At 39.8% G+C, this 72,089-nt stretch overlaps 1 long non-coding RNA gene across 2 annotated transcripts; it reads right to left on the bottom strand.

Annotated features, from left to right (window-relative positions):
* Nucleotides 1-27,278: 27,278 nt before the first annotated feature.
* LOC103279127 (uncharacterized) lies at nt 27,279-66,470 on the bottom strand. Of its 2 annotated transcripts, none has more exons than XR_506578.2 (7): nt 66,384-66,470; nt 59,690-59,750; nt 52,615-52,734; nt 35,414-35,530; nt 34,319-34,368; nt 31,834-32,029; nt 27,279-28,147 (listed from the first exon to the last, which is right to left on the bottom strand). It is a non-coding gene; the product is annotated as an uncharacterized LOC103279127 (long non-coding RNA). The 2 variants fall into 2 exon arrangements; XR_001730416.2 differs by lacking the exon at nt 27,279-28,147 and adding an exon at nt 30,798-31,745.
* Between the last annotated feature and the right edge of the window lie 5,619 nt (nt 66,471-72,089).

Genomic DNA, 72,089 nt, shown 5'->3' with positions numbered 1-72,089 from the left:
TTCCTTTCACCCTTTATTCATGCCTCTTCTAAATCCATAGCACCATTGGTAACAGCTGACTTCCAGTTACAGCTGTCCTTGTTGTTGTAATGGACAGCAAGGACATCAACAACAACAAGTCCAAAAGGGAGAACAGCAAATCCCAGGCACAATAACTTCTATTCTGCTGTCACAGCTTTGCAAACATTGTGGTTTCCTGACTTCAGAGTGTACTGAGTCAACTTACCTTTAAGATTGTCCACTGTGCAATTTGAGTCCCATACTGGGAGAAAAGCAAGATATAAATCAACCAACCAAACAATCAGTCAGTCAATAAGCACAAATAAATACGCATTTGTTAATAATAATAAAAAAAAACATTATGCATTTTTCTTGTATGATTTTGCGTCCATACCTTTCTATTGTGTGTTAATCTCAATGCACTGTGAAAAGGTGCCTAGCAAACATGGAAAATAAGTTCACTACTAAGAATTTAGGCTATAGGTCCATAGTCTCATTGGGTCTAGCAGGACATACTTCTAAGTAGATGTGTCTACTGGAGTGCACTGTTTGTGTGGAGTAAACTTGTGTACAGTCCTGCCAATAAACTCTTGATGTTCACAAGACAAATTTGCATTATCTTTTTGTGGCAGGGAATCGTATTCAATTGATTTCTTAAAATCATATATTGCCTAAATTCATCTCATTCTTCACTTACTTTCCAAACCAATTTTTATTGTGCAAATATGACAGAAGTGCATCGATTGTCTGCTTTAAGTGCTTAATCAAACTCTATTATACTGCTAACCATAAACTACCTAAATGAACATTATTACTTTGTACTGCTTGTAACTATGGATCAAACTGGAATAAAGGAATGAGTTATTTAGGCTGTAGTTTTTTGTTGTTGTTCAGCAGAAGTTTCTACATTCTGGAACAAAAATGTTTTCATGGTTTGTGATTAACTTTCATATTGGCTTTGTCTAATTCTATGTAAGGTATACTGATTTATTAGATAGCTCACTCTACAGTAAACTGATAATTGGATGCTGTTGAAAGAATGCATTTCATTGATCTGGCCAATGACCACAGATGTAACTGAAGTAAATGCTTTTAACAGTGCTAGGGCGTATTTTGGCCATGATCAATGTTTGTGGATCTTTCCTTTTAGGTTTTTGTTGTGTTTTATTTCAAAGCATCTGCATTGATTTAAACTGAAGCATACTTAATGTGTTAAATTTATCTTAACTGAAAGTTTCATTACATCTCAGTCAGTGGAAACTTTTTTCCTTGCTTGTCAATGATTAAAAATATTTGCTGATACTTGCTAAACGCATTCGCTTTTTAAACCAGTGCTACCAGCAAATGAACACAGTAGAAGAGGAAGAAAAAGAAATTATACAAATAATTCAACAAAGTGTCTTTTGGCATCTAAGAACTACACAAAGATAATAGCAAGATCTGGCCCAAGTAAATGGCTGCTCTAAAAGGAGAACTGCATCAGTGTGCACGTGAGTGTATATAAAGCATGGGATGAGGAAGTACTATATCAAAGGCCATAATGTGCAATAGCAAAGGGCTGGTGCCAGCCTGAACCAGTCCAAAGCCCATCCCAAATTGGCTCTGAAACTTTTTCTCTGTGCCAAGATTCAGGTGGAAGATGTGAAGGAGAGTGCAGCCTTAAATGTGTATGCCTGAGGGAATGTGTATACCTCTGGCCTCTAAAGAGCCAAGGCCTCCAAAAGAAAAGACATACCTTCCAAAGAGCCTTTTCTCTTTATCTTTCTTTGATAACTTTTCTTTCAAAACATTTTACATCTCTGAAGGCCATACACTTCCGCTCAACAACACTTATATGTAAGCTATAGCTTCCCATTTTTTTAAATGGCCTTGGAGCCCACCAATAGTAGGTAAGAGGTAAAGATTTTCCCTTGACGTTGTCCAGTCATGACCGACTCTGGGGGTTGGTGCTCATCTCCATTTCTAAGCCAAAGAACCGGCATTGTCCGTAGACACCTCCAAGGTCATGTGGCCGGCATGACTGCATGGCACGCCGTTACCTTCCCGCCAGAGCGGTACCTATTGATCTACTCACATTGGCATGTTTTCGAACTGCTAGGTTGGCAAGAGCTGGGGCTAACAGCGGGCGCTCATTCCGCTTCTGGGATTTGAACCTGGGACCTTTCAGTCTGCAAGTTCAGAAGCTCAGCGCTTTAACACACTGTGCCACCACCAGGGGCCCTCCACCAATACTAGTCATGTGTAAAATATTAGCTGAATGGAAGGCAGCATTGGATGCAAAATGTGGTGGAGGCTCCTTCTTTGGAGGCTTTTAAGCAGAGGCTGGATGGCCATCTGTCGAGGGTGCTTTGAATGCGATTTCCTGCTACTTGGCAGGGGGTTGGACTGGATGGCCCATGAGGTCTCTTCCAACTCTACCAATCTATGATTCTATGATTCTATGGTAGCTCAGGAGGTAGACACCATTACTTGCTACACACTCCATGGATGGTATTCTGATAATGCCATAGTAAAATTGTATTCCTTATAGAAAATGGCAATTGCATATAGATACCCTGCTGCTGTTCTAGTCCAGTGGTTCCCAACCCTTTTTTGACCAGGGACTCAGTTTGGTTATTTGGGGTGCTGATTCAGAAAATTGTGTAAAATAGAACGCATCAGCTCTAGTTTCTGATACAGAACATATGTTATCCAGTAGTCGCCATCTGCTTACCCACAGAAAACCATATTTAATAATCTAGAGCTGATGTGGTCTGTCCAATGCAATTTTCTGAATCAGCATTCCAAGTAACCCCAGAAACAGGCCTAAAAACGTAGACACCAAGGGGCCCCTGCTTCCAGGTGCCACATGGAGTGGCTCCGCTCAGGGGGAGGGAGGAGGAGAAGCAGCAGTCAGGAGGCTTATTGTTGCACCTTTCGTGGGTAGTCAGCCTCTCCCCTCCTGACATCCCCGTTTCCTCAGCACTGTAAGTGGGTTTCACAGGACTAGTCACTCTCATTGCAACTGTGTAGTAACAGTGAGGACGCGGACCATATTTTAGTTCTTGGGGACTACTGGTGGTCCACGGACCACAGGTTGGGAGCCACTGTTCTAGTCCCTCCAGATGTCTGAATACAGAATATATAGAATACAGAATGTGATTGCAAAGGTACTGGGAAACTTCGCTGTTGCTATGCATTATTTTCAGATCTCAGTGTTTATTTAGTTCATGCAGACTAGATCGTGATACCAATCTCATTTGCCTCTTTCCCCCTATAAAACAAACTGCAAGAGTATTCACTGCAGAAACCTACACAGATAGAAGCATCCTAGGATAATTTACAGGTATTCACGAGAAAGGGCAAATGAAAGTTAGGAGAGGGAGAAAAAAAGGATGCACTTCCTATGTTATAATCCCTAAAGTGGAATTAAGAGAAAGGTCATTGAGCTGTTCTGCCGGTTGTCTATAGAAAGGGTATAATCAAAGAAGGTACAAACTCTCATCCGGTGGGGGTTTGAGGGTTGGATTTTGTGACAGATTTGATAGCCCAAGAGTTAATTTCCCTGGTGGCCCAACTGAGATATCAGAGTTTATCTCTTCCTCCTTTTCCCTCTCGCCCATGAAAATTAAGAGTAAACTGTTTCAATGATTCACTGACAACAAGTAGATAAGCATTTTGTGAGTCTATTAATTTGTTTATTTAGTGCAATAATACTAGTGATTTAATAAAGATAAGAATTCAGATGAAAAGGCGACAAACTTATGCAGCTGGCGCATTTCAGCATTTGGAATAAATTAAAAGATAAAATGCACTCTCACTTGTATGATTAAGAGGCCAAAATTAATCACTGTGAAAGAGAAGCATTTCAGATTAGAAAAAAAAGAGGCGCCTTTTCATCTGCGGCGCACAGTGACAGAAGCACGCATGCAGTCCATGGCCCCTAGTCTATGTGTTCAGTATATTTTTTAAGGAAATTGTCCTTTTTATGGATCATTATCCATAAAATTGCATATAATGACAAAAGCACTTAAAATACCTTTTTCTGTAAGGGAGGGGGAGGCAATTGGAATGTCTGTCAGCATTCGAAGTATAATAAGCGTGGTGCAGCAGGCCAAAAGTTAGCATTTATCTTTATTGTAAGAGACGACAGTATAGCAACAAGCTCCTTTTCTTACTCTGTATTTGAACAGATATCTCCTTCAATAGGCATCGGTGCCTTCATAGTTAGAGTCTCCAGCCCCAACCCCTTGAGATGGAGTTCAGGCAACATTCGGGCATGGTTTTGAGCTGAGTTTCAGTGTGTGAGTGTTGCACTTTGAAAGGAATGGGACATGCACACGGAAAATTGTCATTCCTGAGTAGCTTGCATCCTTTGGCACGGCATTTTGGCAATCCCGTGATTAGCTTAATTGAGCCAATATTTCCTCAGAAAGCCATTCATCCTGTCCCAGGGAGAAATTGAGAGAGCAGAGCAAAGAACCAAGGGCAAAAGCAATACGAGAGAGGTCTGTATGCCTGCCATATGGCTTTTAGAGGAAGCCAAATGGTAAAATCCCTGTCCAGCAGAGGGATTTAAATTTTAAAATGACTGAATCATACCAAAACAATTAAATCAAGAGAAAGCAACCTTTGGCCCTTTCACTAGATGTGGCCTGCTGATTAACATCTTATTGAGAAAGGGATCTTAGAGGAGGGAAGAAAGCCAGTCACAGACAGTGGGCTTCACATCAGTGAAATGGTGAAACCACTCCAGGGTTTTGTCTGAATTTTAAAAGAGCTATTCAAGATACATAATCTTACATCCAAAATAGATTCCTTAGATCAATGTGGTCCAACCTGTGGCACACTGGCCGCATCCAGCCAACCAATTCATTTTTGTTGGCCCTTGCCCTTCTTACTGGAAAAATATTTTAATTATGTAATTCAATATTAATTATGTACAGTAGAGTCTCACTTATCCAACACTCACTTATCCAATGTTCTGGATTATCCAACGCATTTTTGTAGTCAATGTTTTCAAAACATCGTGATATTTTGGTGCTAAATTCGTAAATACAGTAATTACTACATAGCATTACTGCGTATTGAACTACTTTTTCTGTCAAATTTGTTGTATAACATTATGTTTTTGTGCTTAATTTGTAAAATCATAACTTAATTTGATGTTTAATAGGATTTTCCTTAATTCCTCCTTATTATCCAACGTATTCACTTATCCATTGTTCTGCCGGCCCATTTATGTTGGATAAGTGAGACTCTACTGTAATTCATTTTCTTTCTGGAAAAAAGCCCTCACATTCCTGTTCTAAAGTTTGATTGGCCCTCAGGTAATGAACGATTGGATCACACTGCTTTAGATGAAGTTTGAAGGTGCTATCCCAGGTATTGAATCTTATCCTGAAACTAGTTCAGCACCTTGGATGGCTTCTTTAATGATTCAAACCAAAAAGGTTTGAGTAATTAAACCAGTGGTTCTCAGCCTGTGGGTCCCCAGATGTTTTGGCCTTCAACTCCCAGAAATCCTAACAACTGGTAAGCTGGCTGAGATTTCTGGGAGTTGTGGGCCAAAACACCTGGGGACCCACAGGTTGAGAACCACTGCATTAAACCCTCTGGTTTAATGAGTCAATTCAAACATGTGAGCCACCAGCCACTTCTGAAGGAAGGAGGCAGAGAAGATAAATATAATCAGATCCCCTAGTAAGGAGGTGAAAAATGAGGAGTTTGAAGGATTGCTGGTAAAATGAGGTACAAAGTTCCTGTCTCTTTACCATTTGCACAGAAAAGAAGGAAGATGTGACCTTGCCCATTTTTAGCTCTGTTCCATGCATTCTTGGTTGTAGTCTTGTGCATGGCTGCATTGGTTGGCATGCAGATTACCAGCCAGGGAACTCGACATCCACAGAAAACGGTTCTCCAAACATGACTTGATCTAAGAAATTGATACACACAAACCCCAAAAAAGAATGGAACAAGTGTATGCAGAAATAGCAAAAACTAAAAAACGTGACAAAACCCATGGGACTACATTACAAAAACTCATACATCCTCAGACCTATCCAGAAGAGCTCTGTATTAGTGATGAAAAAGGAGAAATATTAGGCAAGGGGTAGCAGGATGGTATTTGCTATACCAGTACAGTATTTACGTTTGCTAAATCTAAGGTCTAGCATCATTGCCTACTATACCTAGGCAGCTGCCAGATCTCCCTGCCCCCAACCGTTGGCAAATGTTGCTATTTTATGTTTCTACCATTATATGGATCGGTGCCAAAGTAGAAACTCTAGGGCAGTGATTCCCAAAGTGGGCACTACCGCCCCCTGGTGGGTGCTGCAGCGATCCAGGGGGGCGGTGATGGCACCTATTAGGACATGGGGGTGGGGCCAGGGGAGGGGCAGGATATCTTCCCAAGTGTCGAAGACAGGGCTGAGCACCTGAGGTGCCTGTTAGGACACACAGGGGGCGGAGCTAGAGGAGTGGGCATGGCTTCTTTCCAAGAGCCTGAGACAAGGCTGAGAATATACCTCTCCTGAGGCGCTTGTTGGGACACAGAGGGCGGAGCTAGGGAAGGGGGCGGGGCCTCCTTCCAAGAGCCCAAGACAGGGCTGAGCCTCTATACCTCTCCTGAGAGGCCTTTTAGGACTAAAGGGCAGGGCTAGAGGTGGGGGTGGGGCCTCAAGAGCATGAGACAGGTCTGAGCCTCTGTATACCTCTCCTGAGGCGCTTGTTAGAACACGGGGGCGGGGTATAGAGGTTCAACCACGTCAGGCACTTGGGAAGAGGCCCCACCCCCTCCTCTAACCCTGCCCCCTCTGTCCTGGCAGGCGCTGCAGGACAGGGATAGAAGCTCAGCACTGACTCAGAGCTCGTAACTCCGCCCATCCCAGTCCTGGCTGCCCATTTGTGGCCCCCGCCCCCCTCCCCCTCCCAGTCCTGCATCTGGGATGAGGGGAGAGGCTCAGCCCCGCCCTCTTGAGCAGGAGCCACGCCCACCCCTCTAAGCCACGCCCCCTTTCCCAGGGGCGCTGAGTAATATTAGTAAAAACCACTGCTCTAGGGCATCGGGGGGGGGGGATAACAGGATTCCAGGTTGCCTGTCAATTACCAGTTGTGGGAAGTGGCCAAATGCATTCTGTGCCTTGAGCAAAGTCAAGATGCTGTCATCTCCTTCCATTACAAACTATCTTCGACAATGACAATGGGACATATTTTCTACTATACCTGAAGACAGTAGGTTAGCTTGTGGGTTGCAGAGTAAGATATGTGACTCTCTCTTTCTTTGAAAATCTCACTGCAGCCTCCTAGCATTGGCCACACGATAGGACTACTTCACTGCTTAGTGATAGGATGGGCCCACAAAAGTGTTTGATGTAGGCCAGCCATGGATGAATTTTGAAGCCCATGGGGCAGAGGACACTTGGACAAAGGTCTAGTCAGACCTGAATCTATCCAATGGCAGAAGAGCAAACAAGTAATTGACAGCACTGTCTTTGAAAACCAAACCAGATTCGGAAGATGAGAGATGCATTTAACAAAGGCGGGAATTAATGAATAACAAATGTTAAGCCCTATGGGAAGTGCAGCATCAGCGGTTTTGCTTAACATCATGTTTCATTATCTGTCATTTGTTGCAGGAGCTTGTGTTTATGTAGACAAACACATGGATACTTGTATTGTGTGTGTTACAGAAAAACCAACCTATCTCATTTATTCTTCCTGTCGCAGAAATAGCAATCAAGTCAAAGAGGATTTTGACTCACAGTTTTTTTGATTGAAAGATCATTAAGGTGCTCCCCATTACAATGTTTTTCAATCTAAAAATAGTATCAGCTTATGGGTAGCAGAATAGTGGTACAGGTAACAATAAGAAAGTTGCATTTTTTTTCTTGAATGCAAATTATTAATGTATTTTCAGTTAGGATGAAAAAATGCAGATTGAATTCAGGCTTTGAAGAAGGTGTTCATGTGCTTTCAGTTATCCTGTTTAGTTAGAGCTTATGCTAATACTTTTCTCTATATAAGCACTTTTAAAAATATTCTACCGAGTAATATACATAAAGAACATTTCTTTGGGGAAGAATGTCAATGAAGAATTCAGTCCATGACAAATGCTTTCCATGCAACTTCTTCATGGCTTATAATTTCTAGCATTCTTTTGTGGCATCAGAAATGTCATTTGTATTTTTTAAAAATACATAATTATAAAAAGCATAGATACCAGGCAGGTCTGCCTGTAACATCAGATGGATGTAGTTGTTTAGAATGTTTATACATTACACACATACACACATACAAAAGGAGTTTGCATGAAATTGTATACATTAACTTAAATGCACAAATGCAGAGTTAAAAATGATTTTTAGAAGTTAAACAGAATTACAATGCCTTGCATGGCAGTAAGAAAATTTTGACCAAGTGATCTTATTTCCTTATGAAACTCTCTCTAGTATTATCCTGTTCTTACATAACGATAAAGACCCCAAGGAAGGAGAGTTCACTACCTTCCAGGGCTATCTATTTTATGGCTAAACTGCTCTTACTTATTTATTTATTTATTTATTTATTTATTTTTATTTACAGCATTTATATTCTGCCCTTCTTACCCCAAATGGAACTCAGGGTGGATCACCGAACATACATATGTGGCAAACATTTAATGCCGTTTATACACTGACAAGACAGACAATTGTACATAGAAAGAGGCATATATAGGTTTTTCCCATCTTCGGCATCTCGGAGGCTTGTGCTCAGTTCCAGCCACAGGGGATGATGTCGCTCCATCTCCTTCTGAAGAGCTTTATTTGTAAACTTATTCCTTGGTCAAATTGTCAACATTTTTCTGGCATTTCCTTAAGGATGTCTTAAAATACCTCCTCACCTTTAATCGGTACCTATTTACCTACTCACATTTTGCTTTCAAACCGCTAGGTAGGCGGAAGCTGGGCTAAAGGCCAGGAGCTCCCTCTGACCTGGGATTCAAACTGTCAACCTCTTGATTGACAAGAGTTACTGCAGCTGGTGGTTTAACCTGCTGTGCTAAAGCCCGGGTCAAGAAGTGCTTTTGAATATTTATGTGGAATATCTTGTCTTGTAATTTGAATCCTGATGCATGTCCTGTTCTCCCCAGATGGTGATCATGTTATATCTTACTATTTTTACCTCTGGATTCAATATTCCTATATCCATAACTGTTTCTCATAAAGGTTTAGCTTCCAGACTTTTTTACTATCTTGGTTGCTCTCTTGCAGCAATTTTTATTTTCATGAAGACAATGGAAAAGGCCCTTACTTTTGCTGTTGTTACTTCCAATACAGTTTACTATAGCAGGTGTGAATCAAAAGCTGAGCCTGGTTAATGCTGGCTGAGGGATTCTGAGGACTGGAGCCCAAAGAATAAATTCTTATAGCTCAAGCAACAGCTTAAGACCTCTATGAACCAAGGCCAACTCAAGAGAGTTGGACTTCAAATACAATGTGACATCTTTCTTCTTGGCTGTATTTCTTTTAACTCACCAAACTGCATTTGCCGCGACGCTGGAGATTCTGAAGAAAAGCAATGTATCTGGGAAAATGATAATTTTTAAATAGCATTTGAGAGGTCTCCAAAGGCATTCTCCCTAGGAATTTGATGAGAAATGAAGATCTTCCCCCCTCCATCCCAGCCCTCTGAACTGTCATGTAGTTTGTTTGAAATTGGCTCGGCACACATAGAGTTGTTTATTGAAATATACTGCATAAAAATAATCCTCCTCTTTGAACGGCAGGAGGGATTCATCTACAGAAATGTTTGTCAGGCCTATGCATGTGTTGAAATTTGTCAGAAGGACGATCAATAAGTGGGCAATGCTTGAAAAGTAAATCACCTGGGGAGAGCCGGAGAATTGTCATTGTAGTAGAGCATCTCAGTGGGGGAAAAGCAGTATCTATCCCTGTTCATTAGAAAAGAAAATGAAGGGGATGGAAAGGGAGGGAATGAGGTGGGTGGATTGGCTTCTATAAAGAATAACTGTGGGGGGTTAACTCTTCCTGTTTGTACTGTCACTACCCATGTTTTTAGTTAATTGATGTCTTTAGGGACCTTGGAATGCAGTAACAAATTGTCTTCTATCTCACCAGATTTCACGGAATACATAAATAAGCCTCTTTGCTGAGCACTAGGAGTGGGGAAGAGTCACCAGTGCAGGGATAAAATGCTAAAGAATGGACCATGAGTTTGTATTAAAATGTTTTTCCAAAACTCTTGGAACAGGATCAATTTCAAGTGGCATAACCAAAACTGGAAAAAGTTACTGTTTGGGTTGATATCCAAGGCTGACTTTTGAGTCTTTTCTTCATAGAACAGTGATGGATGGAGGTAGGGGCAATAAAATAACCTTAATACCAAAGGAACCAAGTTAATGAGTGGAAATCTGGGTCAAAACACAACCAAAGTAAACAGGACTCCATTTGTTTATTTCTGGAATGGAATTCAACGCTGGAATTTGGAAGGGATTAGAGAGAAAAGGATTGATAGCATAGTAGAGAGTTATTGATCCTTTTCCTAACCAAAATAGATGGAGCCCAATAAAGAGAAACTGCAAAATCATCATCATCATAATCATCAAGCAAATCAGCCTCTGAGGAAGACAAAGGCAAATCCCTCTGAAAAAAATCTTGCAAGAAACTCCTGTGATAGGTTTGCCTTAGGTAAAGGTAAAGTCCAGTTGTATCTGACTCTGGGGGTTGGTGCTCATCTCCATTTCTAAGCCGAAGAGCCAGCATTGTCCATAGACACCTCCAAGGTCATGTGTCTGGCATGACTGCATGAAGTGCCGTTACCTTCCCGCTGGAGCGATACCTATTGATCTACTCACATTTGCATGTTTTCGAACTGCTAGGTTGGCAGGAGCTGGAGCTAACAACGGGCGCTTACTCCGCTCCCCGGATTTGAACCTGCGACCTTTTGGTTTGCAAGTTCAGCAGCTCAGTGCTTTAACACACTGTGCCACCGGGCCCCCCGTAGGTTTGCCTTAGGATTATCACAAATTGGAAACAACTTGAAAACACACAGCACAACACAGAGATAATCATGTCTAACTTCTCAGTCCAATTGGTTCCAATGAATCCTCATTGGTAGATATTACTAAGTCTGGATTGAAGACATAGTGACCATAGCATGACCTGGTCCCAAAGGCACCCTTTGTTCAATCCTGTGTGCATGAAGTCCCCATGATTTCAATGAGATAAAAGTCTCAGGAAACAACTTGGAATTTTTATGGCACTTAGTGCCAAATTTATCCTTGGTCCTGCTCAGCCCACTTAGCCAGATGTGTGAAATTTTATTCTGAGTTGACAGGTATAAGATGAAGGGATCAGCGGAGATAGTAAGAGTAGGATCAGAGTGGAAAGACATTTAGTAATAACCAGTGTCCTTTGTGTCTTAACATACATGTAAAATCATTACCATGCCTATTCACTAAATACTGTAGTGTCAAATCTATATGCATTCTGGTATGCTAAAATTAATTAATACCTGTAGTGAGATTTGAGCATTGAGCTATGATTCTGGAGAATGCAGAACACATGGAAAATAATTGGATGACCTTGCTCAGGTCACACACTCTCAGCTTCAGAGGAAGCTGAACAAATCTTGCTGAGAAAACCGCGTGGAACACAACAACAAAAAGGTGCTCATTAAATATGGAAAGGATGTGTTGATGTGTATAAATTCCTAAGTTGTTGTCTCAAAAATGAATTATTTTCAGTGTGCTGAGCTTATTCCATGCGCTACATGTAACACATATTATTCGTAACATTTGATAAGCTGTCAGAGGAATGTAGCATGCACCTATGGACATACATTGGCATAAAGTGATATGAAAATATTAAATAATCCTGTATCTTTTCTGCCACCTGAAATCCTGAAAAAAAGGCCAGTGATTTGTATGGGTAGGGTGTACTGCTGACATAGACTGGGAATAAAGCCCTTACATGAATTCACCTTGCAAAAGTCACTAGGCCTGTTTATATGAATCTATTGGCTATGAAGACTTTATCTACATGCTGACAACATTCCAAGTGATAAACTGATATTGTATGTCTCATGAATGATTTCTTTAAAGGTCCATAATAGGCTTTTACTGCAAAGGGACAAATAGGATCCCCCCTTTAAAAAAAATCTGTCTCAGCAAATACACTCAGGAATTAGTTTAATTAGATATGTAAAGGGGAAAAAAATCAAACACTCATTCAATCTTCCTGGCAGTGAAAATGGATTTTGATATATCTGGTTTGGATCAAAAGTAGCAAGGACTATCTGAGAGTCTTGAACACTTTGGACAATTTGCTGACTCCCAGCGTTCTTATGCCAATGTACAAACATGTCCTCTCAACATTGCCATGCATCATCAATCAATGGTACAAATAGGGAGCCTAGTTAGCTTACAGGTCTAGGGCTAAACATTCAGACAATACTGGAAAATTTACTTCTTTCTGTCTGTCTATTTATCTGCCTTCTTTCTTCCTCACCGAGATCTTTCGCTAGAGTTGTGTTGTGGAAATCTCTACATGTGTTACATTGGCTGTGCTACAAAAATATTGTGTTGGATGAAAACAATGCACAACAGAATGTTCAAGTGAAATTTAGTGTATTTCAGCAGAGGCACTTACTTATGAACCAACCAGGAAGATCGGTTACAAATCCATGGCCCATGACCTTAAATTGAGAACAAACTCATCAGATGAAAATAACTTAAAAAATAACTAGGGAAACTCATGCAAAGGCAAAACACAAACCCAAATATCCCAAGCTGCTTTAAATCTGGAGAAGTTTGAACTAGGGACAAAAGAATATGTGATTGTCTCTTAATAAAAATGACAAATGAAATTTAATTTAAACATTATTTTAAAAATTAACCATCAAAATTATGTAACAGAGATTGTTCAAATATAGGCGCTGCTTCCCCAAAAAGTATTCAAATAATGACGCTTTTAAAAAGAAGGATAATTAAGCATATTTTCTCTTCCTCTCTGTTTATGTCATGAACATCTAATTTAAAATAAAATAATATGACAGAAAGAAAGAATCAGAAAAGAATAGGAGAAAAATAAATCCAATGTTTCCTTTTAGATGTGAAAGATTGCTACTCCCACCATCCACAGCACTAATGTGGGTGACTGCCCTAAGGTATGTTTTCGAAGGAGTCACAAACTGCCAGGTTGTGCTTCTGGCTTTCTTGTTTTTCTTTTCTTGTTGAGTGCTTAGAATCAGCACCCGGAAACATCAAATTTAATGGCTGTTCTAAGAACATGCTGCGGATAGATGTGTATAAATGTTTTCCCCCATGGGGAAACAAATCCATAATTTGAAAACTAGAGCTTACTTAGGAGGAAGAAATCAAATTGTGTCAGTAGCACATGCCTTTTTTTTCAGAAAGGGTGGTAGAAAACTAAGTCATTATAGGCACTGAAATTTCAGCTACTTATGCTAATCATGAAATCAGAATAACAGAGCTGGAAGACACCACGTGGGCCATCTAGACCAACCCCCTGCCATGCAGGAAAAGCACAGTCAAAGTAACCCTGACAGATGGCCACCCAGTTTCTGTTTAAAAGCTTCCAAGGAAGGAGCTTCCACCATAATATGAGGCAGAGAGTTCGACCGTTGAACAGCTCACACGGTCAGGAAGTTCTTCCTAATGTTCAGGTGGAATCTCCTTTCCAGTAATTTGAACTCATTGCTCCGAGTCCTAGTTTCCAGAGCAGCAGAAATCAAGCTTGCATCCTCTTCCTTATGACACTTTTTCACATATTTATACATTGGTTATCATGTCTACTCTCAACCTTCTCTTCTGCTAAACATGCCCAGTTCTTTAAGACAATCCTCATAGAGCATGGTCTCCAGGCTTTGATTATTTTAGTTGCCCTTCTCTGAGGATATTAGATGAAACATTATTTCTTAGACACTATCTATGGTTTGAAAGAGATCAATGACTGTAGTACTGTATACTGCAGTACTCTCTTATATGAGTCTATATTTCATTAGCCACGATGCAGCTATTTTAGGGTTGGAAATTATATGTACAATAAGACCCTCTATCTGTAGCAGATGCATTCCCTGCTGGATAGTGTTTTCATGAAACCACAGATTATAATCAAAGGCAATTCAGTTATCACACTTCCAGCCCCAAAATATCATACAGTTGTGATGGAGGACCAAGAGATTCCAAGAAAAGTACTTCCAAGGTGTATCACAGAATTGCCAGTTCAGCACTATCCCAGATCCTGAGTCAAAATTTAGGAACCTTGGGCACAACCCTTAGTGATGTCACGGGGTACTGAATCTGGTCATACCATTAAGCGTGAAACCTTGAGCATCAGTCATGGCTACGTTGAATTTGCCATTTAAATAACGCCCACAAAGAATCACACAGGCAGTGATCTCAGGAAATTCCTACCTTTTGGTCTGATGACCAGAGAAGAGCGACCAGGCCCTAAGATCTAGGAACCTTAGAGTAGATAGCCTACAAAGGGATCACAAGAAGAAATGAAAATGATCCTTAGGTGATGTTCGTTTCTTGCTCTTTTCATTATTTTCTCAGCACCAAAGTGGGAGAGAGGCTAACTGGTGATAAAAGTCTCACAATAGATTATGAAATTGGCCTAGGAGGATATACAATAAGCCTTTCACTTTCATCATGGTTGGGTCTGCAGGACCCCATACAAGTGGAAAAAACAAGAATATTTTGAAAACCTGCATTTTTATATGATAGAACATCTTTCTAAGGGATCTCTAGTCCTCCAGTGCAAATCTATGGTCAGTGTCAAAGTTGAAATTGACCATGGAGACACCTTGAAAGATCAAAGGAGTCCTATAGAAAATATATTAATCAAATCTACAGACGTTAAACTCACAAATGTGGAGAGCCCACTTTACTTCTTCTAAGTCCAATCTGCTTTCCCCTGCCTTTGATATGCCTGTGGTGAAGCACACATGCAACAATTCTACAAACCACTAAAATATTGTGTTGTCGAAGGCTTTCATGGCCAGGATCACAGGGTTGTTGTGTGTCTTTCGGGCTGTGTGGCCATGTTCCAGAAGCATTCTCTCCTGACGTTTCGCCCACATCTATGGCAGGCATCCTCAGAGGTTGTTTTCTCCATACCTCACAACCTCTGAGGATGCCTGCCATAGATGTGGGCGAAACGTCAGGAGAGAATGCTTCTGGAACATGGCCACACAGCCCGAAAGACACACAACAACCCCACTAAAATATTCTCTGAATGGATGAAATCTAATATGTCACTTCCTTTTTATATAGAGGAGTTATTACTGGACATTTCCCAAAGTATTTCCACCACATGGCTTATATAAATGGTGGAACAAGATACAATCATATGTGAATGTGCACAAACAAACATAAAGGATAAAGTGAGCCACATTCTCTCAAGTGTATTCACAAAAATATGGAACAACTATCCACCAAAATGGTTGCCTAGCTCTAGAAATTCCCAAAATGAAACACTCCAGAAATAACAAAAAAATAAATGTGCTACTGCACAGAAACCATGAAAAAGAACCCTAGGGCAACACATGGAAACCACTACAATCTGTTAGGCTGTCGGTAACAGGACACAGAAAAGTTCAATTTTTGATCAAAATTTCCCACAATAAAAAAAGTATCTACTTAATGCTCTCAACAGTAGATTTAAGTGACCTGGTTCCACGCTCATCTAAATGAGATTTTTCTATGGAATTGCAGAAAGCAGCCAGTTTGGGTGTACAATCTACACAAATGTTTTGTGTTACCTCTATTTAGGTAGTGGTGTAGTTCTGCTTTCTGTAGCAGTAACAATGTGTATTTAAAGATTTTAGATATACCATATATACTCAAGTATAAGCAGAGGCACATAATTTTACCACAAAAAACTAGGAAGACTTATTGACTCGAGTATAAGACAAGGGTGGGAAATGCAGCAGCTACTGATAAATTTCAAAAATAAAAATAGATACCAATAAAATGAAATTAATTGAGGCATCAGTAGGTTAAAAGTTTTTGAATATTTACATAAAACTGTAAATTAATATAATAATAAGACTTTAATAAGATAAGACTGTCCAATTCTGATTACTTAAATACTTGAGTATAAGCCAACACAAATATAATCTGGCCAGGATCCTCACTCGAGTATAAACCGAGGCGTTTTTTTCAGCCCTAAAAAAGGACTGAAAAACTCAACTTATACTCAGGTATATACGGTACTAAACTTAAACGAACAATAAAACAACAACACTTTTTTAGTGGGCACAGCATTTTATTGTATTAATCTACCCAGCTTGCAATTTCTAATTCCAATGGCTTTGAAAAAGAACTAAACATGAGGAACTTGTGTCATTCCTGGGCTAAATTTTCTTCTTTTTTGTGTGCTATTTACCAGTGTGGGAAGTTATAGATTGTTGCTCTGCAATGTTAAAATGAAGATTAAAAAGAGCCTTGATTCTCAAGCACTGGATTTCTACAAGTAGATGTGTTAGTTGGTCCCTTGTTGTGTGTTCATGGTGGTGTTGTCACTGTGATGCTACACCATAATTTGCTCAAACACTCCACTGCTTCTTTCTCACACATGAAACTGTAAGGGTCAGTGATCCCCTGCACCACCACTTCCATTTCCTCATTACAAAAATTGACCTTCTTTCTGTTGTTTGAAAGGGCTCAGGCCACTGTCATTCAGACTTCAAGACTGTGGAGAGGTAATAACAGTATAGAAAAGAGCAGCCATGGCACAAGCTGTCTGGCACTGTGCGCTCAGCCTGGAATCCATGTTGAATTTTACAGCAGTTGGCAAGCAGGCTTTGCTCTCTTCAAGTGTACACTGTGTACATGGCATCTTTTCCCTTGCCATTAAATCACTGAAATATATGAAGAGGAAACTTACTTCAAGAACTTGTGCCAAGCTGCTGTTCCTTCACGAATGACTGTGTGTGTGTTAGGTAAAGGTTTTCCCCTGACATTAAGTCCAGTCGTGACCAACTCTGGGGGTTGGTGCTCATCTCCATTTCTAAGCCGAAGAGCCGGTGTTGTCCATAGACACCTCCAAGGTCATGTGGCCGGCATGACTGCATGGAGCGCCGTTACCTTCCCGCTGGAGCGGTACCTATTGATCTACTCACATTTGCATGTTTTCGAACTGCTAGGTTGGCAGGAGCTGGGGCTAACAGCGGGCGTTCATTCTGCTCCCGAGATTTGAACCTGGGACCTTTCGGTCTGCAAGTTCAGCAGCTCAGTGCTTTAACACACTGTGCCACCACCAGGGGTGGTGTTTAAATAGATGCAAGAATGGCTGTACACAATAAAGCTTAGGATGCATCTACCGTGGAATTAATGCAGTTTGGCATCACTTTAGCTACCATGGCTCAATGCTATCGAATACTGGGACTTGTAGTTTGGTGAGGCACCAGCACTCTTGGGCAGAGAAGGATATAGACAATATGCATGATTTCACAGCATTCAGACATGGCAGTTAGCGGTGTTAAACTGCATTCATTCTACACTAGGCATGGGCAAACTAAGGCCAGGGGCAGCACTTTGGATGCTTACCTTTGGCCTTCCTCATTTTCCCTGTCCTCTTGGCAGAAGGACATGGCCACCTGCCATGTTCTTATGCCAAAAATATGCGGGAGGAAGGCACGTAGCAACTGAGAGCCCTCTGGAATGTTCTTAACCACTATGTGTCTCGCCCTCCTCCCAGAATAAAGATAGTGCAAGCAGCCCCATCCTTATGTCAGGAGGACGACTTGAGGAAGGCATGCGACGGCTGAGAGCCCTCCGGAGCACTCTCAGCCACTGCCTGTCTCACCCTCCTCTCAGCATAATGCCAAGAGGACAGCCCAAAGATCGGGAGATGGCTCAGGGCAGTTGCCGCATATCCTGTCTTCCTCCTGGCACAAGGAAGGGATGAGCAGCCTTGTCCTTATGTTGGGAGGACACCCTGAGGAATAATAATAATAATAATAATAATAATAATAATAATAATAATAATAACTGCAAAAGGCCACCCTGCTGGGATCTGCACGCATCATCCGAAAATACATCACACAGTCCTAGACACTTGGGAAGTGTTCGACTTGTGGTTTTGTGAAACGAAATCCAGCATGTCTATCTTGTTTGCTGTGTCATACAACGTCCTTGTGTCAATAATAATAATAATAATAATAATAATAATAATAATAATAATAAGCAAAGAACTGGTGGGATCACAAACCTGCAAAAGTATTGGAAAATGAACATGCAAAGATACTGTGGGACTTCCGAATCCAGACTGACAAAGTTCTGGAACACAACACACCAGACATCACAGTTGTGGAAAAGAAAAAGGTTTGGATCATTAATGTTGCCATCCCAGGTGACAGTCGCATTGACGAAAAACAACAGGAAAAACTCAGCCGCTATCAGGACTTCAAGATTGAACTTCAAAGACTCTGGCAGAAACCAGTGCAGGTGGTCCCGGTGGTGATGGGCACACTGGGTGCCGTGCCAAAAGATCTCAGCCGGCATTTGGAAACAATAGACATTGACAAAATTACGATCTGCCAACTGCAAAAGGCCACCCTGCTGGGATCTGCATGCATCATCCGAAAATACATCACACAGTCCTAGACACTTGGGAAGTGTTCGACTTGTGATTTTGTGATATGAAATCCAGCATATCTATCTTGTTTGCTGTGTCATAATAAAATAATAATAATAATAATAATAATAATAATAATAATAATAATAATAATAATTTTATTTTTATACCCCGTCCCATTTCCCCCAAGGGACTCGGGGCGGCTTACATGGGGCCAAGCCCGAACATTAACAATATAAAAACAAAGCAATAAAACAAATGAATCATCAACAACAATAAAAACAGGTCATAAAATCACATACAAAAAACTATAATGATAAAATCTTAGGTTGGCTTCAAAAGATACTGGGGGTGGGTGGGTGGTTACCCAAGCTATCATTCCCATTAAAGTGCTGGGTAAGGCGTACACAAAGGACTATTGCTGGATGGCAACAGGTCAATCCTACTGTGGAAATTAGTTGTCAAATAATAATAATAATAAAACTTTATTTATACCCCGCCACCATCTCCCCGTGGGGACTCGGGGCGGCTCACAATGTTACAAAAGTAACAGCACAAATACATTAAACAATATACACAGTTTAAAACACAAGAGGATGATAAAACAGAAGTTAAAACAAAGGTTTATATAACAGTAATAATATCAAACAACCACCAATGCAAATCCGTCAACTTCAAAGGTGGGGGGGGGGGGACTATAGCAGCAATATAAGATAAAATCATTAGATTAAAATACCCCGATGAAAGGAGCCTAATAACATTCAGGATAGAATTATAATGAGGCTGGTCATCCAATGGCTGTCTCTCCAAAGGCCAGCCCAAACATCCAGGTTTTCAATTGTTTCTTAAAGGATGGTAAGGAGGGCGCCAACCTAATCTCCCTGGGGAGGGAGTTCCAGAGTCGGGGAGCCACAGCCGAGAAGGCCCTCTCTCTCATCCCCACCAGACATATCTGTGAGGAAGGCGGAAGTGAGAGGAGGGCCTCCCCGGAAGATCTCAGAGAGCGCGTAGGTTCATAGGGGACGATGCGGTCCCGAAGATAGGCAGGTCCTGAACCTTTTAGAGCTTTATAGGTAATAACCTGCACCTTGAATTGGGAATATTATCGGCAGCCAGTGAAGCTGCTTGAACAGGGGGGTTGACCGCTCCCTGTAAGCAGCTCCAGTTAGTAACCTGGCTGCTGACCGTTGTACCAACTGTAATTTCCGGACCATCTTCAAGGGCAGCCCTATGTAGAGTGCGTTACAGTAATCCATCCTTGAGGTAACTAGAGCGTGGACCACCGTGGTCAAGCTAGACTTCTCGAGGTACGGTCGCAGTTGGTGCACAAGTTTTAATTGTGCAAAGGCCCTCCCAGCCACCGCCAACACCTGGGCATCAAGTGACAGAGATGAATCCAGGAGGACCCCCAAACTGCGGACCTGCGCCTTCAGGGGGAGTGCGATCCCGTCAAGCACAGGTAGCCACCCTATGCCCCGATCGGTCGAACGGCTGACCTGGAGGACCTCTGTCTTATCAGGATTAAGCTTCAGCTTGTTGGCCCTCATCCAACCCATCACAGCGGCCAGGCACTAGTCTAGGATCCGAGGGGCTTCCTTGGAAGTAGGTGGAAAGCAGTAGTGGAGTTGAGTGTCATCTGTGTAGAGATGGCACCGAACTCCAAAACCCTGGATGACCTCGCCCAGCGGTTTCATGTAGATATTAAAAAGCATGGGGGACAGAATGGAACCTTGCGGGACCCCAAAGGTCAATGGCCAGGGGTCCGAGCAGGTGTCCCCCAGCTTCACCATCTGGGATCGGCCCTCCAGGAAGGACTGGAGCCACTGCAGAGCAGTACCCCCAAGGCCCATCCCAGACAGCCGTCCCAGAAGTATGCCATGGTCGATGGTATCGAAAGCCGCTGAGATGTCCAGGAGAACCAACAGGGACACACTCCCCCTGTCAAGCTCTCTGCGGAGGTCATCCACCAAGGTGACCAAAGCCGTCTCAGTGCCATGACCAGGCCTGAAGCCAGACTGGAATGGGTCAAGATAATCTGTGTCATCCAAGAATCCCTGGAGTTGAGAGGCCACCACCCGCTCCAGAACCTTGCCTAAGAATGGGAGGTTTGAAATTGGTCGATAGTTCGATAGAATGGAGGAATCAAGGGATGCCTTTTTTAGAATTGGTCTAATAGTTGCCTGTTTCAGGCTGGATGGAAAAAGCCCTTGTTCCAGTGAGGCATTGATAATCCTCAAAAACCAATCGACCAACCCACCCCTGGCAAGCTTTATAAGCCAGGTAGGACAAGGATCTATAGCGCATGTGGTTGGTCTCATCGCTCCAAGGATCTTGTCCACGTCATCAGGCCGAACAGGTTGAAACGAATCCATCAAGATGGAATCGACAGATGCTCTAGGTACCTCATCAGGCACTGTATCAAAGCTGGCGTCCAAGTCGGAGCGTAATCGAGCAACTTTATCTGCAAAATGATGCGCGAACTCGCTGCATCGAGTGACCGAGTTGTCAAGGGGCTCCTCCACCTCATGAGGATGAAGGAGTCCCGGACAACCCGGAACAACTCTGCTGGTCTATTTGTTGCAGATGCGATGCGGGCAGTCGAGAAAGTTTTTCTGGCTGCCTGCAACGCCACAGAGTAGGCCTTAATGGAGGCTCTAGCCCGTGTTTGGTCGGTGATGCTCCGAGTCTTCCACCACTTGCACTCTAGTTCCCGCCTCAGTGAACCAAGGAGCTGACCTGGCTCTGCGGAGTGAGAGGGGACGTTCAGGGGCGATCGTGTCAAGAGCCCTGGCCATCTCAGTGTTATAGAGATCGACCAGAGTCTCCACCGCATCGTCAGCCGACATGACAGGAAGTTCCCCAAGAGACATCAGGAATCCATCCGGATCCATAAGTCTCCTGGGGCGGACCATCTTAATCGGTCCGCCACCCCTGCGGAGGTTTGGTGCAACAGTAAGTCTAACACTGATCAGATGATGGTCGGTCCATGACAATGGAAGAATATTTGGCTCTTCCACACCGACTTGTCCACCGTCCGTCACAAATACTAGATCTAGAGTGCGTCCAGCCAGATGAGTGGAGCCAGATATCACTTGGGACAGTCCCATGGTTGTCATGGCAACCATGAAGTCCTGAGCTGCACCAGATAAAGGGGCCTCCATGTGGATGTTGAAGTCCCCCAGGACAACCAGTCGCTGGGAGACCAACACCAAGCTAGAGACCACCCCAGCGAGCTCAGGCAGGGAGACTGTTGTGTCGCGGGGTGGACGGTACACAAGCAGAATCCCCAAACTGTCCCGGGTCCCCACCCCCAAGTGGACACACTCAAACCCAGACGATTGAGGAATGGGGCATCTGGTCGGGGAATGGTGTCCTGATAGATCACTGCTACACCACCTCCTCGCGCCTGGCCTGTTGATGCATTCCGTAGCCTGGAGGACACAGGCCTGTTGGAAGAGCCAAGTTTTCAGGATGACCCAGGCCCTCTCCTGGCTGGGCCCATAATGCGGCCCCAAGGCAAAAAAGTTTGCCCATGCCTGTTCTACACCCTTAGAAAGCTGCTTTCACAACACAAATAATTACAACTATAGTTCCAAGCTCCAAGTAGTATTAATACCAATCAGGTTACATTTTTAGCAAAAACAACTATCTATGTTCTGAGTTGCCAAAGGTAATCACGATAGTTACTTTCCATTGTTTTAAAAATCTAGTTCCTATTCTGTGATAGGAAACAATTCTCCCACGGTGGAAACATTTTGGAGTATTATATTGCACTGTTTTCAAGACTGTGCAATTGAAAGCAGACAAAATCTGCTGATTCTGAGCAGCCTATTTCCCCAATGCCTGACTTCCTTTAAATCCAACACACCCATGACCTGTTTTCTTCTGTCTTCTTTGCCTAAAGTGGATTATAGCCACCTCAATTTCTTTTCCATGTTAACACCTTCAGCAGGGCATCAGCCAACATTTGTACTATGTAATATTCTTCCTCAATCATTTAATAAGGCCATCAGCACCACTCTAACCTACAATCATCCAGCCTTCCCTCTTAGTCCTCCATTACACCATGTATTTCATTATGAACAAGTACTGCAAGCAAAGCTACAGGTACATGATTCTTCCAGGAACACTAATCTTATTACTTTTCTTTGTAAACCTGTAGGTGGGTGCACATACGCGAGCATAGGACTGCTTGCTATCCACCTCCTGCTTTGCCAATTGAATTAGTCTGCTTGGGAGATCCATCACTATCACTGACATTTTCCAACAGGTTATGGGTCCAGGCTTTATTTCCTTTTCTGAATTTATGATAAGAGTTTCCCCCTTTCTTTATTTAAATCCTTAAACAAGCAATACTACGTTTGTCTAAATTGATAGCCATGCAAAATGTCCATTCCAAATGACTGGATTATTATTAGAAAATCCACAAAACAGCTTCAGCCCATGCTAGTTGCCCAAATACTCAAAAGTAGTGCAACCAGCATGTATCAGCTGTTCTTAAAAAGTAGAATTGCAAGGAAGCCATCATTTTTTAAAGGAAAGAGTGCCCGCAATTCAATATAATCAGAACTCAGCTTCCTGCATTATAGGCTCTGGCTGTACCAATCACAGCACATTTTCCGATATGCTTTTTGATACTATTGATAGGAGCATTAAAGGAAAAGTGGACATGTTATGCAGAATCAAGGGCCTGGATGTTGCACGTTGAATTCCAAATGACCAGGCACAATTGTGAAAAACAAAGATACATTTTGTTTATTCCTCTGTATATTTGCTCTATGTAAAAAGGGGATTTGATATACACATCAAAGGTTTAGAGTACACAAGTACTAAAAATAAGTGTCTGCACAGGCATTTGAAAATTATGGCATATAATTTAAGTCTTTTTTTCTTAATAAGAAAATGTGGCTCAAGCATAGAAGCATGAGAACAACCTTCATCTGTGGCACAGGTATCTTGGACAATATGACTCCAAAGCTGTTCTTCAGCTTTAGAATCAGAAGTTGGACATTAAGATAAATACATGGGATATTAACAATGTGTATAACTTCTATGGAAGAGCAGGCATTTAGACCCTCATTTCAGCCAAGAACGGAACAGAAAAGCACCAAAGTGAAAAGAGAAAAGTCAAGCACAAGAAACACAGGAGAAGGTCATTGCTTTGGTCAGCACCAGGTTTGAGAGGATACCAAATACAAATCAGACAGATTGTGATGGGGAGTCTCTCTCACATCATATGCAAATGGTCCTGGGAGAGTTGCATAGAAAAAAAATGTCAATTGCACCCCTGAGCAGAATGGGTTTTGTGAAAAGATTGAGTTCTCTCTTGGAGATAACAAAGTGCATATTGGCAGATGCTCATCTTCCCAGCAGACTCTGGGGTGACGCTATCATGATTGCAACAAACCTCCGGTATAGTCTGCCAGTCAAAAGTAAATACCATTTCATTTATAGCATGGCAGAATGCCAGATATGAAGCATATCAGAACGTGTGACAGCAACGTACATACCAAAACAATAACCAAGCCTGCTATATGCCAGAACAGAACAGCCTGTTCTAAATTGCTGTTCTCCTGAAAATAAAAGATATAGAGTATAGATGCAAAGAGTGGTGAAGTTACTACTAGACATATGATTCACTTTGATGAATTGGAAGAGAGCTGGTCAGAGGTGAAGTCATAACAGATATGCTAGACCCTGTGTATGTAGGAATAGGCATAGGAATGCCTTTGCCGATTTGATTTCTCTGCTTGAGAGACCTGCTACTATTTCCCACATTTCCCAGAATAATGGGTGGACTTGTGCCGGCTGGACTGCTGATCTGAAGGTTGGGTTGCTGAGTTGAAGGTTCAAAACTGAGAGATGGGGGAGCTCTGTCAGCTCTAGCTTGCGGGGACATGAGAGAAGCCTCCCAGCAGGATGGTAACACATCTAGGAGTCCCCTAGGCAATGTCTTTGTAGACAGCCAATTCTTTCACACCAGAAGCGACTTGCGGTATGTTCTCAAGTCGCTTCTGACACGATAAAAAAGCACAATCTATGGCTAGAAAAAGGAGCTAAGTGAGGATTAAAAATAATAATAAACTATATATATATATTCCTGCCACCATCTCCCCGAAGGGACTTGACGCAGCTTACAAGGCTGCACATATGACATACAACAGGTAAAAACGGTACAAAAGTATAAAACAAGTCACATAAGATTATAACAACACACACACACAATGATAATATAAATCTATAAAACCCTCTCATTGTCACAATGCTTGTGAATAAAATACAATGTTTCCATTTATCTTGAAGATGGAAGATTGTCTCCCTGCAGAAAAGTACCCGTTGAGTAGGGTTGCTTTTTTGTTTTGTTTTTTTATTTTAATATTAGACCAAATGTAATAGTTTTTCCCTTTAAAAATGATTTAATGGGGTCAGGTCAGCTAGATTCTCTTGCCTGCAGTGTGACTATATTTGGTTCAGTGATTATGCAAATAAAAGTACCACTAACCAAGATGTGCATTATATATAAAAACTGCTGATATTATAAGCTGTGTGAGCTCAGCTTAGGCAATTCACAAAGCACCATCAGAATCTCTTACTTCAATTGCTGCTCTAGAAGTCAATCAAAGGCCCAATAATAGTTATTCAGAATCAAAAAGGAAATTAATTGCACAACCTAAAATGGATGCAAATGATAAATGTCTCATATATGTGACACAGAAGGAGAGAAACTCTTGAAACATGTATAATGACTTAAATGCAAGTAACAGTTTTAAGCAGGAATGCACTTAAAGCTAAAGCACAAAATGCAAAGCATGTTTTAGTCTTTTTAAAGGGAGGATGGGCAGAACACCTTTTTTTTAAAAGGTAAAAGGGATATAAATATTTGTGCAGAATTTTAAAATGGTGTTTATGAAATCTGCATAAACAATGAAAGCATGAAGAAATGGTCTTATGAAAAATATGCATCTGAAGATAATTTATTTCATCTATTACTGCCTTGGTATTGAATCCCATAATATTTTGTCCTCTTCTGAAAAGGCAACAAGATAAATATTATGAAACGTGTGTTTGTATGTGTTTCTGGGGTGGGGTGGGGTGACTTTCCTAGAATGCTTCACAGACTCAGCTTACCTGTCCCTTATCAACCATCTCAGAGATTAAGATTGTCTGGGAAGGCCCTGCTCTCGGTCCCACTTCCTTCACAGGCACGATGGGTGGGAATGAGAGACAGGGCCTTTTCAGTGGTGACACCTTGGTTGTGAACTCTCTCCCCAGCTACATCCCTCCTAGCCTTCAGAAGAAATGTAAAAACTTGGCTTTGGGATCAGGCTTTTGGTGAATAGTTACGTGCAATAACAGATTTGGGAATATATAAAATGACCATGGAATGGCTTGGACTACAACTATGGATGGCATGGTTTTAATTATGGAGTGTAATGTTTTTAAATATTTAATATGTTTTAATTTAATCTAATTTTAACTGTAATTTTTGGAATTTATGTGTTTGGGGCACTGAATAATCACCTCTATGTAACCTGCCTTGAGTTCCCTTCGGGTTGGAGAAAGGCGGAGTATAAATAGAGTAAATAAATAAATATTATATGGAGGACTAGCAGTTGGCTTTCTCCAACATGTCAGAAACCAGTATTCGATGTTTTCCAGTTGATTGCAATTGTTTTTTTTCTTGGAAAGTTGTCAAAGAATGGCACCAGTCCAAAGACCCCCATTTTGAGCTGCACTGATCTATACCACGTTTTCTTAAACTGTGGGTCCTGACCCCAAATGGGGTTCCCATAGTTCCATGTTGAGGTCACAAAATATTTAGCCGCAGTAAAAGTTTTCTGGACACTACCTCATGGCTGTTTTAGACACTTCCATGAATCTGTTAGCAATAACATGCAGTGTTTACAGTGGACTCTGCAGAAAATGCTTCAGCTGTACTTCATAAAAAGGAAAATCAGCCCATTTTGCAAGCTTTCAAATGCTGATTTGTTACTAGAAAATGTTTGATTTATATCTATTTTATAGGTGCCCCTGGTGGCACAGTGGGTTAAACCCTTGTGACTTGAAGGTTGGGTTGCTGACCTGAAGGCTGCCAGGTTCGAATCCCACCTGGGAAAAGCAAGGATGAGCTCCCTCTATCAGCTCCAGCTCAATGTGGGGACATGAGAGAAGCCTCCCACAAGGATGGTAAAAACATAAAAACATCCGTGCGTCCCTGGGCAACGTCCTTGCAGATGGCCAATTCTCTCACACCAGAAGCGACTCAGGTTGCTCCTGACACATACAAAAAAAGCAGGACTGCTGATTTGAAGGTTGGGTTGCTGTTTTGAAGGTTGCCGGTTCAAATCCAACCCCGGGAGAGCGTGGATGAGCTCCCTCTATCAGCTCCAGCTCCCCATGCAGGGACATGAGAGAAGCCTCCCATAAGGATGGTAAAAACATCAAAACATCTGGGTGTCACCTGGGCAACATCCTTGCAGACAGCCAATTCTCCCACACTAGAAGCAACTTGCAGTTTCCCAAGTCACTCCTGACACACACAAAAAACCTATTTTATATGTCTATATATCCAGCATCATGTAAAACTTTCTCAGGCAGAAAGAGGTTGCAAGTGGAAAAACTTTAAGAAGTCCTGTCTGCAGACTTGACATGCAACTGTGCTAAAAAATAAGATCTAAAATAAGATCTGTAGCTCAAACAATTTCGAATCTGGATTCACAACATTCTGCTACAGGAAGGATCTGTGGTTCTTTTTTAACTCAGAACCAAGTGCATCTTGATATATCATTTGTTGTTTTTTATTCATGTCCTCTTCTTTATTACTGATATCACTGGTACTACAATACTGTTGGCTAGGTATGTAAGCGGGCATGTTTGCTTATGAATAGTGACAAACTGCAGTGCAAACACAGTTGGCGACTGATGCATTCACATTTCACTGCAAACAACATATGAACTCTGTGGATCTGACACTTCACACAATATGCTCCCTGGCTTTTAAGAAAACATTATTTCATGTTCTTACTCTAATCAGTCTTGTCTGCCATCCTGGAGAACAGAGAGGTTCATTGTTATATGCAGCTGTCATTTGTCCCATCTCCTTGCTCTTTCTGACTTCAATATCTTTGTGGTATTTAGTGAAAGTAATTTTCACTTAGAAATTTTCTGCCCTTTCAGTAAGTGCAAGTGTCGCACTTCATCAATGGCCAAAGAATTCCGAGCTATCTGGAATGTATCAGGACAGTTGATAAAACCTCACAGTGCAACCTATGATAGTACATCCCATCATAAATAAAAAAAAAAACAGCAGAAAGGGCCTTTGTCAGTGTTTATCTGTAGCGCTTTTATTCTTTGCCCTTGATTTCCTCTTCAGAAAATTGATGCACCCTTAAATTGAAGCAGGAGGCTTGACAGGTGATGGTTAGGGTGATAACTGCTCAGATTTCATCAGCCAGTGTTTTTCTGGTGGCGCAATTGTAGGAACTTTCAGCTAGATTACCTGTCATCCACTACATCAGATAAAAGAGGGAGACTTGAAAGATGCAGTTTCGGCACTGTACCTTAGAGGAAATGAAAAGTGCAGGTAAGGTAACAGTAGCAAGAAAGAAGTACAATTATTTTCTAATCAGGCAATTCTGTCAAGAATGTCAGTTGTTGAAAATGGCAACCATTGGACAAAATCCATTGTTACATTTGCATTGTTAAATTCATGGACAGGGAGGGGGCGGGTTGTGTGTGTGAACGGCCCTGAAAAGGATAGTCAGTCATACTGTAGGCAGCACTTCATGCCCTGCCATTTGACTATAGTCATTTCGTTTCTTTCTAGCTTGAAAGCACAGCACAACTTATATTTAGACTTAGAAAATGACCCATTTTAACCTGTTTCAATACTCTTACTTCTGCTGGCATGTTAGTCTGATTGTTATGCTATCCCAAAAATTTTAACTATTCCACTGCTTAGTAAAAAGTTGTCTTGTTGAGTTGGAGTGTTTTACACGTCACGGTGTAGCTGAAGCTTACGTGGGAAGAAAACTGCTGAGAAACTTTGCCATTACTTCCACTAGTAGATAGCAAGGGTTTTCTTTCTTTTCTTCTTTTCTTTCATCTTTCTTTTCTTTTCTGTTTTTTGGCAGTAGATATGTTGGATTAGAATTTCAAAAAAGCAAACAATTATGCAAGAGAATAAAAATAAAGTGGGTACAAAGAGACTAGATTTGGCATGGAGAATTTGTCTTTCCGCCCCTGCCGTTCTGATTTAGGACTTCTGCCTTCAATGATTCTTCATTATTATGGAAAGATTAATTGATTTCAGCTAAACCAGATGTTTCAACCAGAGCTCTGAAATGTTACATCTCTGGAGTACAGCTCCTCACTCCATCAGCATGGTTCACACTGGCCATGTCAATCACATTACAAGCTTCCTATGTTGTTATCTGTAGTTGGCAAGCAGAGAGGATGCTTCCAGACAGCGCCAAAACCCATGCTGAAAAGGGTTTTAATAACCCACTTTGGAGTCCGTTTCTGTCCACATCTACCCACCCAAACCTGGCCTTTCCGGGGGCGGGGGGTAGGACATGCAGCCACCCTCCAGCCCCCCATTCCCTCCCCTGAAACTTACCCTTTTGCCCCCTTCTCCTCCAGTCTCATTCTCAAGCAACTCCATAACTCTCTGGAGAGGCCCTCTGTGCCTGGCAAGCTTGTGGGGTATGTTTTGAGGGAGGGAATGAGGGGCTGGGAGGGGAGCGGGCCACTATCTTGGTCCTCCAGGCTTTTGGAAATGTTTCACTAGAGCCTGGAAACACCTCCTCACCACAAACCACACTCTGTCCAGAAAATCCAGTAAGTAAAAGTTTATTTAAAGGAGAGTATATAAAAATAAGCAAATTAAAAAGAGGGAGTCAAAGTTCAAAAAGTTATTTCCTAGATAGCCGAGTGTCCAAAATCCCCTCAAACTGACTCTCTAGAATCAATCCACAGAGATATACATAAACAAGATAGCATGAATACAGGAAATATTCGGGCCAGGCCTCTAGCCAGGATTTTGATTTGGGGAGTGCTGGGATATTGCTTTGGGGGAGGGGGGGCTGAGTCTGTGTGGGAGAGGGTCAACCCTAGAAAACCTTGTGTATAGTTATCCCAATACCCCCATGCATATGGGATATATTAAGCATGGTGATCAGATCATGATATGAATAAACATAACAGTTTGAATAATAAATATAAGGCCTTCTCGTGGACCACTGAGAATTTTTTGGGGGGGGGGGGGGCGAAGCCTGATTAGGGCCATAGTTTAGGACATTAAGCCCTTCTAGTGTGTTTGTATGAGGAAGAAGTCAAGGCAGCTAAAGTGGTTGAAAAATGCTATTAATGTGTTTCTACCTACCCAAGTCTTGGCTCCCAATGTGACCCAACTATGAGAGTAAATAGAAGACTTCTGTGCCTCATGTCATCACACGTCACTTCCTTTCACAAAGAATATGGACTATATTTCAGAAAATGACTGTCTTGATAATCTGCTCTGGACCTACTAATATTTGTCTGCTACTCCTTGAAAATTGAATCCTCTTTCATGAGGTTGACCTTTCAGGATTTGATTTGTTCTCTATAGGAATCTCTAGGTCCTCAAAGGTTGACCACAGAATCACATTAGAGAACACAGAGATTTATAGAGCTAAAGCATCTTTATGAATGTCTAGATTCTCCAATGCGAAGTTGACTATAAAGTCATGCTGGAGGGCCTAGAAATTCTTAGGTAAACAATATAGCGTTTTTACTTATAGTTTTTCACTTTCATAGGGGTCCTAAACTCCTAACCCCAACGAATGTGGAGAGCTGACTGTATATTCTCACACGTAGTGTTTCAAAGTGACAGTTTTTAAGATAGACTCAGCAGGCCCTGACACTGACCTCAAATGAAGAATCCTCCAACAAGACACTCTCTTACACTAGTAAAATGTAATGTCTATGAAAAATGAAATACAATGGGCTCAGCCCTTTAGAAAATTGGAAGGATCAAACCTTGTCTTCCAATCATTTCCTAACAAAGATATTTCTATTTTTAATCATACAGTAGAGCCTCACTTATCCAAGACTCGCTTATCCAAGGTTCTGGATTATCCAAGGCATTTTTGTAGTCAATGTTTTCAATATATCATGATATTTGAGTGCTAAATTCGTAAATACAGTAATTACAACATAACATTATTGGGTATTGAACTACTTTTTCTGTCAAATTTGTTGCATAACATGATGTTTTGGTGCTTAATTTGTAAAATCATAACCTAATTTGAAGTTTAATAGGCTTTTCCTTAATCCCTCCTTATTATCCAAGATATTCACTTATCCAAGGTTCTGCCGGCCCGTTTAGCTTGGATAAGTGAGACTCTACTGTATAATATATAAGCAAGAAAATAGTTTTTTCTTAATATCATTCAAATGGATTCCTAACAGGGTTTTCTCTAATATAAATATGTGGTATTCTGTGTCATTTTGCAAGCAAATTAAATAATTCTCACCAGAAGGGCATAATGAATTTGATTGAATGAAAATAGTGATAAGATGAGCTCAGCTTTATGCTACTGTCGAAATGTAGATATGATAAAAACCAAATAATCAAGGTAAGTTTGGAGATACATATATGTTAACGCTTTTGTTTAAAGCACGTTCAGAATTAAATAGGCCACGTTCAATGCAGTTAAATTATCGGAACAGATTTGGGGAAGAGAATGGAGTCTGCTCATTTTAATATACCTTCAGAAATATTTTACTTCTTGATGATGACAGCAGCTCTTACTGACAACTATTAATACATTATAAACACCCCATCAGAGTTATATAAAAACATGTCAGTTTTAAAGAGAACATCTTTGACAGCAAATTTTCTGATTGTGAAACAGCTGTGCCTCCAGTACAATGCATTAAGTAGTTTATTCCTTTTAGATAGTTAAATTGTGCATGAAATGTTGCTGGCGCAAGGGCTCCAAATCTGGCCTGATTAGCGAACATCTGTTACATTGGAAAAATCCATGTCTACCCTAATTAGCTGTCAGGCTGATGTACATTAGCCCTGATGGTGAGGGATCCCGCGCTGTTTAAGTCAAACAGGTTTCTCTCCCATCCTATCACCTGCCCTTTCAAACATCTCCCTCTGATGTGCTCCTGTAATTAGAGATTATTGAAAATACAATAGAGCAGGTTATGGTCAGTTATAGTCCCATCTGTGCCATTCTTTTCCAACCAAACTTACCAACTCCCTTGCGAAGTCAACTAAGCAGCCTTCACACAGCCAAGGCAGTTTACACCAGGGCTAATCCTAATCTTCTTTATAAGGAGCTCTTCACAGACTGCTTTAAAGCGATTCCAATGAGACCACGCTAGTTTAAGTGATTTGCGAATTACTCCTTAAGACTGACAGAGTAGGCTCATTTTCCAGGAACCTATGCCTTTGGGGAGAATGAATGGAAATATTACACCACAACCCTATTTGTCTATTTGCCATCTTGGGAAAAGGGATATTCTGAATAATTTATTGTCTTATATAGTTTAAATATGTTTTATCTGGCCTTTCAAATTCTAAAACATTCCCAGTGAGGCACTGAATATAAAATTAGGATTAGCCAGCATGGTTTAATGGTGTGAAAAGCAGGCTACAACTCTAGAAACCAGAATGGCAAACCTCTTTGGGACAAATATCTCCAGGAAAACCTTGTGATAGGGTTATTGTAGGGTTACCATAGATTGAGAACAATTAGAAGGAACATAACACCAACAATCCCAAGAAATAATATGTAGGTTTGAGTTTTCAAAATGTACTTTCTGTAGTAAGAAAATCTTTAAAATTGCAATGTTACGAGAGTTGAAGGAAAGTATTGCCTCCATCTTCATTACCTGGGTTTGGATGGGGATATTTTAATAAATCAAATGCAGAAATAATCCTTAGAATGTGCTCTTTAACTACCATTATTCACTTTTCCATACATTTCTGCCAACAATGAACAAGTTTTCTGAAGCCGTCACAGAAGAAGTCGACACTCTGTTTCTGCAACCAGCGTCTCACAGTACCCATCGTGCACAGATAAGCTTAGCAATAATGTGACTCACACATTCTTGTGAAATGCCGATTATGCTTGAAATTTCTCTCTGAGTGATACAATGATCGTCCTGAATCAATCTGTCAACCTTTTGCTTGTGAAACCCGGTGATTGCTGTCAGAGGATGTCCAACTCTTTGTTTGTCATGCAAGTCAGATGTTTCCACCTCAACATCTTTAAACTTACCCAATGACACACAGGACTCACATCAACCCAATCACCATAAACAGCTTGCATTTTCTAATGAATCTCTTTTGGGGTGACACCTTCTGCTGTCAAGAATTCAGTGACTGCATGTTGCTTAAGTTGCATTGACCAACCGTCTGTGCAGGGTTCCATACTTCGCACTTTAACAACACAACCGTTCAATGCTAAGGCTTCCTGCCAAATGGAACTGTAGAGGAGAGTCTACTGAACAAGCCAGTATCTGCCGCATACCAGTACTGCCATCTGTTGAGGAGTTACGAAGGTGGAGGCATTACTTTTCATTCAACCCTCATATTTTCCTATAATATTACACTAATGCTGAGGTTGCAAGTCACTTTGAATTGTTCTAGAGAAGTAAGATTTATACTGCATGTGAATGTGCACATCTGAGACCAGATTCAAGAGTGTTTATGAAAGTACTTAAGTTCTCATCTAGGTACATGCTGTATCAAAGCGTAGCAATCATTCCTCAGTATAGAAACCATGCATGCACTTGCCATATTGACCTTCCCATTCAGAGAAGGGCAATGGTCATGTAAGAGGAACCTATGGCCAACAAGAATGGGTGACTGCTAGATTATGGTCCTGGTTTAGAGTCAATGGGCATAAACATTACACTGGATCTACTATGAATTCCTGCTCATAAGCACAGTCATACGTAAGACAAAGGACAATAACTACAGACACAAAATTTCCAGGCATGTTGAAGTCATGGGAAACTGTTTTGAAGCTGTTCTGTAGGGGATGTGGACAAACATTAATGCTTGGAAAAATTGAAAAAAATTCTTTATTTGTCCCCTTTAAGATGTAAATTATTGTGATTTTTCAGAAACATATGATATATACTGTGTTGAATTTGGTTTGGCATAAAATTTAAATCTTGGTCTATTAAATGGATAGCTTATTCAGACAATAGCAAACAACAAATGGAGTTTCCTTTTTAAAAAAAATATGTAATAAATGGTACAAAACTGTGGGGGAATCTCCTTGGTTTTACCATTTTATAAGGTTCAGGGGGAAAACAATAAAAAGGGAATAAAAAGGTTTTTAAAAATTTGCTTTTGGAAAGGGTGGAGATTCTAATGTCCTCTGTATGTGCACATACCATTCTCCCCTTTGAATCTCAGGCATGTGCTTCTATCCCATATCCTCACCAAAGATTATCTTGCATTCATGATACATGTCCTTCTGCAATCAAATACAAGGCCCTTTTAAACTACCATGTAGCACTATGATTTTACTATGGCAGCATCCTGTGGAATCCTGGGGTTTGAAATTTGTTGAATTTCAACAAAGTGGGGAATTTGAAATATCCCCACTTACTTTTGCAAATCCCAGGATTTCATAGTACAGAACCATGGCATTTATTTAGTGTGGTAAGATAAGTCAGGAAACATGTGTTATATCTGTTCCTTCTGTTGTCCAGATACTCACTACTCTTTTAAGTCCCTCTTTCTTCCTTCTTAGAATATTTTCTCTTGAACCTGGATTGGGCATATGAAATAAATGATACATTCCTTGCACAATAGGGCAACTGGTCAAAGTCTTGCTAATGTACTATACCTGTAGAATTATACAACAGTTGGTGGTGTCAGTAAAGGAAGAAGATAGTGACCAAGAAGTAAGTAAATGCATTGGAGAAATAGGTTCTTTGGTGCCAGCAGATTTTGTCTGCTTTTCCTTACCATAACAGTGCAGCACTGGAAAATGGTGATGGTGATGTTAATTATGATGACCTTCTTGTTCCCCAATGTTAAAACTCTAGGCAGCTTGCAAAAATTAAATTCTGCACAATTAAAAGCATTATAAAGACCCTAGGACCTCATCAGGCTGGACTTTAGCACAGGAGGTTAAACTACCAGCTGCAGTAAATCTTGTCAATCAAAGGTTGACAGTTTGAAGCTTGGGTCAGGGTGAGCTCCTGGCCTTTAGCCCAGCTTCCGCCTACCTAGCGGTTCAAAACCAAAATGTAAGTAGATAAATAGGTACTGTTAAAAGTGGGGAAGTATATAAGGCACCCATAAGGAAGGAGGAAAAGTTTACGATCAAGAAGGAAAAGTTTACGAACAAAAGCTCTTTGGCAGGGAGATGGAGCGACAGCACCCCACCCCACCTCCCCCGTGGCCAAAACTGAGCATAAGCCTCCACGATGCCAAAGATGGGAAAAGCCTATATACTGTATACCTCTAGCTATGCACAATTGTCTGTCTTGTCAGTGTATAAACAACATTGAATGTTTTCCGGATATGTATGTTCTGTGATCCGCCCTGAGTCCCCTTCAGGGTGAGAAGGGAGGAATATAAATACTGTAAATAAATTTTAAAAAGTCCTCTGTATGTGCCCTTCTTCCTTTCCCTATAACATAGGGAAAGGGTGGCAGATCAGGGCAAGGCATGTTAGTGCCCTGTCGCTTCCCCCATCAGACAAGGGAAAGCATGGCAAGGCACTTTGGCGCCCTGTCCTTTCGCCCATCAGACGGGGAAAACCTAAAAACCATGGGTAGCTCCACCCAAAACACAGAAGACTCACCTTGGTGATGAGGCAGCTTCTTCAATACTTCCTCGCTGCTTCATCCATCAATGGGGCAAGGCCACAGCCTGCATCATCTCATGGCATTCATCAGCATGGAAAGGACAAAAAAAACCCCTGCGTAATGAGTGGTAAGTTAAATCATAGAACAAATACTGTTACTGTGCAAAAACTATTTTAAAGTTACAACTGAACAATTCATAGAATCAAAAGCCTTTAAAACAAATCTATTAAAGGGGGGGGGGGACATAAAAATCAACCATGAAAAGCCCTTGCAGACAATTCATGAAAGCTTGTCAGAACATGACATTTTCATTTGTCAGTGGAAGAGCAAAAAAGAGGGATTCATCTTAATCTCCCAAGGTTATTATACTAGAGAAACCACAAGGTCTTTATACTAAAACTACGAGGGTGTTCCAAAGCCTGGGAACCATAATCTAGACCAGTGGTTCTCAACCTGTGGGTCCTCAGATGTTTTTGGCCTTGAACTCCCAGAAATCCTAACAGCTGGTAAACTGGCTGGAATTTCTGGAAGTTGTTTGGCAAAACACCTGGGGACCCACAGGTTGAGAACCACTGGTCTAGAGGAACCTCTCCTGTGTTCCTACCAAACATCACTAAGAATGAGGCCAGGGTGTCCACTGAAGATCTTAAAGCCCAAACAACATTATATAGATTGCCACACTACTAGCAAGGTTCATCAAGAAGATATTTGTCATTATTTAGATTAGAAGAAAGATTAAATCCTTCTTCTTTAATAACTAACTCCCTGGCTATGTAGAATGTTAAAAAGGGAATGAATGGAGAAGAGGGAGAAAAAGAAGAGAAACAGTAGTGAGTACAATCTGAATCTCCCTCATCATATCCATTTGGCTCTTACATAAAATAGTGGAATGCCTGTTATTTTTTAAATTTTGTAGCAGCTTTTAAATGCCAGATCAAATCTACCATCTTCTAGATGACACCTCCCTCCATTTGAATTTTTTCTTGTTTCTGACACTTGGGTCAACATATTTCTTAATTCGTTTTTTAAAGTGGTGAATACTTTTAGAAGTATGTTTAACAACTGCTCAGGAAACCTTTAATTGAAAGAGGTTACTACTAATTAAAGAATTAATCAGAGCCAATCGCTCTTTTGAAAGTAAAAGTATATTGCCATTTGCTCTGATTTTGCCTTTTCAGACGCTTGGTAACAGATATAAAACATAAGAATTATCCAGTCATTCAGCTGAATATGACAGTTCTAATTTTACATGGAAAAACCTAACTTTCAAGCTCATTTAGAATTAGTAATATGCATACAGTTTATATTCAGGGAAATCATGAATCCGGACATAACTGGGCAGATTTTGAACTGAGCAATTGGAGAGAAGATTTTAAAAAGAGTCACATTTGTCCTTCTTCAAATACACAGAATTGCTGAGTGAACCACACAAGTGCAGGCTGATGTTTTTTTTAAAAAAAACTTCACCACTCTGAGCAAAAAATAATAAAAGCAGCTGGCTCAGTGCTATACAAGAGCAGAATTTTAAAAAGTAAAAGCAATAAATCTTGGAAAAGGGAGAAAAGATTCATTGGAGTAATACCTAAAATACAACACTCATTTTTAGATAACTTACGCTATCACTGCCTTGACTAGAAGTTGGCTGGGTTATTCTGCTCATGGGGAGAGTGGTCTGGGGTTGTCTAAGGATGTTTCTACAATGGCACTACAATCCATCTTGGAACAAGTTTAAATGGAAATGGTCTCGCTACAGAGAGATTAGATTGACATATCTAGAACTGGTTTGTTTTGAATCTTTTACTGTGCTTCAGTGGGGGTAGGTGTCTACAATTCTACATTTTGTGGAACCGATTTTGCCCCAGATCTAGAATACGCAGGGATCAGCTGCAGCACATTTTTTTGGCTGTATTCAGACTTTTCTGCAATTTTTAAGTGTTGCATCACCTTTGATGTGTGTTGCAGCATGCATTGGCAGTGTGCCATTTTGTGGTCACCGTGATTTCAAGTCAGCTTCAAACTGTATGACAGTGTCAGCATAGAAGGACCCTAAAACTACCTTTCCAAAGTTCTTCTACCAACATAGTTGACTTTTAAAGAGGATTAGACTAGAGTGGACAATATACAATTCATGTGGGATCAGCTTGGAAAATATTGTGTGATTTAGCATTAGACACCACTGACTGTTCAAAACTCGTTGTAAAAATGTGAGGCTCACAGTTATAGTTAATATATTTAGAAGATTTTATTGAATATCTTTATTAAATTTATTGTTGCTTTATTATATACATTCACATCAAATTTATGACAAATCTGGCTGGTTTTACACAGGCACATAATGCAGTTTGGAACTGGCATGAAAAATGCCCTGAGACACCTTTGAGGCAGGATAAGGCTGCACAGTCCAGTTGTCCCAAAGCTGGTTTGACGCCGATGGTCATGGATATTGTTTCCACCCTCTTGCCACAACTATTTTGCTTCTCCCAAGTTCATTTGCCAGATACATGGCATGGAACCAGGAAGAGGAGTCCAAAGATCTTGTGACAGGTGTTTTTTCCCCCTTCTTGTGTGCAAAATAGGGGTGGCTGAGGGCAAGAAGGGACAGACATCCCCATCTCTGGGTTGCCTGAAACTGGGGAGCATGGGATGATTGTCAAACTACCCACCCAATTCCACATAGGAATCAGGGGTGGGTATCTGAACAGCCTGAATCCAAGGGAGAGCCTGAATCCTGGTCCAGGATTTATACTTTCCCATGCGTTTTTACAGCCACTTAAGTATATAGTTTGAAAGGGTTGGACAATAATGTTGTATAGGCTAAAGTATTTGAGTGACTGATGAAATCTTTGCCAGCCACTGTGGATGTATAAATATGAGAGGGTTAGGAACTACTGTACTTTCAGTATATAATGCAACCTTCCCCTTTTCCTGCTGCAGAAACAGCATAGAAGATAAGAGCTACATCAAGCACTCCTGTTTTGCCTGCCTTTTGGACTATAAGTACTTTTGCCTGAGGCCAGCCTTACCAGCACACTGGGCATGGCTCCTTACAACTGCTGCAGGGACAACTCAACTCCCAGCTGCCAGCCCCATTTTGTCTCTCTTCCTCCTTTGACTTCGACCTGAGAGGTCACATTTTGCCCTCTTTCCTGGCAAAATGTAGCTATTTAGATATTTTGTTATTTTTACCTTCTTACCTTCCTTAGTAGCTAGCTTAGAGAGCTAGTTAGCTCTAAGAACCTTTTCTATCTACAATGGATTTCTTTTTACCTCAATAAATTATTTTTGAACTTTCAAGGAGACTTTGCAATCCTTTGCCATCCTGTAGAGGGTTATTTTTGAGTCTAACCGCTCAATAGATTCCCAACAGTCACCGGACCCTTTAAGACTAGTTTTCAACCTGGGATCCCCAGAAGTTTTTGGCCTACAACTACCAGAAATCCCAGCCAGTTTACCAGATGTTTGGATTTCTGGGAGTTGAAGGCCAAAAATATCTGGGGATCCCAGGTTCAGAACTACTTCTTTAAGTGCTTGCTCTGCTCAGTGGCAGAAACATCCCAGGAGGTGAAAGCTTCTACATCAAGCCCTCCTGCTTTGACTGCTTTCTGGACTATAAAACATTTTGCCTGAGGCCAGCCTTACCAGCACACTGGGCATGGCTCCTTACAATTGTTGCAGGGACAACTCAACTCACAGCTGCCAGCTGAAGATAGCAATTTGGAAACTCCTGTTGGTTTAAAATACGGCAGCCAGATTGGTTACAGGAATGTCCAGGAATTAATATATTACATCCATACTAAAGTCACACCACTGGCTGCCAATTAGTTTCTGGGCAAAGTGCAAAGTGTTGGTTTAGACCAGGGGTCCTCAAACTTTTAAAGTGGAGGGCCAGTTTATGGTCCCTCAGATTGTTCAGGGGCCAAATTATCATTTGGAAAAAAAAATGAACAAATTCCTATGCACACTGCACATATCTTATTTGTAGTACAAAAAAAACCCCCAACAACAATCATTTATTTATTTATTTGCTAAATTTATACTCCATTCTCTCTCACCCCCAAGGGGACTCAGAGCGGCTTACAAGTTGTATGTATATACAATATACAGTAGAGTCTCACTTATCCAACACTCGCTTATCCAACGTTCTGGATTATCCAACACATTTTTGTAGTCAATGTTTTCAATACATCGTGATATTTTGGTGCTAAATTTGTAAATACAGTAATTACTACATAGCATTACTGTGTATTGAACTACTTTTTCTTTAAAATTTGTTGTATAACATGATGTTTTGGTGCTTAATTTGTAAAATCATAACCTAATTTGATGTTTAATAGGCTTTTTCTTAATCACTCCTTATTATCCATATTCGCTTATCCAACATTCTGCCGGCCCATTTATGTTGGATAAGTGAGACTCTACTGTATTATATTATTAGCATAGCACAATATTAGCATTATATATTACTATATTGTACTATACCACTATACCATATTATTATTGGTAATATTACATTTAATATATAATATATAATTAATATTATTATATTATACAATATTATTACATTGTATTATTATTATTATTATTATTATTATTATTATTATTATTATTATTATTATTAACTGCCCTGAGTCTCCTACTGGGTGGGAAGGGCGGGGTAGAAATACCGTAATAAATAAATATTGTATTGTATTACATTATAATATTATTATCAATATTATATGTATACACAATATATTATATTATTACCATAGCACAATATTAGTAAATGAATGAACAATACAATATTTAAAAATAAAAACAATTTTAATCAATATAAACATATCAGGATTTCAATGGGAAGTGTGGGCCTGCTTCTGCCCAATGAGATAGTCAAGTTAAGTAGGATTGTTGTTGTTGTGTGCCTTCAAGTAATTTCAGACTTTGGGCAAGCCTAAGTCTAAAACTGAGGGCGGGGGCCGGGTAAATGGCCTTGGAGGGCCGCATCCGGCCCCCGGGCCTTAGTTTGGGGACCCCTGGTTTAGACCTTTAAAGCCCCACATGGTTTAGGTCAAGCTTACCTACAAGATCACCTTCTCCCATACAATCCACCCCAAACACTGAGGTTCTCTGGGTGGGTGGGTATTCTAACCAGCCAGAACCCAACTGGTGACTGCCATGGCTGTGGAACAGCCTTCCAGAAGCGTTCTGACAGCTAGATCAGCTGTCAGAATTTAAAACACATTTGAAGACCTATCTCTTCTGGTAGGCCTACCCAGCTAATTTTAATCACAAATTTTAAACTTGCGTCTTATGTTTAATCTCTGTTCTATGTATTTTGTAGAAATATGTTTTAATATGTGTATTTTACAGAATGTTTTTAAGATGATTGTGTGTTTTAGTGATGTGGAGCCATGAGGTGAGGCAGATAAGAAATAAAATTATTATTATTATTATTATTATTATTATTATTATTATTATTATTATTATTATTACACTTTGCCCAACATTATTATCTTTTTTAATGAGTTGTTTCATCTCATGATATGTCCAAAGTACAATAGCCTTAGTTTAGTCATTTTGGCTCCAAGGGAATATTTTGTCTGGTCTTTTTGGCAGTCGCAGTATCCCCCAATACCAACTTATTTTACTAGCTATTAACAACCCAGGTAACTATAAACCTAAATTATATGAAGAGAGAAAAACCCTGCTAATATAAGTGTGTGTCCTTTAAGTAGAAAGAGTCTAAGTTGACCACCTTAGGTAGTATATTGTTCTTTTCCTCCTCCAAGTAGGCATAATTTCCAGAACCCCTGACATCAGCAGAAACAGAAACTTTCCTTCATTCTCCAAACTCGGCTTCTCTTTCCTGAGGTCAGCTGAAATAAATACTGCTAGTTTGCTCACTTACTACCTTTCAAGGAAAATAAATCATTAAGTTAACTCCTTAAGTCAATTTGGCTCACTGCTCGACAAATTTATCTCTGTCTTAAACATGGGAGCAATAGCACGAGATAGCAATTACTCCAAAAGCCACTGTTCTTTAACACTTTCTAGGCTAACACTGACACAGATGTGACCATTTCTGATGTTTCCAACCAATGCTCAGGAAAATACTTTTTTCTTTTTCTTTCTTTCTTTCTTTTTGCTTCCTCTTTCCAGCTTATAAAACATGGCTCAGGCTTACCCATTTCACTTTCTGGCGGCAAAGCAGATATTGATGTAATTTGCCAACTCTCAAAAGCTAAAGATCAATACTGAAGTGTTGGTTTTTTTTTTTTAAATCAATGTAGCTTGGGATTTTTGCTACACGAAGCACTGGTTTCTTCGAAATGACAGGAAAGTATGATGGAGCAAATCGAGGGGTGAGAGTGGGGGGGGAAACCAACTGGTTTTGTAGGAAGAAAAGTTGAAAAAAAAATAAATGTAAGTTTTGTGTTGACATAATCCAGGTTAAATCTAAAGAAGAAAAATACTTACTTTTGTCAAATGAGCGGCTATTTTATCACTCAGAGAATGTCACATCAATTGTAAAGCCATCAGCCTCCAGGCTTGTTGGTGATTGCTTCATATTTACTGTTAGTCCAGCCATGGAGATGGTACTTTTACAGTCTTTGGACAGACTAGAGAGTGTGACATTTAAAGTGTTGATTTTTGCAGCACTTATGTTAATTGTTGTAATTTTCCTGATGAACCACCATTCTGGTTGCCTGATGCAGCCAAGATAGTTTTACATTTTCTATGCAGGCCTCCTTGCCATTTGGTCTGTGTAGTGTCAGCTTCGAGTGCTACTGAAAGCAGACAAAATTGCAAGCAAATTGCATCAGATTGCCAACATTGTGAAAAGGTAAATTGCTTGCAAATCTATTTAAACCACTGCCCTATTTTCATCAGCTTCAGTACTTGGTATTCATGATTGCTTAATTGGTGACCTTTCCTATTGTGTAGTGCTTTATGGTGTAATGGAAAGCGATCTTTACCAAACCAATTACCCTTTTTTTCTCAGCACTACATTATTGCTGTGATTGCAACTGCCAGTCCTTTGTAAATGAACTTTCTGATTTCAATGATGTTTTTAAAATGTAAGATAGAAAAAAGTGGCATTCATATTGTGTGATGTTCTATTTTGAAGCCTCTTTGTAGTCACCATTGTCTGGGAAAATGGACTGAAGGGTTACACAGTACCTACAAATATCCATGTAACTATTATTAATATTATTATAATGTCTTCCTTTGTAGCACAGCTCAATTAGGAAAGGATAGGAGAAATATTTTGTCACTCTGTCAAGAGCACAGGAAGTGCTTTTGAGGCTTCTTTTTGACACATACATTATCTCCACTAATAATACAAGATTCCTTTTGAAGGAGTGGGAATAAGTGTACAAAACTCCACGAAGTCCCCTTTTTGCAAAAAATCAAAAAATTTCCGTCATATAAAAACATTAAATAGACATATTAGAATCCTGTGATATCAGAGAGTTGTGTATATTAAAATAGCATGGGCGGCATAAAGTGGGGATAAATTTGAATGGTTCCTAAGTCTAAATAGTAGGTGCCAGCTATGCCTTCCATAAATACAGAGAATGTTGAAAGGCACACATATTATATTTAGATATTCATACACCATTATTAGCAGTTTGATTTCAGCAATAAGTGTCCATTTGTTTTGAACATTTGAACTGATTTTATGCTACAAAAAAAGAAACTCCCCTCTAAATTACTTTGCTTGTATCTTTGTAACGTATAATGTGACAGTGCCGAACTCGAGCGAGTTTTCGTCTTGTGTATTTGTTTACACAATGTCAGAAATTATACCATTACTCATAAGTGGCAATGCAGAAAACCTCTACAAGTAATTTAGTCATGCTCTAATAGAGTAGGGAAGGTAGTAAATGGATACATCATTATACCCCCTGCAGGCATGAATTCTACTGCGGCAAACAAAACAAAACAAAAAATGGGAAGGGTTCTTTTATTTTTATTTTTTGGGGGTCCTCAATTTGAAAGAATAATTAAGCAAGTCCTTTGACGAGACTTTTGGGAAAAAAACTTGGGTTCTATCAAGGAACACAATTGTTTTTGTGCTCATCACACAAGCAGGGCTATTAATATTTATTACTGCTGGCTATTCTAGTCTGTCAGGCAAGATCCACAGAAGAAGAAACAATGGGAAGGAGTCTTGTGGCACTTAAAGACAGATGGATTTATATGGCCTGAGCTTTACTGGACTTAATAAAATGGGCTGGTTTTGATGCAAGCTATTAGCACAGTTTCCCCTTTGGAAATAATAAGAACAATGCTGGGCTAGGATTGCCATAAAAGGAAAGAAGGAAGACACAAGGAAGAGAGCTATAAATAAATAATATACAGAATAAGAGTGAAATGTTTGATCCTTTTTGATCCTTTGTGGAAGTACAACACCTAGCAGATTATAATAATACTATTATTATGACAAGGACTCGGAGCAATGGGCGCAAATTATAGGAAAGGAGATTCCATCTGAACATTAGAAATAACTTCATGACTGTAAGAGCTGTTCAGCAGTGAAACTCTCTGCCTCAGAGTGTGGTTTAAGCTCCTTCCTTGGAGGCTTTTAAAGAGAGGCTGGATAGCCATCTGTCAGGGGTTCTTTGAGTGTATTTTTCCTGCATGACAACTTCCTTCCAACTTCCTTCCTTCCAACTTCCTTCCAGAACATCCAGTAGCAAGGAATGCTGGAAATTGCAGTTCAGCAACATCTGGAATGTCCCACAATTTCTCATATTAGTGCAACCATCTGTGACAGGTTATAGAATGCACTACTACAAGGAAACTATTTTGGGCTCCATTGCAGCAGTAAATGTTTGCCAAACTTTCTGAGATCATGCTTATGGGAAAGTTGAGTAAATTTCTAGCTGAAGCTCTTACAAATAGTTGCAGAGATTTCTCCCACAGCAACCTATACTTGCCACCAAATGTGCACTTAATTTGTTGTTGTTGTTTGCTGGTTTCCACTCTTGCAACTCCAGTACCACTTGCTACTAAATGAATCACTACTCCTTTGTTTGCTTTTGCAATTGCACTGCCTTGCTGCTTGACTATATTTAGGATATTTGAAAAAAAAATGACTATTCCAACTTTTTCAAACCTGATGCTCTGAAGACCAACTAGACTATACCCCCCGAAAATTCAACAGCTGCTCTCAGCAGAGGATGCTGTAGGATTATGGAAACAGTAGTCCAAAACATCTGGAAAACAACAGGTTGGAAAAGGCTGGCCACTTGTTGAGCCTTTATGTAAAAAATAAAATAAAAATACCAACGTGTTCAGGCTTTTGAGTCATTCTGATATGTCCTTGTTTACTATCTGGCCATGAGAATGGCAGAGATTACTATCTCCAGTGCAACTGGAAACATTTTTGAGCTGAATGTATTGCTGATAATCCTAGAATTTTCAAATGTCAAATTCTAGATCTCAACACAGTCTTGCTCCTTGGTCCAACTTTCACAAATATGACCCTCAAAAGGAAGCTAAACATGAAATGACATGCAGCTACCACGCCTGCAAGAAGGATGATCAAGGTCACTCTTTGGGGCTTTGGTACCAGGGCTGATCTCATACTTTTGGTCCTGTGTTACGGTGAAATGAAGGCATCTTTCTGTGGTTTTCCTGATGTGCTCCAGATTTACATTTTCCAACTTCTTTGATCAGATAACATCCCAATTTGCAATAATGCATGTAAATTGGGTGACTATAATGGGAGAAAGGCAGAATATCAAATACTTGACTAAGCAATAAAATGAATTTACTTACACCTACTTCTCTGATGTTAAAGTACTTTGGATATTAACCAGCTATGACTTTTCTTCTGATAGGTACCACAATAGTTCATATTTCTGTACTAGATATCCTGCATACATACTGCTTTTAGGCAAATGTTATGAACCATATAGAAGTTATATTCAAGCAAATCACTATGGTATATAAATGAACCACAGTATGCCCATTTTATCTATGAATTGGATATTCACAGTTTTGCTTAGCCATGTTACAAACAACAAAAACCTTCCAGAAGTGTTTGCAAACTTCTCTAGGTCCTCCAATGTGATTCAGTGGTATGCTTCCAGCACAAGTATAAGAAAAATATGTCCACAATTACATACTTGGAAACTATGGATAATTGTGAACTTGTATAAGATTCACTCTTATACATGGGTATATACCCTGTTTCCTCTAAAATAAGACATCCCCAGAAAATAAGACCTAGTAGAGGTTTTGCTGAATTGCTAAATATAAGGCCTCCCCCAAAAGTAAGACCTAGCAAAGTTTTTGTTTGGAAGCATGCCTGTCGAACAAAGCACCAGAGCATGCAGGATCGGTAAATGTAGGTACCATAAAGTGTTGTACATGGAAATATTGGTAGTAACAAGAAATTCTTGATAGGATTCACAGTTTGTCTGGTTATGCTGGTTTATGATGACAACTACTGTACAGTATATAATAAATGTTCATTTTTCTGTTCAACAATAAATGTGAATTCTTCTTCATGGAAAAATAAGACATCCCCTGAAAATAAGACCTAGAGCATCTTTGGGAGCAAAAATTAATATAAGACACTGTCTTATTTTCGGGGAAACATGGTACCTGAAACTGTGGATAACAGTTAAATCTATATTTTGATTATACTTGGGCTTTTGGAATGAATCCTCATGATCTTTCTTCCTTTGTCAACTCACTTTAAATTAGCATAAATTGTGCTCGAAGTGGAAATGTAGTCTCTGTATGCAATTAATAGGGATGAAAGGAGAGTTGGGGGATCACATTCTGAGAATGTATCCCCCATGGATAAGGTGGGCATACAGTTTTGTTAAACTCTGTATGCATTGTATTAGAACAAAAATATTTTAAAAACTGAACCTGAAAAAAATGCCTTTAGCAAAAAAACAAAACTGCATTCATCTAACAATCAATAATTCATAATTGCTAGTATGAGTCACAGTTTAGTAAAGAAACTGTAAGAAACCAAAGTAAAATGTTTAAACATATTTCTGCTATTTGACTTGTGTTCATTTTAGGATTGAATAATACTGTATGTTTCAAGCAACTCTTCAAATGTTTCCCATCAGTTCAGGGTTGGGGACACAAAAGCACAACCAATAAGGAGCTCTGCATTTATTTACACAGTGCAACCCCCATATCTGCCTGGACATAAATAAGTGAAATCTTGGATAATAGCAAACGTTATCATTTTAACAGATTTTACTAGTTGCATAAGGCAACAAAAACCAACACACAATAGATTAGACTATTAAAAAAGAATTTCAAACATTAAACATATCTCCTGACATAAACTCCATATACACTGCTGTATAATTCAGTTTAAACGGCATGATAATGGCCAGTGTAGATTCATATAATGTAGACTGAACTGCATTGAACAGGATTATATGAGTCTACACTGCATGTAATCCAGTTCAATGCAATTACAGTAGAGTCTCACTTATCCAAGCTAAGCGGGCCGGCAGAAGCTTGGATAAGTGAATATCATGGATAATAAGGAGGGATTAAGGAAAAGCCTATTAAACATCAAGTTAGGTTATGATTTTACAAATTAAGCACCAAAACATCATGTTATACAACAAATTGGACAGAAAAAGTAGTTCAATACGCAGTAATGTTATGTCGTAATTACTGTATTTACGCATTTAGCACCAAAATATCACGATATATTGTAAACATTGATTACAAAAATGGCTTGGATAACCCAGAGGCTTGGATAAGCGAGGCTTGGATAAGTGAGACTCTACTGTACTCTGCATTCTAAAACTGGATTATATGGCAGTGTAAATGGGGCCATAGTATTTGCAAAGAAACTTATGACACTGTAGAATTAGTGCAGTTTGGTGCCACTTTAACTGCCATGGCTCTGTTCTATAGAATCATATCAAGGAGTGCTGCTGTCTCACAAAGCTCCAACTCCCAGGATTCCATTGCATTGAGCCATGGCAGTTAAAGTGGTGTAGATGCAACTGTAGTCAAGCCCATACTTCATTCATCCCATAACACATAATGGAGCCCAGGAAAAAGTATGCCAAATGGGATGGAAATGGTCAAGGGAGAACCGCAAAGAAACAGAAATTGGCAAGTTAAGCTGTTTCTATGGCTTTGTTCTTGTCCAGTATTTTTTTCCAGGTATTGTGTCTGTTGTACATATAATGGCCTTCTTGGCTTGGCTTGCCAGGAAATGACTGGATTCAGCTCTTCTGCATTTTGCTTTAGTTCAAAAGTTGCTGGAAGCCAGATAAGTGAATCGTTTCTCACTGCCAACCAACAACTTGGTCTTAAAGAAAGTCATGAATCATATGTGTGATCTCCACTTCCTGTTACATGACATTCTGAAAAGCATAGATCTAAAATGGAAAGCAGGAGGGAAAAAGAGAGAAAGACCACACTACAGATGAATTGATGCAATCAAGAAAGCTATGGATCTGTGATTGCAAGACATGAGCAGAGTAGCTGAAGACCAGGAATATCTCATTCACATGGTCACCTTAAATCAACATTAACCTGATGGTCAACAACAACAATGATGACGATGACAATAACAACAACAACAAATAATAATAATAATAATAATAATAATAATAATAATAATAATAATAATAATAATTTTAGCAGAAAGCTTAACTACACTTTACATTAAACATACTACTTGTTGCAATGTTGGTTAAAAAAGAAGTTAAACACCGGGCTGTGGCACAGGCTGTTGAGCAACCAGCTGCAGCCAGCTGCAATGAATCACTCTGACCAGGAGGTCATGAGTTCGAGGCCAGCTCGAAGCTCCGTGTTTGTCTTGTCTTTGTTCTATGTTAAATTGCCTCTGCGTCTGTCTGTCTCGGTCTCTGTTCGATGTGTTTATGGGCATTGAATGTTTGCCTTATATGTGTAATGTGATCCGCCCTGAGTACCCTTCGGGGTGAGAAGGGCGGAATATAAATACTGTAAATAAATAAACACTAATCTGGATTGAGAATACTCTTCCCTCCTTCCTGCATTCATAAAATGCCCCCCTTAAAAAAATCCCACTATCTCAAATAATGACTTTTTCTTCACTGTTTGTAGTTGGAAGGATTTTTAAAAATACACATCTGCAGCATGAAGACAACAGCTTAGTTTGCATCACTGCACACATTGTGGTCATAAACCAGAGTGGGGTCCTTTCACACTACTTAATTGTAGTACTATATTCTAGTTTAACTGTCATAGCAACATCTCATGGAATTCTGGAATGTTTTAGTTCGGGGAGGCACTAGAGCTCTCTGGCTGAGAGTTTGACCCCTCATGGCTTCTATGTGGGTCCCCTCCCCCTAAATTTGCTTTAAGTGGCACTTTTGAAATCGCGGAAGTCCAGTTTTCAATTATGGAAACTATCAATTATGGCAACCAAAATTCTTCTTTAAATACTGTAAAGGAGTAACAATGTCTACTCATATAATATTATAAGAATGTTGTTATTGAATTACTAAAAGGCATTATTATATTATCAGTCAATTGTAAGTTGTGGCAACCAAAGGGATAGGATCACTTATAATGCTTTCTGCAAATTTAAGGAAAAATTGGGTTATAATAAATTGTTCCAGAGCTTTCTAAAAGACAAGCAGTACTTCCTATAATTGGATGGATGGATGGATGGATGGATGGATGGATGGATGGATGGATGGATGGATGGATGGATAGATAGATAGAAGAAATAGCACAATTTCAAAAGTCAAAGTTTTATTTAAGTAGAAAATACAGCCACAGCAAAGCAGTGATATCTCAAAATTGTGCTGTTCCCAATGATTAAATTTAATTTAAAAATAGTACCATGATGAAAGGATCAGGCAGCAGGATTTTTGCAGAAGACTGGAGCATGAATGCTTACTACAAGATCGCCCCTAGTAGGAACACCCATTCCTCTATGTCTCTTTTTTTTAATCGTATGAGAAGCGACTTGAGAACATACTGCAAGTTGCTTCTGGTGTGAGAGAATTTGCCATCCACAGAGACCTTGCTCAAGAGACGCCTAGATATGTTAGCTGGGAGGTTTCACTTATGTCTCCTCTAGCTAGAGCTGACAGACGGTAACTCACTCCGTCTTGTGGATTTGAACCAGCAACTTTCAGATCAGCAATCCAACCTTCAGGCCCGCAGTTCAGCTGGCACAAGGGTTTAACTCATTGCACTACCGAGGCTCCTTCTCTATGTCACAGAAACTTTTGTGGGGACCCTGTGCCCCTAACATCAACAAATATGGAGAGCAAATTAGACATATTCAATTTTCTATCCTATCTGGCCTTATCCAAACCAGTAGCAATCTGTGGTGTTAGTTCAGCACCTTCCTTGCTTTTTTCTTTTTTACTAAGATGGAAAGGAAAAGCAGCTCTGGAAGCCATCCATGTATTTTGACATCACCTGCCGAATCTAGTGTAAACTCTAGATACGAAGATTTTTCAGCTTGGTAAAGCTCAAGTTTGACCATCTGTGTAATTAGTCAAGCAAACCCAAACCTGTGACAAATATCAAATTTGCAAAAGCAACTACCCAAGTAGTTTTATACATTTTTGGCAAGACTGATGTTTTTTCAAAGCAAATTTTAATTCATCTTGATATATGTCTTTCAGTTCTAATTATAACATACTATGTATCTAACTCTCAGTATGCTACCACTCAGATGAAATCTGTTCTTTAATTTACTCTTGCTCATTCTTTTCAAAGGAGATGCATGGACATTTTCAGTTAAATCAATAGGAGCTATGGACTTTATTACACAAAGCTGCCCTCCCACGGCATTTGTGTGATTAAACCCAGGAATATACAGGGATGACCACACTTCGTATCGCATATATGTAGTTCCACAATTGTGACACTTCAAAGATTTCCTCTTGGAGAGGAATTCCGCATTTCCACAATTCTGTAGATGAGTAATTTTTTCAATTTTTTTAAAAAAAGCAGACAAGTTTGCCATTGTCCAGATTATGAATTATAGACATAAGATTACTTATCATTACTTTAATTTAACCATTGGGCAAGCCATTTTTGACAAATTGATTTTTTTTTTTTAAAAAAAATATTCTTTTTAGAAATCAGGTTGAAAACAAACTTTCTTTTTCTACACAGCCCTCCACTTGGTACAACTTCCTTATCCTTTCCTCCAAATTCTTCTTACAATCCTAGCAACCTATAGTTCCTTATAAGACATAGTTTATTAGTTAGTGACGGAAAATAAAGAATTCTTAATTACATATCTGGTAGCATCACAAAACAAGCTCTCTAATTACTGTTAGTGAGGCCAGTGATAAATTTGTCCTGTCTACCAATGTGTTGTCTCTCCATTGATTAATTGTTTCTATGTTTGTGTGTTAGTGTAGTGGTGTCCTGGTTATTAGAACATTAGATTATCAATTCATTTATAGCCATCAATTACTCAGCTGTTTTCTAAAGAATTATTGTAATGAAAATAAACATGGGGGAATGATTTTAATATTCCTTGTTATTCTCTCCCTCATCCTCCCATGTGTCTCTTGCGATATTAGCTATGCAACTTTAAAAATTGATTTTCACATTATTGTACTTCTGAGAGGTACAATAATCACTGGGAATTCGTCACGTGTGATTCAGTGTCTTTCCTCCATCATTCCTTAGGGGAATTGAGATGATCCTCAGAAGATGGTCCACAAAAATAAAATGAGTTTTCTGATGATAGTGGAGACCAAAATCCACTGCTTGTGGTAATATGAAAATAACCAAATAAACTCAATGTATATATTACAATAACATATATCCAAAAAACAGGACTGTTCCAATCACATAGAAGTAGAAACCAGCGGTTCTTCTCTCGAAGTATAAGGCCAAGTTTTTCATGTGAGTAAATGTCCTGTTCTTTATTACATATGAGTAGACTCCAGTTCTCATATAACTTGACTCAAACCTGCAACCGGTTTCGACTCACATGAGTCTTCGTCAGGCGGTTGGGTCTACAAATAATACATATCATAAATATATACATGCAATTAAATAATTTGTACAGAAGGTTTACGAAAAAGTATATTCAGGCACTTTACTTACGTCAATAGTCAACAAAGGTTCAACTTTTGAGGTGAGAAATTCACCATCAGTTTTCTGAATAGGTGGATCCTAAGGGGACATAGATAGTTGCTAAAGGTAGTATTACATTATGACATGAATAATAGAACATATGTAGAAGAATATAAAATCTGTGAATCCAAAGAAGGCTATGATACTCACAGTTTGTCTTTATTAAACCATGTACTCTACAAGGAGTTTTATTCTGTGGCGAATATAGGATAGAAATGGCTCAAACCATTGTTAATGTAGCTAATCCATTGGTCAGGTGATGATAATATCATTATTGGTTCAATAATTTTTTTACCTAGGGGTAAAGCCTACTCTGTTACAAAAAACATTCATATGAATTGGTGTTATTTAGCCCTTTTGGATGTTCTGTTTGCAGGGTAAAGATCCAGAAGGATTCCCGTTGTAAGAGTTTAGTTTGGAAATCCATGTCTCTGGGTGGAGTAACCACCTCTAAAATCTGTACTTGAAAAGATTCAGGGCTATGGTTCAGGTCCACAAAATGCTTATATAGGATAGAGTCCATGGAGTGTTTCCTGATCTTACTCTTGTGTTCAATGATCCTGAGCTTGATCTCTCTGCTTGTTTGGCCAATATAAGGTTGCAGGTTTGAGTCAAGTTATATGAGAACTGGAGTCTACTCATATGTAATAAAGAACAGGACATTTACTCACATGAAAAACTTGGCCTTATACTTCGAGAGAAGAACCGCTGGTTTCTACTTCAAGGCGATTGGAACAGTCCTGTTTTTTGGATATATGTTATTGTAATATATACATTGAGTTTATTTGGTTATTTTCATATTACCACAAGCAGTGGATTTTGGTCTCCACAGTTTTAGGGGAACCCATTGTTCTTTTAGGTATCACTCAAGCTTTTCTTATGATAGACCATATTGTCAATAAGAAATTAGGAATATTGTAAATTAGATATCTGAAGCTTCATTCCTTCTGATTGGAGTGAGAAATGTAAAACCCCCTGGCTTTTGTTGGACTGCAAATCCCAACAGTAGAGCAATAACTCCTAGAAGTTGAAATTCTGGACAATTTGCATCCCTACTATGCATGTTTACCTGAAGGTACATATCATGAAAGTAGATAGTGCTTACCACTATCATTGTATAGTCTTCATTGATGACTAAGGCCAGGATCATCCATCTCAGTGTAGAAATGTTGGAGCAGATGGCCTGAAGGATCAAACTGCTGAACACTTCCTTTTTCTTTCAAACCTTTGGAAAATGATTGTGCATTTATTCAAAAATGTGTGCATCTTTGTGCATCCTCCGAACCAATACAACCTTTTCTTCATATATTTATTCATCCCTAAAAGTCCAGAATTACTTTTTAAAATAATTAATTAATGATAACGCTGATTTAGCATTTCACTTACAAGCCTTGTTATATTGGGCATTAGAAGTTCACATTCAATCAATATATCTGTTCCGAACTTGTGATCATATTCTGACCCAGTTGGTTTTGGCTTCGTTGGTACTGTTGACCTTGCTGGCATTATTGGCTGGATAATATTTTAATAATTACTTTACAAGAATGTTACTGTTGTTTATATAATTTATGTCTAATGTCTGCTATGATAGATTGTTTTTTGGGGACATGGTTGTTTGTTTCATGTTTTTTATTTATGAATCGGATCTGGCATTGAATGTTTGCCATCTTTTGCTGGGAATCCGCCCAAAGACTCCTCGGGGAGAGAGGGTGGAATATGAATAAAGTTTTATATTATATTATGTATAACTGCTGAAACTTATGTTCTGAGTTCTGACTCTACATTTGTCAAGCAACATCTATACTTATGTTTCAGATAAAGGCAAAGAGAGAATGATTTTTCACACAAGGATGTGATCATGAAAGATAACCATTTGAACGTTTACTCACATTGACTCTGACTTTCTCTTCCTGTGAACATAGTCTTATACATGAATTCCTTTGAGAAGGTCCTCAACAACAGCTACAGAATTCTAGGAAGCAGTCAATATTCAGAGATTGTTGTGGCACAACCTGGACAATGCTGAGGTACAGTGCAGCTAAAAAAGCGGCTTCTGGCTGAATGCAGGGTAGAAAGGAATATTGTGCACTTTCTCTTAACTGTTAAGAATCCCTCACTTGCATGTTCTCACCACGTGCAAAATTAACAAGAGCTGAGTATATTGCTTTTTGCTATCAAACAGTTATTTTCATAACTTTTGAACAGTCTAAGATGCAGTAACTTTGCACAAATTATTATCGCCAGCAAAATATTCTTACTCATTGAGATCAACATTTCTAACTTTAAATATGTTTGGATGGATTTTAACTGTGAATTTTTTAGTACTGTTTGTGTTTAATTCTGTTTTCATATTTGTGTATTTTAAATTGTATATTAATGCTTTTATGTCAAGCCACTTTGAGTCCCCTTTGGAAGAGATAAAGCAGGGTATAAATAAATATAATAATGTATGACTGCCCATCTGTCATAGAATCATAGAATAGTAGAGTTGGAAGAGACCTCATGGGCCATCCAGTCCAACCCCCTGCTAAGAAGCAGGAAATCGCATTCAAAGCACCCCCGACAGATGGCCATCCAGCCTCTGCTTAAAAGCCTCCAAAGAAGGAGCCTCCACCACAGCCCGGGGGAGAGAGTTCCACTGTCGAACAGCTCTCACAGTCAGGAAGTTCTTCCTGATGTTCAGGTGGAATCTCCTTTCCTGTAGTTTGAAACCATTGTTCCGTGTCCTAGTCTGCAGGGCAGCAGAAAACAAGCTTGCTCCCTCCTCCCTATGACTTCCCTTCACGTATTTGTACATGGCTATCATGTCTCCTCTCTGACCACTTGTGTTCTGCTCATCCCTCCCTTTCTCCTTCTCGCAAAAGTTCATTTCTTTAGGTAAAGGTAAAGTTTTCACCCTGATATTAAGTCTAGTCGTGTCCAACTCTGGGGGTTGGTGCTCATCTCCATTTCTAAGCCAAAGAGCCGTCATTGTCCATATACACCTCCAAGGTCATGTGGCTGGCATGACTGCATGGACTGCTGTTACCTTCCCGCCAGAGCAGTACCCATTGATCTACTCACAGGATTACTGTATGTTTTCTGGGCTATATGGCCATGTTCCAGAACTTCTGGAACATGGCCATACAGCCTGGAAAACATACAACAACCCTGTGATCCTGGCCATGAAAGCCTTCGACAACACAGATCTACTCACATTTGCATTTTTTTTCCAAACTGCTAGGTTGGCAGAAGCTGGAGCTAACAGCGGAAGCTCACTCCACTCCCCGGATTCGAACAGGTGACCTTTTTGTCAGCAAGCTCAGCAGTTTAGCTTGCTGTGCCATCAAGGGCTCCTTTCTTTAGTGCTGCACATATCCCTGTGAGGACATCATGGTCCCCCATGGGTCTGTGGACCACAGGTTAAGAACCATACGGATAGATTGTGACTTTCTTTTGATTCACTAGAAACTCGAGGTATGCTTTGAAAACAACTTGAACATAGTACAGTAGAGTCTCGCTTATCCAACCTTCACTTATCCAACACTCTGTACTATCCAATGCAGTCTGCCTCCTGCCCGGATCCACAGCTGCTTCTCAAGGCATCAGTGCGAAGCAGGCCAACATGCTCAACAACAACACAAGTGCATCCACACTCTCAAACAAGTGGCAGACTTGTAAAACATGATGTTTTGGTGCTTAATTTGTAAAATCATAACATAATTTGATGTTTAATAGGATTTTCCTTAATCCCTCCATATTATCCAACATTTTTGCTTATCCAACATTCTGCCGGCCCATTTATGTTGGATAAGTGAGACTCTACTGTAGTACGTTTCTCTTATTTGAAAGAGAGGTAGGATCATTAACAATTCCATATGATTTATTTTAATGCCAAAGGACTGATCAGTAGGAGCCATGCTATATTAGCAAAAATATTGCATGGGAAGTTGCTCTGAGAACTGGAATCCCATCTCTTTAATACAGAGGATCTCTATTCCATTCCCTTGTGGATAAAGTCAGCACAGAAGCAATCCCCTGTTACAAGATAAATGGCAGTGTGGAAACAAGTGAGCTTACCCAACAACTGCCGGAGCATCACAGCCAGTGCCTTTTCTGTAATTATTGCATTTAATACAGCTAGTTACTTGCACAAAAGAGCTTCCGGATATAGCAATTTCCACCAAGGGCTGTTTAGGAATGTGCAGGCCCATCATTTAGCTCTGATATTGTTGGCTTGTCAGAATTGATCATAGCTCTTGATGGAACACCTCTAGGTTTTTTATGGAGTGCATCAAAGTGACATTTCACATTGTTTAAGCGGGAGTGATCTGTTAGTTTATATTTTATCTAAAACTGCAAAGCAGATGACCTCCCTGAGGGCCTAAACGCATGAATCCTCTACCCATGTTATAATTAATAGGGGAACAGGAGAAGAAATTCATAACAAAGGGCTAAAGAGCTGGGCAGAGCGACTTGTCAAAAAGAAGGAAATTCCACTACAGATTAGCTTATTTTTGAGCATGTCAGGCTCAACATACAAACATGATCTATTGCTTCCTTGTGATGTCTGTGTAGGCCAGGTGCTCTAGGCAGAGTCAGGAGCATTGTAAATTTTGTCTGAGTCAGGGCAATTCTGATTGATCTCTGAGTGTAAAATCGATAAGAAGACACTGTCATTTTCTTAAAGGATGAGCTCGAAAAGGAAAATAAATTAAGACTCCACTGAATGTCTATCTCCCATGCTCATTAATTCAGTGTGGTCTGTACTTTGTTAATGTTATGTCCACAGCTTTAATCTTCCAGGTGCTCTTCCTTCAGATAGTTGACAGCAACCCTTTATTATGTTATGTATATTTCATCTCCACGTGGAGGAAATAAAAAGCCTGCCCTCTTCTTTTCCAGAGCTCCTGATTAATCCATTTTCATATTTTTCAAAACTCGATCACTTGGGTACTGATTAACTTAAAAATGGAAAGCCATTGTCTTTCTCGTGTGTCCTTCATCAGAGCTTTACATAGCTGGCTGCTCATTTATCTTGGGTTGTTATCACAAAATAACAACTCCTGGACATTTTCTCTTGTGTGATTCTCCACAAGAAGATTAATTTACTTTTATGCTTTTTTCTTCTTTCTTTTTCCTCTCTTTATTTCGTCAGCCCAAGATTTTCTGAACATGCTTCAACTTGCTTTGGGGGCTTATGTTGACATGGCAGGGAGTGGGAGTTAGATCATATAACTTTTCCTGTACCACTTCGCAACTGCCTAACATTTTTACAATATGTGCCTTAAGTTGTAAAATAATTACTGTCTAGACAACATCAATTAGTTCCTTAAAGCAACAAATACCAGCATTTTCTGCTAGAGATGAAATTTTTCTCTCTATTTTTGCTAGATTTTATAAGATTGTTTCCCACTACATCCCAGGATAGTGCCTTGAGTTCCAGGTCCTTATAGACCAGTGGTTCTCAAGCTGTGGGTCCCCAGGTGTTTTGGCCTACAACTCCCAGAAATCCCGGCCAGTTTACCAGCTGTTAGGATTTCTGGGAGTTGAAGGCCAAAATATCTAAGGAGCCACAGGTTGAGAACCACTGTTCTAGACATTAATCATAGCATGCAACAGATTCAGGCTATGTATCTATACCAGTGGTTCTCAATCTGTGAGCTCCCAGATGTTTTGACCTTAATTCCCAGAGATCCTAACATCTGGTAAACTGGCCAGGATTTTTGGGAGTTGTAGGCCAAAACCCCTGGGGACCCACAGGTTGAGAACCACTGATCTACACCTTGCAAATAGATGACAGAATAAGAGCTCTAATTGTACAGAATCTCTCAAACTAATTCATTATCTGGATGACCCTTGTTGAATTGGATAGCCCTTGTAGTTTCTTCCTGCTCTATGATTCCATCTTTGTAATGCAAACACTTCTAAAACTGAATTTAAAGTTTCACAACTGAAAGCAAAGCAAAGCTTTAATATTTTTTGTAAAAATTTTAAAAACTCTGCAAATATGACTGGTGCAATTGCCATTTGGTGGTTCTACCTGTGTTTTAAAATTTGCCACAGATCAAACTTCCTAGTTTGAACTGTCCCTTCTTCTGTAGAATTCATATATCTGGTCCAACCCCCCTTGCCTATGGACTCAATATTCAAGGTTTCACTTATCCACATTCCAAAAACTATTTACCCCAGAAGTGTTTGTGGGCCTCGCTTGGTTCTCCATTGCAACTCTCTAATGTTCTTCTAGCCCCGGTATATCATAAAATAGCATTAAAAGATCTAGAGAAGATCATAAATTGAGACGTTTGTGAGCTCTAGATCCTCCAGTGCCATTCTATGGTATGCTTCTGATACAAATATAATCAAGATGGGTGGAGGATAGGGGAATGCCTTACTGTAGTGATTCCCAATGTCCATCTGTCTATCTAAAAAGAGCAGTTCCCATAGGAAACAATTTCTACTATAAAATCACAGAGGAAGATTGAATGATTAGTGAGATTGGGTTGACCAAATAAATTGAATGATAGTTGACTGAGATATAGCTCCTATTGGATTGACAGGGGTGTTGCCTTGGATCCTCTGCCACTTTCTCCTGCCACCTGCTCTACTCTGAGTCCTATTCCTAACTTAGTGTATTAGCTGTGCTCAAGGGATCCATTTTTATGTCTTTCTCCTGAGAAGCCTGGGCACCAAGCTATGTCCCTGGAACTTGCAGAGGAAAAGAAATTGCTGAACATTCCAAGAGAATGAGTGAAAAATTACAATTTTGAATGGAACATAATGCTCAAAACATTCATTTCCACACATGCAAAAACACATCCATTATACTTAATCTGTTATTGTCCCTTTCAGTTCAAATGCCTTCATTAATGTTGCAAAATCAGAAAATGTCTGCCTATATGCATGCCATTGTAATCTGCATTGACCATTTGATTCAGTACCATTTGTTTATTCCATTTCATGCCACTCTTCCTGCAAAGAGTTCGGGGTGGTATACATTGTTCTCTCTCTCGCTCTAATTTTATCCTCAATACAGCATTGTGAGCTAGGTTAGGCTGAGTGATCCCAGCCCATTCAGTGAGCTTCATGGCTGACTGGATTTTGAAATATGCCCTCTCCGACCCTGGTTTAACCAGAGAGCCACTATATCACACCCTCTTTTTTTGCATGCTTCCCTTTTCTTATATTGGAGAATCTTCCATGATCACAGAAAGAAACCCTGCATGTTCATAGAAAGAAAGAGTAAAATCTCAAATTATTTGAAATCAGCATAGTGCTAAGCAGAGTTCAGAAAAAAGTGGGTTACATCTCCAAACATCTCTTACCATAATGACTAGAAGACTTAGGCCTCTTTATTTTAATTCAATTAGGCATGTTTAGCTTAGTATTCTATTTAGAAAAATACATTTTATTCCAAAATTCCAATGTGTGGGGAGAAGTAAAGTTCTTAGGGAGAGGTAAAATATTTCCTCACATTTTTACAAACACACACACATACCCTGTCCATTCGAAATGCTCTCAAAGATAACCAAAGAAAAACCATTAATCATTTGTTAGACACACTGCTGTGTGGCATGTAGGTGCTCACTTGCTCTCCCAAAGCCTTTTCAAAGTTTCGTTATTATACATTTTTCTGTGCAGTTGACTTGTTATATCGATGTGAAGCCCACCTGTCATTTATCACTCAAAGTTCTCAAATGTGAAAAGTAATAGTTTTCCCTCCATGTCGTTGGTATTATCTCCTATATTTTGAGCCAATTGCTAGTTCATTAAGTTCCCCATAGAGACATTCTTTCACTGTACCATCATTAAAATGAATTGTAGCCTTACTTTATAATACAGGTGTACAACAGGCAGCTCACATATGCTGCAAGGAGTACTGGAGTCTTTTTCTTTGACATCTGGGAAAGCTAACATTTGGAAGTTTGGCTGTTGCTTTAGACTATTGCACTTTCAAACACAAAAGGTAAGAGGCAGTGTTCACTAGAAAAAAAATTAAAATACTTTGTCAAGAGTGTGTTGCCTCCCATTGCTTTTATTCCCATTGTTTTCTGTTATTTTTCTTGATAACCAGATCAAACTCTACCAGCAAACCACTCTAGATCCCTTAAACATTGTATCTTGTGTGATTAGTATGAAAATGTATTGCATCACATAGCCAGTTGCTTGCAATCCTTCTCCCTTAAGTGAGCCATAGTTACCTTCTTCATTGCTTCTGGATACAGCAAAACTTATTTCTCCCCCATGGCCAGTCTATTCTGTCTTTGGAAAAATGTAGAAATAAATTAGAAAATAAGCTTCCTATGGTCTGCACACATTTTTAAACGATAGTATCAAATTATGCAAATCCAGTTATATACAATATCAATGTTGTCTTCATTCTCTAGCAATAAGGTATAATAAACCAAGGCACATGAGTAAGATTTCATAAGCATTTATATTAATGAGCTTCCTCATTATTTCCCCTCTCTATTTCCCACAAATCTCTCTTTCAAATACACACAGATACAAAAAAAATCAAATTATCATTTGAATTTCATAGTTTCCTCCATTTCTGCCCATGAAATTTATCCCATCTGACTGAAATGAACTACTGATTCATAAAGGATCAAATCATGAGCCAGAGCAAAGATATAAGAATCAGCATCCTTAATATTTTTTGGTGGGTCCTAGGATGCAGAATGGCAACACATCTTTTTAAGCTCTTTTTCTCTGGCTATCACAATTTGCAATAAATAAAGCTATCAACATTGACCATCCAAGCTACATGAGGTGAAGCACAAGCTAATGTCTTCTCTGGACACATATATAGTACCTGACTAGATAGGCAGGTGAATTATTGGCAGTGGTAATGGTTAAGTAGTTAAGTAGGTTCAAATTGGGTTAGCATCTGATACTTCTTGTGGCCACTTCACTCTACCTAATAGTACAGCTAATAGTATATGCAGTATTAGGATAAAGGAAAAAACCACATTAGTATCATAAAGCCATAGGAAAAGTCCTGTTCCATCAACATAAAGGCCCATCCCATACTTCATCTTATCTCTCATAATGATCAGCCAGATTCCCATGAAAAGTCAAAGATTGGGCTGAAAATCAGTAAAAGAGTTTTTGAAGTGTTACACCATGTTTTGTTACGTCTGAATATGTGCAATGGGCTTTCCTGAAACCAACAAGGAAGAGGCTCTTAATAGGACTTATGCAACTTTAAAAAAGCAAATATTTGCAAAACTAGTGAAAGTAACTGATGTACATACACATCTGGCTGGGAATTCCAATATCATATGTACATCATAACCAAGTGAAATGGAGGTATGATAGTGTCCAAAAATGTAATGGCAAGCAATAAAATTAGGGAAATTAGCTTCTTTGTCAGTGAGGTGGTAAGCTAAGTCTGAACTTTGAAGTAATTATGCAAGATGCTGAAATCTATCCTCAAAATCGGGTAAGCACCTTGGATAGCTCCTTCCAGGTTCATGACCAGAGCCAATTTGTTTTCTTGCTGGCATGGAAGCCATCACTAATAAGTGCTAGGTGCTTGCCTACTTCAACATATTTTATTCATGAAAATAGGACCAAGGAGGTATAATGGATTTCTCTAACTAGCAAACTGTTTGTATAATCCACCCTGAGTCCCCTTGAGAGAGAGGGTATAATATAAATAAAGATGAATAATAATAATAATAATAATAATAATGCACCCAAGCTTCAAATAATACCATTATACCATAGTATAATGATTACTATGTTAGGGTTGTTGTTCTACTTGTTTTTAAGGATATTTATAGACTTTTCCAAATACATTTTGACATTCTTACGTTTTATGCCACTGTATCTTCATGGCATTAGAAGGGCAAGTGAACAGTATACATGTTGATGGGTTGGGTAAAGTAGAAAAAAGAAATGTAGCAGTTCAGTGGCAACACTGAATTGCATAGAGTGTTGAAAACAATCTAACAGTAGTTAAACTTATGCCCAAAAATACCAATGTGGGTATCTGCACATGAAGCATTCTATAGAAAAGAGACACAAGGCAAGAAGAAATGATTAAGTTACCAAGATTTTCTAGAAAATGTATGAGGAGAGTATAGAGTTAAAACAAGAGAACAATTGATTACAGTGGGTTTTGGTTTTCACTGGTTTTCTTATTTACAGTTAAGGGAACGATTTAAGAAAGACAAGCATTATTTGGTTTTGAACTGAGTAAATCAGAGTAAAACAATCATGTGTTAATGATAAATATTTAATTGCTAAGTCATATAAGATGTCATTAAAATGGGAAATGATAGAAAACAAAGTAAAGAATGTATGATGAAGTGGGCACAAAATGTTGGGCACAAAATATTGTTGGATCAATGAGATAAAATGTGGACTAAAGGGTTAAAATTTACATTATGTTATAATTTGAAAGAGAATTTCCATAAAACAATGATGTTGTTGTTCCGACTCTTTGTGATCTCATGGACCAGCCCATACCAGAGCTCCCTGTCGGCCATCGCCACCCCCAGCTTCTTCAAGGTCAAACCAGTCACTTCAATATGACTTCTGGAAAGCTTTCGAAAATATTTAAAGATATTTCCAGCACTTATTGGAAATGTAACCAACAAGTGGGACTTCTTTACCATATGTAGCAGACATAGATTGATTCAGAAAAAATGGGGGGAAATAACCAGTTAAATATATATTATTACAATATAATGTTATAGCACAATATAGTAATATATAATGCTTATATTGTGATATGTTAGTAATATAATATATTGTATGTAAATATAACTTGTAAGCTTCCCTGAGTCCCCTTCAAGGTGAGAAGGGTGGGGTATAAATGTTGCTAATAAATAAATAAATATAAATAAATAGTTGCAATATATGATCACAACAGGCAGATTGCTCTACGCACAGAAATGGAAGAACTCAGTAGCACCAACAAAAGACTGGACGATAAAAATGGTGGACTTGGCTGAGATGGATAAAATAACTTGCTTATTTAAAAAGGGACATTAGAAAAAAAATGAATGATAAGAAACCGTTTACTGACTTTTTGCATGAAGAAGAAAAGAATGCACCAATTTCAAGTTTTAAAGACTAATTTAAAAAGCATGTTTGCTCGAGAAAAGAGTCAACACTAAGAAACCTGGAGGTGATGCTTATATTATTCTTGGTAGCCAAATGAAGATAAATCAGAAGTCAATTCTTTTCTTTTTTCTATTCTTCCTTCCTTCCTGTTTTCTTTCTTTTTCTTAACACCTTTTATGTTTCTATTCTTTTCTTTTTATCTTCATTCTATATTCCTTTTAAAAAGTTTTACTTTTAATGTAACTTTTAAAATCTTAACGAATCTAACAGTAGGACATGTTCACAATAAACTAGAGTGCTGTATTTTAATTTTAAATGCCATGATAATGACCGCTGGAATCCCAGAATTTGCAGTTTAGGAAGGGATATTCTGAATGTTAAGCCAGAGAGCCCTACTGTCTCACCAAACTACAAACTTTAGGATTCCATAGGATAGAGCAGTGGTTCTCAACTTGTGGGTCCCCGGGTGTTTTGGGCTATAACTCCCAGAAATCCCAGCCAGTTTACCAGCTGTTAGGATTTCTGAGAGTTGAAGGCCAAAACATCTGGGGACCCACAGGTTGAGAACCATTGGGGTAGAGCCATGGCAGTTAAAGTGGATTCACAAAGCTATGAATATATTGTGGGGGGAAAAGATAACCCCCAAACTGGTAATTTCTAGATGTTGTAGACTAGAAATCCCATAATCCCTATTGGAAGTGACAGCTCAGAAAGGACCCCTTAAACTTCCAAAAACCATTTTGAAGGAGCTCAAAACAAAATGTACCATTTGGGGTCAATGAGGTTGATTAAGTATATTACGTGCATTTTTCATAAATATTATGGTTTCTAACTTTATTTATCTAACAGCACCCCAGCACATCCAGACATAAGTGGATTAGTTTTATGAGTTGACTAGCAGTTTATTAAATATGCAAAAAATGTGACTTTTAGTTTTTTTGCCCAAAGATGTTTCCCATTTATATTGCATGGAATATCATTCCTCTAGTCTTTAGGTCTCATGTGGTCCAATATCATCTTCATGACTGATTTTGCCACCATATTAATTAAAAGTGTAATAGCAATAATGAACTTATTTTTAGTCGGTCTCCCTGTGGCATTTTGCTTCAAAGGACAGGCAATTCAGAAAGCAGTTATTCCGTGCGGATCAGCAGCGACACGGAGCACTTATGTCATCGCCAGGGTCAGTCAGCGCATTCTTTTTTCTTCCTACTGGTGCTAGTCAATCACTTTTGTTTTCTGGATTAATTATGTGTCCTTTCGCTAAGAAAGAGACACTCTGGTTCTTTGCTATTTTCAGTATCAGTCATGGGCATAGTCAGGCTTGCCTATGTTTCATTTTAGACAAGAGCCTTCTCAGCGTAATGGAAACAATGTGAAAGCTTTGCTTAATGATGCAGATTCATTATTGCCGCTTTGCATAAGAGCCCAGAGTGAACTCCTACTTTAAAGGTGAGGATTTGGCTTTAAGGCCATTGTAACCCCATTGTTTCCTTTCTCTTCATAGCCTATGTGTCCTGTTTGGGGAGGTGAAGGGGGAGGGGAGAGAGAGACAGAGAACTGAGGCAATGACTTCTTTTTCTCTCTCCCAGCACCTGCATCTTTAACTATTGGAGTAGTGCAATTACTTTTCGTGAATATTCTACAGAATTGTCAAACAGCAATCATCTTGTTAAAAGTTGTTTTGTTTTTTTTAAAAAAAGCACTTTATATACTTACCTAGCATAGCACCCTCAATTATAAACATTCACAAGGCTTTTCAGAAAATGAAAAGATGTCCAGTTTGCTGAGTACGACAATCCTGGTGCAAGCCCTATAGCAGTGGTTCCCAACCGTTCTTTGTTTTGTTTTGTTTTTTGACCAGAGACCACTCTCCAACATTAGTTCCAAAAGGGTTACACATTAGTTTTTGGTCATCTTTAAATTCAGTTTGGTTATTTGGGGTGCTGATTCAGAAAACTGCATTGGATAGACCACATCAGCTCTAGTTTCTGATACAGAACATATGCCATCCAGTAGCCGCCATCTGCTTGCCCATAGAAAAACATATTTAATAATCTAGAGCTGATGTGGTCTATCCAATTGAAATTTCTGAATCAGCACCCCAAATAACCCCAGGAACAGGTCTAAAAATGAAGACACCAAGGCGGCCCCGCTTCCAGGTGTCACATGGAACAGCTCTGCTCAGGGGGAGGGAGGAGGAGGAGGAGAAGCAGCAGTCAGGAGGCTTGTTATTGTGCCTTTCGTGTGTAGTCAGCCTCTCTCCTTCTGACATCCTTATAGCGCTGACACTATAAGAGGGTTTTGGAAGACCAGTTGCTCTTGTTACAATGGTGTAGTAACAGTGAGGCTGTGCACCATATTTTATTTCTTGGGGACCACTGGTGGCCCACGGACCACAGGTTGAGATCCACTGCTCTATAGTCAGTGGTTCACAGAATGACATCAGTCAGTGTACCACCATTTTGAATAGCTATGTCCTACAGAATGGGTTTTGCTCAACACAGTTTTCTTTCTTGGTCTAAAGGGTATTTGATTTCTGCCACTGTTTGCAAAAAGTGTGGTGCAACATCTTTCTCCTTCAGCTTTATTGAGGCATTTGATTACACTCTCTTTAAATCCTTGATTTCCTTCCTTCCTTCCTTCCTTCCTTCCTTCCTTCCTTCCTTCCTTCCTTCCTTCCTTCCTTCCTTCCTTCCTTCCTTCCTTCCTTCCTTCCTTCCTTCTTTCCCAATCAACATTTTCCTCCCTTCTTTTCCTTCTCCCCACATAAATCCTGCTTCGGCTTATCTTTCCTCAGACTCTCTCTCTCTTTTCTCTTCCATGTCTTCTTTCTTCTTCCCTGCAACAACCTCTGACTAAATGTTTTCTCTTTTTATTGAGTTCTCAGCCCCATCCACTCTCTGGTCTCAGGTTTTAGCCCTAAGGAAATGGGGTGATGCTGGTTTGATAATATTGCAAGAAATTGTGTTACCTGACCTCTCTATTAGGTGGCATTGGCTGAAAATAAATGGACAAAGATTAGTATAGCTATGATGGCACTACTCCCTAGAAATAGCAATGGCTACTCCAGCTGGAGTAAGAGTTGCACTCTTCAAATGGCAAAAAATATTACACTTTGATGGGGAAATGCAACTTTACTTTAACAGATGTCCTCCTTGCAAAGCTTTCTTTCTGGATCAGTCCACTGATTTAAGCTAACTGCATTTTTCCCAATCATGACAAAAATGATGTTATGGATGGGACTGATATATCTGCTAGGCTTTTGCGATCAATGAAAAAATGTTTCAATACTCATTATGAAATTAGGGGGGGGGGGGAGAGCTTTTAAAGGATTTACAAAATTAGATGGGGTCCGTATCATAACTATGAGTTAACTACTTTTTTGTTACTTTTTGTTAAGTAATTGTGCCAGTGAGGAAATTCAGGGACTCCTATCTCCCTTGTTGTTAGAACTATTGGCATGAAATTTGCTATGATTATAGAACACATTTATTACTGTTAGCCCATCAAGTGTCAGAACATTGCGCTAATCCATGGATTTTTGGGGAATTTTCAAAGTTTTTACAAACAACATTTTTTTAAAAACACTACCAGAGCTATCTCCTTGAATTTTCTATACAATGACACAAGATAACGGGGAATCATTCCCACCAAGTTCCAGAAATATTCATAAATCTCCTGATTTCTGGGATTTTTAATTTTTTTTTTGACAAAAACACTTTTTTAAAAAGCCACAACAGCTATTTCATTGAATGTCTTCAACCAATAGAACTTCAGTTTAGGGATTTCTTCATAGCCCAGCACAGATTTACTTACTAGTATTGAAGTATCAGTCAATCCTCTTTGCAGAATTGTAAACTGCATGATTGGCTGGGAAAATAACTCTCCCCTATCCTCAGTAGGGCTTTCTGATGCTGAGCAGAATTCTGGGAAATGTAGTTTAGGGCAGGGCTATTTGAATTCTCTGGCATAGGGCACCTCGCCTTCCCAAACTACATTTCCCAGAATTCTGTGCTCTCTCAGTCTCTTTCCCAGCGCACTCAGCTCATCCTGCCCAGCTGCTTTCCTCTCTTCATGGTAAATTTAAAGAGGAATGGCAGCTTTTTTGCCTTCACCTCACTTGTGCTGAAAATGAAACTGACTTCTGAGCATTACAGAATTCAAACAAAAAAGTATTGGATGAGCTTGATTTTAAGTCCTCCCCCATGTTTTTAAATATGTTTGTATATGCAAAACTTAAAAATTACATACGATTTACCATTTAGAAATGAAGATTTGAACACCCCTAGTATCTGCTTTTTTCATGAGCCAGTCTTTATAAAGTCAAATTAGGCTGCCTTCCTATATCTACTTACCTGGGAGTAAGCCTAATTGAAAACATAGAGGCTGACTTAGATATGTCTGAAGTTCCACTTGGAGTTGTGTGCATTGCATGGCATTACAATGTTGCAAAGCAAAAGAACTCTAATACTAGCAGTGGCTTCTTTCAACATCTCTTTGATTCCAGAAGACTGCAGTAAAGGTGGAAGAGTTCAGAAAAGTGGTAGTGTCTTTCAGAAAGCTTGGTCATGGACAATTGAACTCTAATTAATAGGTAATCCGTGTAGCAGTTCATCTCAGCTGGTTTTGATGGCCATCTACCTTGGAATTCACCTTTAGGCACATTCACCTGCCCAGGTGGGGATTTCAATGAGTTTAGTGAGTGGGGGGAATGAATGGCAACAAAATGAGTTTGACAGTGGTTTTGGTTTCGAAGGAGATGGGGGAGGCCTTTTTTGGGATTTAAAAGAGCAACTACTGCTGAGAATTTAAAACTGCGTGTTTGCTTCTGTGCTCTTATAATACAATTGGCCCTCGATAGCCCCAGTTTCTGCATCCACAGGTTTCACCATCCATGGCTTCAAGATATCTATCTATCTATCTATCTATCATCTATCTATCTATCTATCTATCTATCTATCTATCTATCTATCTATCTATCTATCTATCTCCTGCTGGGACCAAACTCTGATGAACACCAAGGGCCCACTGTATTTGCTTTACTTATAGAGTTGTCACTGGACAGATTATTTTTACAAATATTGAAAGTAATAAAAGTAGGATTTCAGAACATCATCACAAGGATAGTGCTTGGATGTTAAAATCAACATTTTTGTACAAGATAAAATAGTAGTATGCAATGTAAGCAAATAGCCTATAATGCTGTATCTAAAAAATACTTCAGCATTTCCTGGAATATTTATACCCAAATGATAAAAAGGCTGCCTCACTTCATACCAAACATCTTTAAAGTAATAATAATTGTGTCTCCAAATGACGCCCCATTCTGGTTTTTTGGACATCCCATGGAGACAGACACACGTAATGTCATCAATGAATCAGGAACTGAAATTCAGATTAGAAGCTTTTGGAACACTTAACAGAAGAATGACATTCAGTGAAATTTGTTACAAAATATAACACAGAGACGCACTATACATTTATTCTTTGGGTTTTGCAGACTTCTTAGCTAAATCTTTCTCCATGTGCAAAGGGAACACAGGTCAGGGCTTAATTCCTGAAGAAAGTGCCAAAACCCTGAATTACTTGCCATCCTTTCTGGAAACTCTTGTACTTCATTTGAGCTAATATATAATTGCATGGCTATTTACAAGGTGACAGGGAGGACCAAATACATTTAGAACAAAGGTAGGCAAACACCAATAGTGCAGGGGATGTTTTTCTTCTTTTGGGACTCTCTATGGGTTGTGTCGGAGCCTCTGGTGGCTCAGTGTGTTAAAGCGCTGAGCTGCTGAACTTTCAGACCAAAAGGTCCCAGGTTCAAATCCGGGGAGCGGAGTGAGTGCCCGCTGTTAGCTCCAGCTTCTGCCAACCTAGCAGTTCGAAAACATGCCAATGTGAGTAGATCAATAGGTACCGCTCTGGCGGGAAGGTAATGGCGTTCCATGCAGTCATTCCGGCCACATGACCTTGGAGGTGTCTACAGACAACGCCGGCTCTTCGGCTTAGAAATGGAGATGAGCACCAACCCCCAGAGTCGGACATGACTGGACTTAACGTCAGGGGAAACCTTTACCTTTACCTATGGGTTGTGTCATCTGCCAAAAAGAAAATTAGAAGTTACTATTTAACTTATAGTTCTATAATATTCCTTAGAGGAGGAGCATGTGACCCACAGGCTGGGTGATTTCTTTGCTTGATGTAAATCAGTTTGGTATTGAAATCAAACTTCCTTTGGGAGAAAGACCTGATGTAAATGAAATCCTTACTTGTTTAGAGGAATCTGGGATATGCTGTGGGTGTGACTAAATAGACTGGACCAGCTGGATGTCTTTTTGGGAATCTTTCATCAGCCTGCTGGGCATTCCTTAAGGACAATTGGGTGTGGGGTGGATTGGACTAATTTTACGTGGGTGTGTGCTGTGTGTGACAGCAATTTCAGGGTGTTGAGTTGCTATTTATCAGGGTTTTGGCCATTTAAGCCACTGAACTGTAACACCCTATAATCATGCCTCAATGCAGTGTACGTTTGATATGTTTTTAATATGTTTCAATCATTTGAAATACTATTTTAATAATATTATGTTTTATTGATATTGTTATTATCTGAATCTGGCACTGAATTATTGCCATAGTGTGTAGGCCGCCCTGAGTCCACCTTCAGGGATGAGAAGGGCTGGGTATAAGTACAGTACATGAAAATGAATGGCTGATGTGTCACATGGAATAAATATTTTCAATTATTTGCTCCTGGATTGAAATATGGCCATCCCAACAACTGGAAAACCCAGTCAGGAAGAAAAATAAAGATCAGAGGGGATTTTACAATCAATCCCCCCCCCCCCCAGTTTTGGAGTATCTTAAAGTGTTGTGGAATTGTTCTGCCAAGGAAAAGGTGTGTGGACTTAGAGTCATAGAATCATAGAATAGTAGAGTTGGAAGAGACCTCAAGAGCCATCTAGTCCAACCCCCCGCTAAGAAGCAGGAAATCGCATTCAAAGCACCCCCGACAGATGGCCATCCAGCCTCTGCTTAAAAGCCTCCAAAGAAGGAGCCTCCACCACAGTCCGGGGGAGAGAGTTCCACTGCCGAACAGCCCTCACAGTGAGGAAGTTCTTCCTGATGTTCAGGTGGAATCTCCTTTCCTGTAGTTTGAAGCCATTGTTCCGTGTCCTAGTCTGCAGGGCAGCAGAAAATAAGCTTGCTCCCTCCTCCCTATGACTTCCCCTCACATATTTGTACATGGCTATCATGTCTCCTCTCAGCCTTCTCTTCTGCAGGCTAAACATGCCCAGCTCTTTAAGCCTCTCCTCATAGGGCTTGTTCTCCAGACCCTTAATCATTTTAGTTGCCCTCCTCTGGACGCTTTCCAGCTTGTCAGCATCTCCCTTCATCTGCGGTGCCCAAAACTGGACACAGTATTCCAGGTGTGGTCTGACCAAGGCAGAATAGAGGGGGAGCATGACTTCCCTGGATCTAGACGTTATTCCCCTATTGATGCAGGCCAAAATCCCATTGGCTTTTTTAGCTGCCGCATCACATTGTAGGCTCATGTTTAACTTGTTGTCCACGAGGACTCCAAGATCTTTTTCGCACACACTGCTGTCAAGCCAGGCGTCCCCCATTCTGTATCTTTGATTTCCATTTTTTCTGCCGAAGTGAAGTATCTTGCATTTGTCCCTGTTGAACTTCATTTTGTTAGTTTCGGCCCATCTCTCTAGTCTGTCAAGATCGTTTTGAATTCTGCTCCTGTCTTCTGGAGTGTTAGCTATCCCTCCGAGTTTGGTGTCATCTGCAAACTTGATGATCGTGCCTTCTAACCCTTCGTCTAAGTCGTTAATAAAGATGTTGAACAGAACCGGGCCCAGGACGGAGCCCTGCGGCACTCCACTTGTCACTTCTTTCCATGATGAAGACGACGCATTGGTGAGCACCCTTTGGGTTCGTTCGCTTAGCCAATTACAGATCCACCTAACCGTAGTTTTGTCTAGCCCACATTTTACTAGTTTGTTTGCCAGAAGGTCGTGGGGGACTTTGTCGAAGGCCTTACTGAAATCTAGATATGCTACATCCACGGCATTCCCTGTATCGACCCAACTCGTAACTCTATCGAAAAAAGAGATCAGATTAGTCTGGCATGACTTGTTTTTGGTAAATCCGTGTTGACTATTAGCAATGACCGCATTTGTTTCTAAGTGTTTGCAGACCACTTCCTTAATGATCTTTTCCAGAATCTTGCCTGGTATTGATGTGAGGCTGACCGGACGGTAATTGTTTGGGTCGTTCTTTTTTCCCTTCTTGAAGATAGGGACCACATTCGCCCTCCTCCAATCTGCTGGGACTTCTCCTGTTCTCCAAGAACTCTCGAAGATGATTGCCAGTGGTTCTGAAATAACTTCCGCTAGTTCCTTCAATACTCTTGGATGTAGCTGATCTGGCCCTGGGGACTTGAATTCGTTTAGAGTGGCCAGGTGTTCCTGGACAACTTGTTTCCCTATTTGGGGTTGGATTTCCCCCAATCCTTCGTCCATTCCATGTTGCTGAGGTTGAAGATGGCTTTCTTTTTGTGAGAAGACCGAGGCAAAGAAGGCATTAAGCAGTTCTGCCTTTTCCCTATCCCCTGTCACCATCACCCCATCTACTCCTTGCAGTGGCCCTATCGCCTCCTTTTTCTTCCTTTTTCTACCAACATAAGCAAAAAAACCTTTTTTGTTGTTTTTTATGTCCCTGGCAAGCCTGAGCTCATTTTGCGCTTTAGCCTTGCGAACCTTTTCCCTACAGGAGTTGGCTATACGTTTGAATTCTTCTTTGGTGATTTCTCCCCTTTTCCACTTCTTGTGCATGTCCCTTTTGAGCTTTAGCTCAGTTAGAAGTTCTTTGGACATCCATTCTGGCTTCTTTGCACTTGTCTTATTTTTCTTCTTTGTTGGCACTGTTTGCATTTGCGCCTTGAGTATTTCACTTTTGAAAAACTCCCATCCATCCTTAACTCCCTTGTTTTTTAATATCGGCGTCCATGGAATGCCGCTCAGTAATTCCTTCATTTTTTGGAAGTCAGCTCTCTTAAAGTCCAGAATGCGTGTTTGACTTGTCTTAGTTTCAGCATTCCTTTGTATTGCAAACTGCAGGAGCACATGGTCACTTGCCCCTAAGGATCCAACCACTTCAACTGTATTGATCAGGTCTTCCACATTTGTTAAGATTAGATCAAGAGTTGCTGATCCCCTTGTTGCCTCTTCTACCTTCTGGACCATAAAATTATCTGCAAGGCAAGTGAGGAATTTGTTGGACTTTGTACTCTTGGCTGAGTTTGTTTTCCAGCAGATATCGGGATAATTGAAATCGCCCATGACTACTATATCTCTTCTTTGTGCCTGTTTGGTCAGCTGTTGACAGAAGGCTTCATCAAGTCCTTCATCCTGACTCGGAGGTCTGTAGTAGACACCCACGACAAGATCTTTTTGAGTCCCGGTTCCCTTGATTCTTATCCAGATGCTTTCAAGCTGGTTTCCCGGATTACAG

The sequence above is a fragment of the Anolis carolinensis genome, chromosome 6, assembly GCF_035594765.1.
Source record: "Anolis carolinensis isolate JA03-04 chromosome 6, rAnoCar3.1.pri, whole genome shotgun sequence".
NCBI classification, from domain to species: domain Eukaryota; kingdom Metazoa; phylum Chordata; class Lepidosauria; order Squamata; family Dactyloidae; genus Anolis; species Anolis carolinensis.
This window is presented reverse-complemented; position numbering and strand designations above follow the sequence as displayed.